Source organism: Blennius ocellaris (assembly GCF_963422515.1).
Source record: "Blennius ocellaris genome assembly, chromosome: 2".
NCBI classification, from domain to species: Eukaryota; Metazoa; Chordata; class Actinopteri; order Blenniiformes; family Blenniidae; genus Blennius; species Blennius ocellaris.
Genome location: NC_137651.1, coordinates 4,482,598 through 4,553,946, shown reverse-complemented (window position 1 = coordinate 4,553,946; position 71,349 = coordinate 4,482,598). Strand labels below are relative to the sequence as shown.

The 71,349-nt window shown below is 42.8% G+C and overlaps 4 protein-coding genes across 5 annotated transcripts in view; 2 read left to right on the top strand and 2 right to left on the bottom strand.

Moving 5' to 3' along the window:
* Nucleotides 1-19,077: 19,077 nt before the first annotated feature.
* On the bottom strand, nt 19,078-39,197 carry ppp1r13l (protein phosphatase 1, regulatory subunit 13 like). Of its 2 annotated transcripts, XM_080503740.1 has the most exons (13): nt 39,081-39,197; nt 27,797-27,859; nt 27,571-27,692; nt 26,596-27,151; nt 25,536-25,628; nt 25,325-25,410; nt 24,088-24,466; nt 23,554-24,008; nt 23,271-23,408; nt 21,835-21,968; nt 21,436-21,602; nt 20,381-20,574; nt 19,078-20,161 (listed from the first exon to the last, which is right to left on the bottom strand). In XM_080503740.1, exons 2-13 carry the CDS (start codon nt 27,831-27,833, stop codon nt 20,126-20,128), a joined length of 2,397 nt encoding a protein of 798 aa, XP_080359866.1. In that variant the 5' UTR covers nt 27,834-27,859; nt 39,081-39,197; the 3' UTR covers nt 19,078-20,125. The 2 variants fall into 2 exon arrangements, with proteins under 2 accessions (XP_080359866.1, XP_080359867.1); XM_080503741.1 differs by lacking the exons at nt 19,078-20,161; nt 20,381-20,574 and having other exon boundaries at nt 21,562-21,662.
* Nucleotides 39,198-41,583: 2,386 nt separating this feature from the next.
* On the top strand, nt 41,584-43,894 carry opa3 (outer mitochondrial membrane lipid metabolism regulator OPA3). The gene is made up of 2 exons (XM_080515082.1): nt 41,584-41,728; nt 42,809-43,894. Exons 1-2 carry the CDS (start codon nt 41,587-41,589, stop codon nt 43,135-43,137), a joined length of 471 nt encoding a protein of 156 aa, XP_080371208.1. The 5' UTR covers nt 41,584-41,586; the 3' UTR covers nt 43,138-43,894.
* A 1,644-nt stretch (nt 43,895-45,538) lies between these two features.
* On the top strand, nt 45,539-61,769 carry hnrnpul1 (heterogeneous nuclear ribonucleoprotein U-like 1). The gene is made up of 16 exons (XM_080504915.1): nt 45,539-45,585; nt 46,058-46,307; nt 47,092-47,379; nt 47,883-48,093; nt 48,240-48,313; nt 48,669-48,808; nt 49,490-49,589; nt 49,709-49,821; nt 50,295-50,561; nt 51,075-51,197; nt 51,329-51,457; nt 53,417-53,585; nt 54,369-54,632; nt 54,870-55,021; nt 55,110-55,355; nt 60,835-61,769. The coding sequence occupies exons 2-16, from the start codon at nt 46,088-46,090 to the stop codon at nt 60,949-60,951; spliced, it is 2,613 nt and encodes an 870-aa protein (XP_080361041.1). The 5' UTR covers nt 45,539-45,585; nt 46,058-46,087; the 3' UTR covers nt 60,952-61,769.
* Nucleotides 61,770-63,097: 1,328 nt separating this feature from the next.
* Nucleotides 63,098-71,349, bottom strand: part of rasgrp4 (RAS guanyl releasing protein 4) — a gene marked incomplete at its 5' end in the record, with an annotated part of 20,539 nt that continues 12,287 nt past the window's right edge. The window contains 11 exons of the mRNA XM_080505570.1: nt 63,098-63,227; nt 63,404-63,591; nt 63,673-63,804; nt 64,510-64,546; nt 64,633-64,783; nt 66,800-66,909; nt 67,066-67,170; nt 67,440-67,520; nt 67,606-67,881; nt 69,273-69,389; nt 69,920-70,093. Coding sequence (XP_080361696.1) covers nt 63,117-63,227; nt 63,404-63,591; nt 63,673-63,804; nt 64,510-64,546; nt 64,633-64,783; nt 66,800-66,909; nt 67,066-67,170; nt 67,440-67,520; nt 67,606-67,881; nt 69,273-69,389; nt 69,920-70,093 — 1,482 coding nt within the window. The 3' untranslated portion in view covers nt 63,098-63,116. The remainder of the gene's footprint in view (nt 63,228-63,403; nt 63,592-63,672; nt 63,805-64,509; nt 64,547-64,632; nt 64,784-66,799; nt 66,910-67,065; nt 67,171-67,439; nt 67,521-67,605; nt 67,882-69,272; nt 69,390-69,919; nt 70,094-71,349) is intronic.

The window sequence follows — 71,349 nt, the reverse complement described above, 5'->3', positions numbered from 1 at the left end:
GTGCTTTGTTAATAGTCTCAAATGAGGAATAATCGTTGCTCAGACAGCCGGTCCGCAAAGGACTAAAAGAGGCTGAGGACAGCCTGAAGATAGAGGAGAGAAGATGCATCCACATTTTGTTCGCATAAAGCAGAGATGCCCCAAGAGGACACACTGAGGTGCAGAGGGGAGAGAAACAAGTGCAAAATTGGATACATTTAGATGAGGAGAGTGGAGTGGAGCAACATTACCATTTTTCAGAAGAAGGGTCCAAACAAAAGCTTTGCTGAAAGCTTTCAAATCGGACTCTGTTTTTTTTTTCCGACACACAAATCCACTCTGCTGTTTGCCCTTGATGGTCATTTTCAATAATGACGTCCTGATCCTGCACCTGAGCTCCAGCTTGTTGTCACTGGATCGGGCCAACATGTAGAGCTTTTCTGAAGAAGCAGCTTTGCACAGGAGACCGTGAGCAGACGGGAGAGGCGTTGAGGTTTTGGGATCAATTTGTTTATGCACCACCGAAGCAGTTGTCTGACAGCACACAACCTCCCGGGACCTCTGCCCTCTCTGCACTTTATCATAACTGAGCAAAACCCCACTGACTCCCGGGTGTTACAGAGGGGATTTTTCTCCAGCTGGTAGTTTCATCCCAACTCAGAAATAAAGATAAAATGCTAGTTTGACAAATGAACTCAATAGGAAACAGTTATGCAAATCCTACACAACACCAACATTTCTAGTTTAGAATTGGCTGTAATGAGTTGGAAACCGATGACCATTATGAAACTAGTAATGCAGCTGTAATCACTGTCATTTGAGTGGGTTCCTTGCATCTACATTACCATTATTCAAAGCATGTTTCCCCATTGAAGAGTAGTTTTGTTAGTGGCAACTGTTCCGTTTGTTTTCTTATTCCCTCCAAGGCTTCCTGTGTTTTAAATTTCATGATTTGTCATGTTGTGGTCTTTTTCGCCACCATTAGTTTAGTGGTTTTGATCATTATCACCATGCCTTTTTGTAGTTAATGTTGTACATGTCTAACTCCTGTCGATAGAGTTATGTGTTTAAAGTGTAATTGTTGATTCTGTGTCCATTAGATGATTTGGCTCCAGAACCCCCAACTGCTGTGAAAAGGATAGAGTGTTATAGAAGATGGATAGATGCTTCATCCTTGTTCATGTTTGTCATATCTTAGGTGCATACTTTATGGCACATTTTACTGCAATGAAATGAGCACACTGCCTGGTATGAAGTGGGCAAACGTTGAATGGCGTGGTCGGCGTTGAAGAAGACAGACGGCGGCGTATGCTGCAGCCTGAAGGAGGGTGATCAGGGAGCCTTCTGTTGAGCTGAAGCCATTGGAGCGGGCCAGTGAACGGAGTCACAAGCAGGAGCTTGGTGCAGCAGGGTTGGTCCAGAACTGAAGCGGAGGGAAGACGGGTTTAACGCACAGCAAGTCACAACTAACTGTAGGTAGTTTTACGGTCCGACGCCAAGTCTTGATCTGAAAGCAGCTTTATGGAGAGAGAGAGAGGTGCATTGTTTGGTGGAGCCACGCCCTGTGGCAGGTGACTGCACTCAGGTAATCAGGTGACTGCCCTCCTCCACACCTCACACAGCATGCAGCACACGCCCACCTTGGAAAAAGGAAAGGAGGTAGGGAGAAGGGAAAGAATGCTGCCATTGGGCAGAGCCAGAGGTAGAGGTTATGACAAGAATATATTAATAAGATAAGATAAGATAAGCCTTCATTGATCTCACAGTGGAGAAATTTACTCGTAACATTCAGCTCTTAAGGACACTCATGAGGAAAGGAAAGACAAAGAATGTGCAAACAGTAAGAATAGAGGTATCTTATATACATTGACTATCAAATAGGACTAAAGATAAGATAAAAATCACAAACTATAATAAAGTATAATAAGTTCTAAAGTAAAATATACAGTAGGATGAGATACAAAGAAAATAAACTATGATAAGTACAGGATAAGTACAATAAACATACTATAGTAAAAAAAAAATAATAATAATACCAGTGTATTAATGAGTGTTTTGCATCTCTTACGGATTGTGTTCGGATGGAGAGCTGAGTGTCCCAAGTACACAAAATGAAGTGTGGAGCTACCATGGAGCTGGACATTTACCAAGCAGGCTGAGGACATTAATAGACATTTCAGAGTTTTATAGAAAATCTGAATTTGGCCAAAGACATTGGATGCTGGATAGGAACTGTCACAAAGTCACTATATTGTCATAAAAGCAACAAGATTAATGGAAAGAAAAATTAAGAGAAGACGGTGAGACCTGAGGGCGGGGGGGGGGGGGGGGGGGATCTCACATTTAAATCTTGTAGGGAGAAGCTGAGAAAATGTCTCTAAACATGGGAACAGCAATCGTCTGTCGCTGCAGTAGGCAGAACACACCTTGGACACATCACCAATTCATCACACAATGAGACAGTATTAGAAACAGACCTGGACCACATGCATCAGGTAACGTGACTTTAATCATAACTAATTAATCAAATTCTAATTATAATATGACTGCTTTCCTTTTACACTGAAGACAGCTGCCTTGACATTTTTGCACTGTACATAAATCCTGCTTGTAGATGTATTTTTGGTCTTTTGTACTGTGTTGGCTAACAAAGCTAACATCAATTACCCGGCTAATCTAATTTTTAATTACTAACGGCAAATAAAAGTTGCAAAAAAAATACTGATGCAGAGAATGAAAAGTAGCCTATTAAAACCACGCAACATGCTGCTTTTCTAATGAAGGAAAATATAAATATTGAGCTGCAGTGAGTAAAATGAGCGGCTCAGCTCTCCATAGTGGTTCGAGTCTCTCTCATAAGCCCTTTTCGATAATATGGTGACAGTAGGCTCACTTCTCCTTGAAGAAATAACTTGTATAACGCTGCTCATGAGGAGGTTTAAAGCTTGAAGGGGAAATTCCTTTTGTTTTTGGCTCAACATGCTGGGTTTTTGTTTTGTTTTGTTTTTGTTTTTTTTTTCATTTTTAATATCCATCACTTTTCGGCCCTCTATGCAGCAGCGTTCATTTGGGATTGTCTCTGTGACGTCATCCCAGGCATGAATTTCTGCTCAGGAAGAGAGGGCAGTGGAAGAGGAGGCATAAGGCAGAGTGAGGAAGGAGAGAGATGATGTGTTTTTTGGTCCAAACTGTGGAGGAGTACAAGCTCTAAGTGAAATGGTTCCCCACGGGAGGCTAACAGAGAATGGATGGGATAAAGTGGCATTCCTTCACCAGTGTGATTTGACTTGTAAAAAAAAAAAACCTGCGAGACAGATCTCAGTGCAAAAAAACGAAGGACACACAGAGAGATGAAAGTGAGATGGGGTTGTTCCCGGGTTACGGAGTAGGCAAAGTGGAGGTTGTTGTAGGGGAAGATGGCAGGGGTTTTACCGGAGTGGCCCTTGCTTTGGTTGCACTGACGGAGTTGTCGTCCTGAAGGCCTGAATGATTTATTAAAGTAAGGAGTGGCAGAGAAGAGGGCAGCCAGGCAAGCTCTGATTAACTAGGGGAGCGAGGGAGGACAAGCACTCCTCTATTATTCATTATTCCACAGGAGCACAAAGCGGGAGCATAGCAAAAAAAAAAATGGATGTGCTGGAGAAAGAAAGAATGAAATAGAGAAGGAGGCCTTTTATTTTTTGGCAAACGTGTGTTTTAGTTTGCACGTCTCTTCATTTCCAGGGTGTGTCCTTGATGCAGGGCCGACTACATTCAGTTAAGCTCTGTGTTCTGCAGGGCCATGGATCTGTCCGCTCACTTCAGCGTCTGAGCCAGAGTGAAGCATGCATGCAGAAAACACACGCACGCACGCACGCACACACACACGCACGCACGCACGCACGCACGCACGCACGCACGCACGCACGCACGCACACACACACACACACACACACACACACACACACACACACACACACACACACACACACACACACACATGGGCGTTCCTCCAAGGCAGTTTGCTGGCTGTCACATACGATCCTAACAATTTCTGGGAGACATCAGTCCAGTTGTGATGTGGACTGCTGGAATATACAGACACCAGGAGTCCATCTGCTGTTCTTGCCATGTAGAAACAGACACACACACACACACACACACACACACACACACACACACACACACACACACACACACACACACACACACACACACACACACACACACACACACACACACACACACACACACACACACACGCATCTTGTTTATGTGTCTTTAAATAATGAAGCACAGTTTTTGACAGGACAACATTATGAGATACTTTCATGCCGCCGGTCTGGCTGAACTGATCTCCTCTGAAGTAACTGAGAAAGGCATCTACTAAATACTTAAGAACCAAGAATATACAACATTGATGACCTGCGGGTCAGCCGGATGCCATCTTAGGAGGGAGGCATCATACTACACCGTGGTGCGTTTGTGGTTTTGTATACAGGCTTTCTCCTTCATATTCCAACTTCCCTGGAAACAAGGAGCAAGATGATGCAGCTGCCCCCCCAAGTTGGGTTTATCTCTGCACTTTGGTGCAAATTTGTGCCTCCAATCTGGTAAAATGCTCACTAATACAGAGAATATAATACATGTGCATTCTATGTACAAACTACAATTACAATATAATATAATCTGATTTCCATGTGATTGGTACTGCTCTGTCAGGGACACTGAAATATATGAATGAATATACTGATGTGGTCGGCAGAGTGAGGTGTGTATAAGAGAGTTCATTGAGCTGACTGGCGAATAAACAAAAGTGTATACTTACATTGAGGTTCACATTATTAACTTTATAAAGGAGAAAAGAAAGATAAAAAAAATAACACTTTATGGCTCATGCAGCAGTTTAACTCTGCACCGAATGGCCGGATGTAAATTTAGACGTAAACCGCTTTGTGTCAAAATCCAACTGTAGGACAATCTTCATGGAAAACATAACAAAAGCTCCTGGATAGAAATAATAATAAGAAAAATAACAACAACAACCTCTAATTGAAAGCAGGAAATCACTGAAAGAGACATTTGTTCAGCCTGAAGTATAAAAAGAACCTGGAGCAGCTCCTCAGGTCAGATTTGAGACCATTGATTGTTACTTTAAGCTGTCATTCATCACATGTACAATGGAGCCCACAGGACACGACTGGATGGGTTATAGATTATTCCTGCTTTCTTCCTCAGGTCCCACTTCAAACAGAAAATTGCATCACATGCTCCAAAAGATATTCTGTCGTCTTTATTTCTCCTTATTTAATTTTGTCCATCCTTATACCTCACACCTTGCCGTGTCTCTGTGGAGCCTCTTCCAGCTCGGTTTTTCCCTTCATGACAGCATCGTCCATTCGTCTTGGCATGCCGAGACGTTTGTTTGACCGCTGCGGCTGAAGGCCGACGTGCAGTGTCAAGTGGGGTTGTCAGACCCTGATGGGCCATAGAGGCGGTCTGATAATGGCCAGCATGTCTGTGGTGTGTGTTGTGATGTGTGGGTGTGCAGGTGGGGGATGTTGAGCGGCACTGGCAGAAAGCAGTGCAGAGAATGAGAATGAGATGAAAATAGAATTGTGCATCGACCCTACAGCCTGCAGACTGAGAGAGTAACCCCCACTTTTCCACCAAATCCAACCAAAGGGCCGCAGATTATAGCCATAATTTAGAAAAATCAAGTTTAAGACTTCCATAAGTGAGTAATTACTGCACAGCATTGTGTCAAATTTAACTACCAATTAGTTTGAACATAGTTTTATAAGGATTTAAATTACTTGCTTGTGTCTGTAGGAGGAGCTTCTTCTTTTTCTTCTGGTTTCTGGCTACAGCTATCAGCTGCTCCAGAATTCAGCAGCACGAGTGCTGATGAAGACCAGAAGGCGGGAGCTCATTACATGTTTTAAAGTCACTGCATTGGCTCCCTGTGCGTTTCAGGATTGGGTTTTTTTAAGATTGTGTTATTAGTTTTTAAATGTCTTAATGGTCTTGGGCCTTCTTATCTTTCTGACCTGCTTTGATATGAGCCCTCGTGGCCCCTGAGATCCTCTGGCTCCGGCCTGTTATGGGTTCCTAGTGTCAGGACTATGGTGGTGCCTCATTCTCTCACTATGGCCCACGTTTGTGGGGCAGCTTGCCGGGGGGCCTCAGGGCCGTAGAGGCTGTTGGTGTTTTTAAAAGCAGGCTCAAAACCCACTTTTTTAATGTATCTCTTAATTAGTTGATTATTTTACTTACTGAAAAAATTAATTAAACAGTTTTTAACAACACATATGTGGAAAAACATTACATTTAGAAGTATTTAAAGGTATCATATTATGGAGCTCACAAGAGTCATAAAAGAAGGACAGAAGCCTACAAACATAAGAGGACCATAAGAACCAGACTGCTTCACAAGGCCCAATCATGGCAAAGGAAAATAATAGAATAGTCCTTTATTGTCACTCTCTAGCAATGTTAAAACACAGTGTTAGCAGTGAAATGTTATGACAGCAACCTCGGTGACAGCAGTAAAAAAACACACAATAGTAAATGTCTTTAAGGACAGGTAGTGTGGTCCCAATGGTTAGCTCAGCAGCCCTCACAACCCGCTGCAGGTTCCTCTTGTCCTCAGCAGTGCAGCAGGTGAACTACACCGTGCAGCAGGAGGTCAGGTTAAATAAAATAAATAAATAAATAAAATACATGTTTTATTGGTGTATTTATTAATTAACCAGGCAACAAATTCTAATCTTCGCACAAGAAAAAAAAAAAAAATCACAGTTCTTGGGGGAGCGATGGGGGCTTTGGCTATCCTCGGGGGATCTGCAGCATTGGATTGACAGGAAAGGAAAGAAAGACCATGGCTCGCAAAATGGGGGAGGCAGCAGAAAGGGCCTCATGCTGGTTGTGGAACAGGAGGGAGGAGCGAAGCTGGAAGGCTGGGCAGTGACCTGGTAATTTGAAGTTGTACGTGTAACCTATAATCATTAATGCCCCATTATGTTTAGCATTTCCATTAATTAACCTGCATCCACAACAGCATCAATGCATAAGGAGACTTGGATATACATTAGCTTTGCTTTGTGGGACCTGTATGCATGTTGATCTCAGGTGTTGCTGCGTCATTTCATCATCATTGGCTCATGAATTTTTCAAAAAGCAGCACATCACACGAGTATTGCGCAATGCTAGAATGGAGACAGCATAATGTAATAATGGCCCATATCATTATTTATCAAAGTGTATGATAATGATGTTCATCATTTTAAATGTGATAGAGCCTTTAATAACTTGCAGAAAATGTAATAGAATATTTCCGCCAACACACATAATACCATTTTGCCAAAAAGTTAATGTTATACAGCCCTAACTAATGGCGAGAATTAATTATAATACAAGAGTTACTTTCCCAGGTAACTAGTATATTACCTCCAATGCTTGTATAAATCTTGCTAATACTTAAATCAAGTACTAACTTCCAATAGTTTGCACAACACTGTTAACATTTTAGCAGTGGAAACTCTCAAACTAACAATGACAACCTAATGACAATGGTGTCAGACATAGATATTAAAAAAAAAAACGACTGTGTTGTTTGGTACAGTATAAATATAGTTCAACTAATGTATACTAATGTCAATTACCAAAAATTCAGCGATTTCATCGCAAAAGTGGGTCACTTTTGCTTTTGCAAATCACACATCATATTTTCGGACAGCGATGTAATGTAAAATATCATGCATAACCTTCAACACATTTCCAAACAGATGCATTTTCCCATTAAGTGACATTTTATGAGACAAGACGTGAAATATGTAACATTTGATGAAGTTATTATGAAGAATTACGTATCATTAACAATGATAAGTCTTAAGTAGTGTTCAATAAAGGGTTAATCCATCCAGACCAGGGCATTCTAAGGCCCCTGGGCTGTAGTCAAAGTCAAAGTCAAAGTCAGCTTTATTTGTCAAATGTGCCGAATGCATGCATACAGCCCAGATGAAATTCCGGTCCTCTCAGACCCACAGTGCCCAGCGTAATAATATATTAGGAACAATTATAAGACTTAAAAATCTATACATCTAAAATCTATACACCTTATAAACATATAAACAGTATAGTAAAGTGGCATGTACAACTGAGGTAGAATGTCATGTACATGAGAAAGCATGAATCAAAAGTAAATTAGTTTTGATGCATGTATGACAACTGATTTGCTGTTCTTTGTTTTCAGAGCTGAATTGATTGGAAGATTGAAAATTGAAAGCTAAGAGAATTAAAAAAAAAACAAAAAAAAACTATGAAGAATAGAAAGTTAATAACATAAATACTCAATAAAATTTTTTTTTTTTTTTTTTTTTATTGAATCAGCATCAACAGACAGTTATCCCCCAATCGGAATGTTGCAAGTTCAATTCCCATCTCTACATTCCGGATTGCACCTGGGCAAGACACTGAACTCCAAACTGCTCCTATTGAAGTGACAGTGCCTTGCAGCAAGACTGTGTGTGTGTGTGTGATGGATCATGTGAAGCACTTTAGTGACTTTTGTGGCTGTGAAGTTAAGTATCTGTTGATAAAACATCACATATCAGTTTAGGTTTGATTTCTCAGAGAAAAACAGCGTTTTGCATTGCTGCTAGTGGATCTCAGCATCAAGAATCCTCTTTGTACTTGAAAAAGGTCTTCCTATTCTTCACTTGGCATCCGTGAAGATGCACTACTGCCATCTGCTGTCCATAGTCCATACCATTCCGACCTTTAAAAAAAAAAAGGAAGAAAGTTGTGTGTGTGTGTGTGTGTGTGTGTGTGTGTGTGTGTGTGTGTGTGTATGTGTGTGTGTGTGTGTGTGTGTGTGTGTGTGTGTGTGTGTTCCGTTGGGTTGGGGGGGGGGGGCTGGCCCAAAGGGGTGTGGCAGGCTTTGCCACCGGGCTCGGGGAGGGGCTCCCTGCCCGCTCGGCCTGGAGGCCCTGCTCTGGCCCCGGCCCCGGCTGGGCGGCTTGGGTCGGGGCCTGGGGCTCTGCGCCCTTTATCCTTCTGCTGATATTTCTTGTTTTCTGTCATTATCTGTTCAACGATCAAAATCATGTTATTTTGCTGTTACTTCTTTGTTAATTTATATTCCTGTTTAAAAATCATGTTACTGTCTAGATACAGCTGCTCAGGTTGGCACAATCTAGAAAATCATGTTACTGTCATGATAGAGCTGCTCAGGCTGGTTTAAACTCGAAAATTATGTTACTGTCATGATAGAGCTGCTCAGGCTGGTTTGATCTCGAAAATTATGTTACTGTCATGATAGAGCTGTTCAGGCTGGTTTGATCTCGAAAATTATGTTACTGTCATGATAGAGCTGCTCAGGCTGGTTTAAACTCGAAAATTATGTTACTGTCATGATAGAGCTGCTCAGGCTGGTTTGATCTCGAAAATTATGTTACTGTCATGATAGAGCTGCTCAGGCTGGTTTAAACTCGAAAATTATGTTACTGTCATGATAGAGCTGCTCAGGCTGGTTTAATCTCGAAAAAGATGTTATTGTCATGATAGAACTGCGCATGCTGGTTTAATCTCATAACAGTTGGTCGTGTACGGCAGCCACGCCAACTTCTAATAAAGGCAGCAACATGGGGAGACTCGTAGTCTCTTCCTGTTGCAAGAGCAAAAACTGTTCTGACATCAGAAGGCTCTCAATCCCATCATATTGTCTGACCATGGTGCTGAAAATGACAAGGGAAGAAAAACAAAAAGTTACTACACACAGATGTCATCAGAGGCTGGAATCAAATTGGGGTCCTCTTGCTGTGAAGTGACGGTGCGAACCACTGCAGTGGTCATGACACATGGTTAAACTGTCCACTGCAGTTTAAAACCATCAGAACCCAAGGTCAGAGGTCGCAGTCTGAATCAGAGTGTTCGGAATTCATCAGTTTTGTCATGTTTACTCATGTGAGTCGTCTGAGGACGAGTCAAGGCAACACACCAGTTAACATACTCCAAATGTGGTGGTGATTGTTACACACCTTGTCACAATTAAGAATCAATCAGTGCTATAGACCGCTTTGTATCATTTCAAGATGAAAGTATGACATATGAACATATGTACTGATAATTCAATTATGTCTCACGAAAGAAACACATCTACAACAATACAGGCTTGACTGTTTATGATTACTTAGATCAATAAGTCTGACATGTGAAGACATTAAATGTATGAGATGACTCTTGCTTAAATTCTCCACCTCACAATCAGCGCCACCAATTTCCCCATCTCCAAAATGTGCATGCACAAGATCCAAAGTTTGCACACTCTGCCGCAAAGTTTATTTTTCTAGATCACAAACTTTGCGTGGTTAGTGGTGTACTCATCTTTCAGGACCCATTTTATAAGCAACCTTTATAGATGAGGCTCCAGAGCACTGGCGTGTTGGCTGAGAGCTGCTGGCTGCTCCAGACACCTGATTGCTTGATTCTGCCCACCTGGTCACCTGCTGTGGGTTTCTGTGTGTCTCTCTGCAGCACAGGTCTTTGTATGAAGCTCCTCCTCTAACACATCAGTGACATAATTGCATAATGAGGTTTAACTTGACAGTGTGCAGTGTGTGTGTGTGTGTGTGAATTTTCTTTTTTTCCCCATTTCTGGCTGGGGGCATAGCTTACATGACATCACCATCCATCCGTGGATTCATTTTCATGACATCAAAGGATGTGGCAGAGATCCCAAGATGAAAGCCGTATGACATCATGTGATGACATCATATGTATTAAACTTAGAGGCAGTCAGTTTCTACTGCAGCTTTGATTCAATTGAACATCTTGGATCAACTTTATTCAGTTTGTGTCTATTCAATACACAAAGATCACAACTGCGGAAATCCTGCAGAAACAGAAGTGACAAGGTTAGTATGTTTTAACCGTTAGAACTAACATTGGGAGATTTTCTCTCAGGCAATTATTGCGTCACTGATTATAATTTTTTTTTTAATTATTTTGACTTCTTCCATAATGTCCTTCTCCTCCTATAATCTTTAACCATGTCGAACCATTCTAGTATAAAAATGTGCAGCTTTATATAGACATTCTTGCTGTAACTAAAGTTCTTCATATGTTATGAACTTTTTAAAATATTTAAACTTAAAAAGTATTTTTAACATTGAGGTGGATGGGAAAACCCTTCAACTTACCTTAAAACCACTACACATTTGCCATACTTTCAGCTTAAGACTTCATATATCTTTTAAAACATTGCTGCAACCCTAACCCTCACACTATTCATAATGATTGATTGATTGATTGATTGATTGATTGATTGATTGATTGATTTAAAAAGGTGTGTGTGGGGGGCGGAGATATTGCAATTTGAAGGTTAATTGATGACGATGGTTGGTTCCCATTCTTTTGTGTTACCTGAACGCAAGAGCGGGTTGGCCTGTGATTGGCTGAGAGGGGAGAAGGCGGGTCAGATGAGCCCTGCATTTTCTCAGAGTGTCTGTCACAGGTTGGAGGAGAATGGAGGAGCCATCAGTTCTGATTAATAATAAAGCGGCTTTGCAGACAAGAAACTTGTCTTGCGGGACGCTATAACAGTAACACAGTATACAGACAAGTAACTTAAATTCAATTATTGGTTTGGAAATAGTAACGCATTATATAGTTATATATAGTTTCTGAAAAAAGTGGTCATATGAGAGTAATTAACGCGTTACCGGCATCACTGGTTTTCGGCCCGTTTTTCCAGATGGTTTTCCCTGCTTCCATCTCTGTTTATTTCCACAGGCACTTGTTTGGGTGATTTTCACCTGGCGTGAGTGATTGACTGTAAAATCTTTTTTGGTGGATTTTATCCAACAGTGTTTGTGTATCAAACGATCAAACCAGGTGTACATTTAGGTGTCCACTTTAGGCATACATTTAGAATATACATGACATACCCCAATAAACATGCTGGCAGGGATACCATACCTGGAGAAGCAGTCAACACAACCACAAGGTGGCCAAAGTCTAACTCGTTATACCACCAAGTAGCTGACTAAGCAATATCACCTGAGAAACAGGAATGTGACCTCTGATAAATGGTTCACCTCTGTGTTCATGGTTCACCTCTCAATTGACCTGCTGGAGAAACGTGCCCTGTTACTTTTTTTTTTTTCTTCTTAATTTGAAATGTTGAAAATAGGAAAATCATCGATGAGTATTTAACTTTCCTATGTATTGTTGTACTTTAATACATTTAAATGAGAAGCATGTTTTATTGGGAATATTATATCTGGTAAAATATACCCAACCGTTAGTGATGGTGTTACTAAATATCTCATTACTGTTCTAGGGATAAAAAAGACACATTTGAGAAATGGCCCAAAATCTGTCTGATGAGGTTTTCAGGCTGCACCGCCATATCGCTGAACTCAACCAAGAAAATATTCGCCTTGAAATTTGTCATAAGTTCAGGCAGAGTGACGAAAATTATAAGGAATTCCTGAAAATTCAGAAGGAGCTGGAGATAAATAAATTAAAACTGGAGGAGGAACAGAGGGCGAAGAAAGAGCTGCAAAAAAACATGGAGATCCTCCAAGCAGAAAATGAGGAACTCTACATTGGGAAGGATGTCCTCCAGGCTGAGAATGAGATTCTCAATGCTGAGAACAGGGTCATCAAAGCTGAAAAACAGATTCTCCAAACTGACAAGAAGGTCCTCCAAGGTGAGAAGGAGGCTCTCTACGTTGAAAGGACAACTCACCGCACTGAGAAAGAGACTTTCCACAGTGAGAATGAGGCCCTCAACGCTGCGAAGGAGTCCCTCTGTGCTGAGAATGAGGTTCTCCGCATTCAGAATGATAAACTCCATAGAGTCAGGAAGATTCTCCACACTGAGAATGAAGCCCTCCGTGTTGAGAAGGAAACCCTGCGTGCTGAGAATAAGGCCCTCCGCGAGGACAAGGAGGCCCTCCACACTCAGAAGAAGTTCATCCACAATGAGAAGAAGACCCTCCAAGCTGAGAAAGAGACCCTCCACGCTGCGAGGGAGTCCCACCGTGCTGATAAAGAGACTCTCTCCGCTGAGAAGAAGAATCTCCAAGCTAAGAATGAGACGCTCCATGCTGAGAATGAGGCCCTCAAATTTGAGAATGACTTCTTACACACTGAGAATAGGGCCCTCCATGTTGAGATGAAGTCCCTCCGCATTGACAAAGAGACCCTCCATGGTGAGAAGGAGACCCTCCAAGCTGACAATGCAAACTTCCATGCTGAGAATGAGGCCCTCTACAAGGAGAAGGAGACCCTCCGCACTCAGAAGAAGACCATCCGCAATGAAAAGAAGATTCTCAAAGCTGAGAATGAGACCCTCCATGATAAGATTGAGGCCCTCCAAGTTGAAAAGGATTCCCTTCGCGCTGAGAATGAGGCCCTCCATGTTGAGGAGGAGTCCCTTCGCGTCAAGAATGAGGCTCTCCATGTTGAGAGGAAGCTCCACCGCACTGAGAAAGAGACCCTCCACAGTGAGAAGAAGATCCTCCAAGCTGACAATGCAAACCTTCGTGCAGAGAATGAGACCTTCTACAATGAGAAGGAGGCCCTCCACACTCAGAAGAAGATCAGCCGCAATGAGAAGAAGGCTCTCCACACTGAGAAAAAGGTCCTCCAAGCTGAGAATGAGACCCTCCATGATAAGATTGAGGCTCTCCAAGTTGAAAAGGAGTCCCTTTGCGCTGAGAATGAGGCTCTCTACAATGAGAAGAAGATCCTCCAAGCTGACAATGCAAACATTTGTGCTGAGAATGAGACCCTCTACAATGACAAGAAGACCATCCGCAATGAGAAGAAGACTCTCCACACTGAGAAAAAGTTCCTCCAAGCTGAGAATGAGACCCTCCATGATAAGATTGAGGCTCTCCAAGTTGAAAAGGAGTCCCTTTGCGCTGAGAATGAGGCTCTCTACAGTGAGAAGAAGATCCTCCAAGCTGACAATGCAAACATTCGTGCTGAGAATGAGACCCTCTACAATGACAAGAAGACCATCTGCAATGAGAAGAAGACTCTCCACACTGAGAAAAAGTTCCTCCAAGCTGAGAATGAGACCCTCCATGATAAGATTGAGGCTCTCCAAGTTGAAAAGGAGTCCCTTTGCGCTGAGAATGAGGCTCTCTACAATGAGAAGAAGATCCTCCAAGCTGACAATGCAAACATTTGTGCTGAGAATGAGACCCTCTACAATGACAAGAAGACCATCCGCAATGAGAAGAAGACTCTCCACACTGAGAAAAAGTTCCTCCAAGCTGAGAATGAGACCCTCCATGGTAAGATTGAGGCTCTCCAAGTTGAAAAGGAGTCCCTTTGCGCTGAGAATGAGGCTCTCTACAGTGAGAAGAAGATCCTCCAAGCTGACAATGCAAACATTCGTGCTGAGAATGAGACCCTCTACAATGACAAGAAGACCATCCGCAATGAGAAGAAGACTCTCCACACTGAGAAAAAGGTCCTCCAAGCTGAGAATGAGACCCTCCGTGCTGAGAATGAGGCCGTCCTTGTTGAGAGGGAGACCCTCCGCACTCAAAAGAGCATCATCCACAATGAGAAGGAGACTCTCCACGTTGAGAAGAAGGTCCTCCAAGCTGCGAAAGAGACTCTGCATGTTGAGAATGAGGCCCTCCAAGTTGAGAAGGCTTCCCTTCGTGCTGAGAATGAGGCCCTCCATGTTGAGATGGAGACCCTCCGCGTAGAGAATGAGGCCCTCCACAATGAGAAGGAGACCCTCTGCACTCAGAAGAACATCATCTGCAATGAGAAGAAGACTCTCCAAACTGAGAAAGGGACCCTCCACACTGAGAATAAGAATCTCCACACTGAGAACGAGACCCTCCGTGCTGAGAATGAGGCCCTCCATGGTGAGAAGGAGATCCTCCAAGCTGACAATGCAACCTTCTGTGCCGAGAAAGAGGCCCTGCGTGCTGAGAATGAGAACCTCCGTGCTGAGAAGGAGATCCCACACGCTGAGAAGGAGACCCTCCATGCTGAGAATAAGAATCTCCACACTGAGAATAAGAATCTCCACACTGAGAATAGGAATCTCCACACTGAGAGGAAGAGCCTGCAAGCTGAGAATAGGACCCTCCATGTAGAGAATGAGACCCTCCATATTGAAAAGGAGTCCATACATGCTGAGAACGAGGCTCTCCACATTGAGAGGAAGACCCTCTGCGTTGAGAAAGAGACCCTACGTGGTGAGAGGGAAATTCTCCACACTGAAAATCAGACCCTCCGAGCTGAGATTAAGCGCCTCCGCGCAAAAAATGAGGTCCTCTGTGCTGAACAAGAGATCCCCCACGATGAGCTGAAGATCCTCTGCGCTGAGAATAATCTCATCTCCATTCAGAAGAATATTCTCCACAGTGAGAAGAAGGTCCTCAAAGCAGAGAAGAGGATCCTTCAGGCTGAAAATCAGACCCTGCACGCTGAGATCGAGCTCCTCCAAGCTGAGAAAGATACCCTCCACATTGAGAAGAAGATCTTCTGCGCTGGGAAAGAGACCCTCAATGCTAAAAATGAGGCCCTCTGTGCTGAAAAAGAGACCCTCCGTGCTGAGAAGGAGGCCCTTCACGTTGAGAAAGAGACCCTCCATGCTGAGAATGAGGTCCTCCGCACTGAGAATGAGACTCTCCGTGGTGGGGCCCCCCATGCTCAGAAGACCTTCAGTCTTGAGAAGGAGGCCATCGATGTTGAGGATGAGACCCTCGACACCAAGAGTGAGACACTGCACACTGAGAATGAATCCCTCAGTGCTGACAATGAGCTCCTCCAGGTTGTGAATGAGACCTTCGACAGTGAGAATGATTCCCTCAGTGATTACAATGAGCTCCTCCAGGTTGTGAATGAGACCTTCAACAGTGAGAATGATTCCCTCAGCGATGACAATGAGATCTTCCAGGTCGAGAATGAGACCTTCGACACTGAGAAAGAGACCGTCTGTACTAACAAACGCACTGTCCACGCTGAGAATATCCTCCACACTGACACTGAGGCCTTCGTCAGTGAGAAAAAGGATCAGATGCAGCAAACCATGGAACAGACAGAGAAGGGACCAAAAAAGAGGAGGTGGTTCCGGAGAAGGAAAAAGTGAACAAAAGTGGTGCTAAATCTGTGCCCGCATTCACAAAGCATCCTAAATTTAAGATTTTTATTAAAAATGTTTCCTCACTAAGATAAGGAAGCATCTTAAGCCAGAAGAGTGCTCCTAAGGTGAAAAGCTGCTAAAAGAAGTGAGGAGGACTTTTAAGAAGCCAACGTGAAAGTTTCTTGAACAGACAGGATGGCGGAAAGAAGGAAAGATGTTCTCCGTTTTAACAATAATGATTTAATGACGCCGGCTCACGGCTGGATCGTGCAGGAATCGTGTTTGTGGTCGACCTTGTCAGGGATGAGCTTACTTCATCCACACAGCAAAGCAACGCAAAAACGCCCGAGATGACGGTGATAACAACATTGCGATACCTGGCGACAGGGAAGATGCTGCGGTGATGAATTGGTTCTGTCCCAACCCTCTGTCAGCCGAGTGATCAGTCAGACCACTACAGCGCTTTCATAAGCCCCGTTTCCACTGCACAAAAAGTGCGGGGATAGACCGGTTTGGTCCGTTCCGGTTCGCGTTGCCACCGCAAGAATGCGGAAACAACTGCTCCAAACCGCTCCAAAGGTGGTCGCTTTTCCACTACCCTTCCGTAGGGGTACCCGGCACCATGGAATGGGTCTGAGTTGGAGGAGCTGTCTGCTGATTGGTCAGAAATTTACTACACGCCCTCAATATTTTAATATGTGGGCTGGATGAATCCTCTGCTGTCAGCGTGGTCAGCTTTGCACTGGTTGGTTTTTTGGGGCTTGGGACTTTGCATCGCGTTGGAGCTTTCTGATTGCAGCATAGCGTCAGCCGTGGGGTGCCCCACGCGCCATGGGGTGCGCCGCTCTCCGTGGGGTGCGCCGCGCTCCATGGGGTGCCCTGCTCCCCGACTGGCTGCGGCACGCGGCTCCGGGACACGGAAGCCTTTAGCTTTCTGCTTGAATGTAGGAGCAGCCACTCTGGCGCTGATCGCGCTCTGGCAGCTCTGCGCCGGAACACGGAGCCCCCCCCCCCCGCCATGCAGCGGCACTGACCGCGGTTGAACAGAACGCTGACCACCTCTGCCTCGCGTTTGAACAGAAACCACAGACCCATGGCGCGCGGAGCACACCCATGGACGGTGCACGGCGCACACCCACGGATGGCGCGCAGGTCTGTGGTTTCTGTTCAACCGCGGTCAGTGCTGCTGCATCACCAGGACGGACCGCGAACGCGATGCAGAGAAGCTCGGAGCCTCCATGTTCCGGCGCGGAGCTGCAGGAGCGTGATCAGCGCCGGAGTGGAGTGGCTGCTCCTGCGTTTGAGCAGAAAGCTAAAGGCCCCCCGTGTCTGTGCCGCAGCACCTCCTCGAACAGGCTTCCCCATTTCCAGGCCTTGAGGTCCGGTGTCCTGCATGTTTTAGGTTTCTCCCAGTTGCAACACACCTAAATGCAATAAGGGCCTTGTTACTTGGCTTGATGATGACATCAACATCAGATTGAGGTGTGCTGATTTTGTTCTGTGGATTTCAACACCTTTGGTTGGTGGTAGTGAAGTTTGAGACAACTACTGTACCTTGAAAATGATTCGCAAGTGCTTGAGTGTGATTATAGTGACGTCTGCTGGGATTTTTTATGTACTGCATGTCAGGGGGAAATTTGAACAGGGATCACAATTTCATGACAGTGACTGTTCTCATCCTTTCGTCTTTCACATCACTTCTTAATTTTAAATAAATAAATAATTGTTTTCCAACCAAACTTGTGTTACTGTAGTAAATCACACTGAAGAGCTTCATTTCAAAAGTTATAAGTTCACATATCCACTTATTGTAGCTATTGGTTATAAAATAGGTGAATGAGTCAACAATGCTACCTTACAGTATTTCTTCAGTACCCGTCGATCTCATGTTTAGATAAAGCACGATTGAATAGGAGTCGGAGTGTGTGTGTGTGTGTGTGTGTGTGTGTGTGTTCACTCTTACATAAAGTGGACGGTTTGTGTAATGCGTGTCACTTAAGAAATAGAATAGAACTACTTTATTAATCCTAGAGGGAAATTCTTGAAAGAATGGGAACAGCAAACAACGCTGACGCCGATCATCTTTTGGAATCCTGATCAAACACAGAAGCGTTCATATTGACAAGCCACAGATAAGCCTGGAGATCAAAAGGCTTTAATCAGACTTAATTAAAAAAAAAACCTCACAAGATGAGGAGCTTGTTTTTTTAGTCATTCTATTCATGCATAATAGTGCAGCTACTTGAGCCATTGAGTATCGCAGCAGTAGCCTGTGTGCCATTAATAAAAAACAGTGAAGTAAAACTTCCAACAACCTTGACTCCCAGAGGAAGGCATGAGAAACAGACGAGAGAAAAAAAACACCCTTGATAAATGTGGGTTTATATATAATTCTGGGTTTATATTTGGAAATATAAATGGAGCTGTTTGTGCTGATGCTGATTTAAATTTGTCATCTGCTGGTCAGTAACATATTTCACAGTTTTTATTACATACAAATACAAAGAAAATCAAAGTAACATTTTAACAGAAGCCTTTAACATACAACTCACATATTTAGCAAACATTTAGTCCCTTTATGGCTCTGTGCTCATCAGATCCTTTGTAAATGTGTGAAAACATCAAACAACGATGGAAATAGACCACATTCATATAGGAATAATAAAAATGAAAAAAATCAAAATAAAGCAAATTATTTCCCCAAAAACTAGTTTTACCTCCCTTTTTCTAAATCAATGACATAAGTCTATACTTTTGAGACTTATGACATACATTTGTCAGATTTGTTTTTCCCAATTAATGTGATCAATGTATATAAACTGTTTTGGTTTAATTTTTAACTTGATTTAACTTTTTAGGTGCACTTTGGGAATTTCAGTTGTCCAAATTCGTTAACAATATTTTGTTTGTTGCCAGTTCAATTTTATATATATATATATATATATATATATATATATATATATATATATATATATATATATATAAATCCTGTTTCTCAAAATGATTGACTTACATTCCCATGAGCCTAAGTTTTTGTAAATCTAAAGGAATTTTTTATGTGGAAAAACAAACAAACTGTAACTAAACTGTTTTTTAATTAAAAAATGACCTTTTGTTCATGTTTATATTACAAAACAGACATTTTCTTGTCATTTAACTCAATTAACTCAGACAAAACCCAAATTTTTTGTATCATCAATTTCTCAACAGCCAATGTTATAATTTGTCTTGAAATGACAAATGGTTTTTGGAAAATACACTCATTATTTGTAATCTACCTCATTAATAATAATTGAAAAAAAAATTATATTGTGAAAATACGTTTAGTTTATTTTAAGATGCGAATGCAATGGGCTTCTTCAGAAAACATAATCAAAAGAAAAAAGAAAACAGTAAACAAACATACATTTTCACTCATCTAAACAGACGTTTCTTGTCATGGACACATTCTTTTCTAAAAACAAAAGGTTAATTTATACAGAGAAATAGCTGATAGCAGTTAGATGCTGGTGAATTCCTCTGCAGCCGATTTTAAAAATATATAATTTACTGCAGCCACCTATGAAATTCTTATTTCCTACAAACATTGCATCCTAATTTTATTGTACACTTTTCTGAAGCGTCTCCAATTTTGCAGCAGATTCTACGTTTGTATTTCTCTTAGTGGAAAACACCTACACTTGACCTGGCCGACAAGCGGAGTGAAGATCACAACAGCTTCTGTTTAAAAACCAGTCGACGAGTCAGAAAAGTCCGGATGGACTGAAAGGCTACGTAAAGCATGGGGTCGCAGCTTTCCCAGAAAAATATCCTGCAGCAGATCCAGCGTCACGGAAAAAAACTTTTATTCTTGTCAGTGAGGCCGAACACCTAAACACCCGGGCGTCTCCTTCAACTTTCCTTGACTGCAGCCATACAGCATTTTTTTTTTTTTTTTTTAATTAAAACATACACAAATACAGTCCTTTCGAATAACAGTGTGAAACTGTAAAGCAGATATTTTCCAGACATTTGACCAGAGCCAATCATCTGCACACCTTCTCAGCAGAGAGATTTGGGACGAACCTTGGGAAATAGCTGAAAGGTAAAAAAAAAAACAACAATCATTTTCCTGTCAAATTAATTTCACTAGCAATAATATAACAGATTAGCATGGAAGCTTATTGCATTCCCATAAAAAAAAAAAGATACATTCTTCTGAATTATATGGTAACAATAGTTATTGAGACAATAGTTTTGTTCTTTGTGAAAATGCAATACACTTCCCCAGACTGTGCAGATATGAAGGCGTCTTACCCCAAAGTAGTTGTTTGGAACAAAGCCCTCCCTGCCGCAGAGCGAGGCCCACCACCAGTCGGAGCCTTCGGGCTTCTGCAGGATGGTCACCATGTCTCCCTCCTTGAAACTCAGCTCATCAGGCATCTGGGCCGGGTAGCTCCACAGAGCGTACAGCACCCCGCTGTTATCCACACCCATGGCCTCCTCCGCACCTGCGGACGGGAGTCATATCAGTGACGATTATTAAATAAAGTGTTAATGTCAAAATCAGCAAGACTAAACTTGTGACAGACATAACAGGAAGACTTTTCTTTGTTGATTGGCAACAGAATCAACCGAGTGTCTCCAGGACTGTGTCATGTGAAGGAAGGCTCAGCTTAGAGCTGACTCATTGAAGCATGTTTCAGCAGTATTTGATAAGAAATGTGCAAATTTGGCACTTTTCATTCTAAAAATAATTCAAACAATTCGCTAATATTAATAAAAATACATTTGTAGCACCTATAAGTACATCTATAATATAATGCATAATAATATTGCGGTTAAAATGTATCTCTGTCGTGGTGGTGGTGCTGGTGGTGGATGGGTGGGGCACTGACATTGTTTCACTAGTGTCAAAAAAGTGATGTAAGATTATTCATGTCTTTCACTGAAGTCTTCATGAATCACAAGTCATTTAAAGGAAATCAGATCCAAATTAATAGTGTAAGCATAATCTACATATCACGAAAGAACAAACTGAACTGCAACAAATTGTGTTTCCATACACTTTAAAATGATAAATTTTAAAGGGTGAGGTAAATGTTAACAATTGTTACTAATTCACAAAAAGCAACAAATGACCTATTATCGGTGTGATGAAAGCAATAATCTACTTACGTGTTTGGATTTTTGCAAAATCATATTGTTGATTAAATGAAATATTTTATCCAAATATCACCTGATTGACGCTAAACTCATGAAAGACATGACTCTACAGTGGATTACGCACATTTCTGATGACTCCCTAGACTTTCAGCTGTTCCTAGATCAGTGTCATGGGGTGTGACCCGGCATGGGAGGAGTGACCTCACCCCTCAGGAAGCCCTCGCACTCGGCGAACTGCTGAGCGTATGGATCACACTTCTGCGAAGCCACGGCTCCATCGCTCTCCGTCATGGCCATGACCGCGGCGCCGCTCCTCACCAGGAACTCGCAGAGCGGTCGGTCGTTACACGAGGCTGCGCAGTGCAGCGGGGTCCTGCAGACGACACGCAGACATCAAACGTACGAAGGATCCAAGGAACATCGAAGCTGACGGCTTGCATAGGGACGGGGAGACAAGTAACAAGCGCCGAGATATTATTGACCTTATTCGGCGCCAAAACTAGGGCGCCGCCATTTTGCGTCATTTTGTCTGACAACTTCTGACGGCTGGGACGACTGTCGCTCTGTACGGTGAACGGGTCAATAGGAAAACAGTTCATATTTACCAGCCGTGACTGTCTGGAGCGCTGACATTAGCGCCGATGCGGACCAAGAAATCCACCACGTTGTAATGCCCCCCGCAGACGGCGTTGTGAAGTCCAGTGATGCCTTCGTCGTTCGGTTGACTCGGATCAGTCATCTTTGGAAAACATTTCGCACAGTGCAGGTTCCACGATTAAAAATGCATCGCGTGTGTATAAACTATGCGCAACAACCAGAGTCAGCATCTAATCGTGGAAACGCGTAACCTCCGACGACACCGACCCGAAGTCGTCGTGCTCGCTTCCAGGCGGAGAAGAAGAAATATTCAAAAGGGGAGAGAAATGCCGACTCATGTCTTCCTTCTGAAACGCCAAGTTAAATATAAATATTGTTCAGCACTTTTGAATGTCTAAATGTAGAACTGGGACAGTTCGTCGAACACTCCTCACCGTCTCCGCTTTGGTTCAGACGGGTTTGTTCTGAAGGCTGCGGAGACAACCTGACGGTGACTCGCATTGCGTTTTCAAAGTAAAGAGTTATACTTATATTGGACACCTCACGGTGTCGATGTCCCTGGTTCCACTCTGGCCTGGAGCCTTTCTGTGTGGTGTTGGCATGGTCTCCATGTGCATGGTGAGTTTTGTCCAGGTGCTTTCAAACACTCAAATGATGCATTTGAGGTCATTTGGTGACTCAAATTTGCTCATCTGTCTGAATGTGTTTATCTGTCTCTCTCTCTCTCTCTAACATGGGTAAAGTAACATAGCAGATCGCAGGATGTGCCACGTTTCATCACAATAATACCATGTAATGTTACTAATGTAACCGATGGTTCATTAATTCGTTGGACTTTATTTCAAACATGTAATAAATAATAAATAAAAACAAACAATGAGTACGAACCTTAACATGCCAGAGGAGTAGGAAAAAGCATAAGGTTATTAAATCCTAAACCCCTTTGTTTCATGGTTAACCTCAACTACACATACAAGGCTGCCACGGTACCTAGAGAGCTGGTGGCTGATGGGATTTGAACCTGCAAACATCAGATCCCAAAGTCTCCTTTTCTCGCTGCTCGGCCACAACTGTAACCAGTCAGTCGAATTGTCCTTAAACTGGGATCAGACGCTCGCTGTGAGGTTGCCACACTAACCGCTACACCACAACGCAACCTGGCTGTAGAGAAGGTCATCTCCCAGTAGCTACAATGGTTCGATTCCTCCATCTCATACTGTGGATGGCTCATTGGGCAGGAAACTGAAGCCCAAGTTGGAGATAAACCACCTTGCATGGCAGCTGTCGCCATCAGTGTGTTAGTATGTGTGTGGATGAGTGAATGTAGCCAACTGTGTAAAGTATTTTCAGACTCGTGAAGCACTGAATATCTGCTCCATAATGCAGTAAAGCTTTCTGTTAGAGGAATATACACTTGAGCAAAGTTTCCACTCTGTCCACTCACCTCCTGCACAGCTTTCTGCACCGTCTCCAGCTCTCCCACTAACGCTCCATCCAGCAGCAGGACCAGCGGGCTGAGCCGAGCTCGCCTTCCAGAGCCTCTACGTTCACGACTGGGCCGCCGCAGAATGGAATGGTAACTCTGAGAGGACAAACACGGCTAATAAGATACGTTCATCAGCAAGATAGTGAACAATTTTACCGTTACAATGCTCTTTTGTGGTGGAAATCAAATGTGAGGCTTTAATTGTGGTGTCACTTCTGGTGAATCTGATGAGGTTTCTTACTTTGATGTCATGAAAAAGGGTGGATGCTGAGGGCGCAGGTAAAGGAGTGGGAGGCATTGCGCAATCCTCCCCATCTGAGGAGCTGCTGGTCTCGCTGCCTTGCTCCCCTTTGTGGTGGTGGTCCTTCCTATGAAAAAGTTTGTCGATGAGATTTTTGTACTGGTTGGGTTGGTAATGGCTGGCCTTCTTCAGGGGCAGCGACTGATCCACGGATCCTCGTCTCTTCAGAGCCCGAGGGATCTCCGCCCGGATCCGGAGCAGCTCCTCCAGGTCGGGGATGCGGTCGGTCTGAGCCTCAGGGGCCACCACTGGCTGCAGCCTGGTGGGGCTCAGGGGCCGAGGAGGCTTAACGTCCGCATTGCCCTCTGGGCTGCCGGGATTCTCCAGGATCACAGGGACGTGGTGAAAGTAGTCCTGTCGCTCCAATTCTGCATCAACATCCGCCGGGTTCAGAGCTGAAAACAAGCACACGCAACACATCTGTAGCAGCGCAGCTTCCATGAGCACGGACTTTTGAGTGTGCGGGAGTTTTACCGTCGCTGTAAATCGCCGGCTGCCTCAGCTCAGGTGGATGCAGATGAGGTTGGTGCACAGGCTGGCGGAAGATCTCCCTCGGGAAGGGCATGGGTGGTTGGTAAGGTGGTCCCATGTCTCCCTCTCCACCCATAACCCTGGGGTGATGCGCGCTGGCCATCCGTCCCCAGTGCGGGTTTTGGAGGCGCATGATCACAGACAGAGGGATGGGTTTGCGCTGGTGGGACCGGGCGGAAGCGGGAGGGATAGAAATACGGGAGATGATGGGCTGGGGGTGATAAGGGGAGTGGGATGGGGACGAGCTCTCTGGTGGTACCGCTATGCGGATGTTACGGGGGAGCGAACCATGGGAATGCTGAAGAGAGTTAAAGCGAGGGTCCTGAAACAGAAAACAAGGAGAAACCATAAACCCCTTTAACAACAAGTGTCGTTAATTAATCTCAAACTACACCGGACGGAAAAGGGAACACTTGAGGAAGCCGGTCACCAGTTAACAGGGAACCAAGTTAATCCTAAACACCGCGGCTCGGAGACCTCCCGATACTTGTAGCTGGTGGATCCATCGATCTCCTGAATCCTCTGGTGGGCCACCAGGCCAAAAACGCTATTGTTGCTGCTCCACTGGGTTTATTTTTGTGGATCTATCTCTGTTCATGAACGTTCTTGTTGTGATCAGGTTTAAAAAATGTCGGTGTGAACGAGACGCTCTCCTGACTCATCTGTGTCATGATGCGCCGGCCAATCAGCGGCCTGCCATCATCACATTTTCTACTCGTCTCAGCTCGCTTGGAACCTCTGCCTCGCGGGTACCAGGAAAATACTTGGAAGCAGACACAAACACCTAGTGGAAAAGTGTCAAATGCAAGTACAGTCAAGTCGAATAAGGATGATTTGGAACTAGTGGTAAAGTGCCTTATCTCGCACTGTGAACTACTGTACAGTATATCCAGTACTGTCATGAGAGTTCCTATGATCGATTGGTGACCTTGTGCTGGGCACACCCACTACCCTATCTTCAGCACAATGTCAGATGGATCACCGTAAACCTAAATAAAACAGACTGATGGAGTGACATTTACAAGACCAAATAAATGTACTTGCTTTAAAAAAAAAAGAAAAAGAAAAATTGAGTTTAAAATTGGTTGCGATTGTGGGTGATTGGCAGGTTTATGCTGCACAAAGTCCAGCAAAACAAAATAACATACTCGTTTTACAGGTTTCTGTTAACAACACCCACCTTTTTAGGGCTTGCTGGAGGAGGTCCATCGAGATTGGATTCTCGCCAGTTGCTGTTTGGCAACGACTGTCGCAGCCACTCCGTCTCTGCAGCAGAATGGTGCAAAAAGAGAGTTTACAAAAGACTGATTCTACCTATTACCATGCACATTTAAAGTTGAAACAGCATGGCTAAAAACATAGCAAAAAGATAAAGAATGAAATGTAACTACTATCATAGGTGTGGTGAGGTTTCATCTCGTAGGAATCGTCCAGATTTGACTCGTTCCACTTGCTGGGAATCTTTGGCCGCTGTGAACCGTCCTCTGTGACGGCGTTTGGAGAAAACGTGAGCAAAACAAAAGCGTGAAAAAAAAAATTCCGAGAGGAATACAAGAATACTTGTAGAATGTATTGTTTTTCATCCACCAATCAGCCCCAACATTGTGAAGAACCACGTAACATCACCTGCCAGAACAGCCCGGACCTGTGGAAGCATAGACCCACTGAAGCATTAAATATGTGCTGCGTTAACTCACACAGAGATGTCAGCAGCAGCCCTTTTAGATCATTTCCTTTAATTCAAGTTCACTCTCACCATATCACAACATTAAAATAGTCGACGTTAGCATCGATATTGTGTAAATCTGGCTTTTTCATGCACAATCTCTGTATGGTTATAATGGAGCCTTACCTTCTATATGCCACATGTAAATGTATGATGTTTTCAGTCAGGACCCGTGTGTGTTTCTCACACCATTATTCTCTATTATGCAAAGACATCATGCACTTCAAATTTAAAACAAATCTTATCTGGGTGAAACGCACAATATACTGAAATATGTCAGCAGCAACACAATGGAGACAATTCATGCTTTCAGATTGGCTGCAGTTGCCACGCATGTTGGATGGGCTACAGTGTAGACAGCTCGGCTTTATGGGACCACATGCATCAATCAACCCTTTTCACTGATTCTCCCTTCTTGGACCAAAACAGACTACAATAATACACAATAACACAAAAGCTGCAGTTTTGGAGACGCGCTCATCCTTTTCACAAGCAATCACAATTAGGCCCCTGTCAAAATCACTTCAGTTCCTAGATATGTTCATTTTTCTTCTTCTAACAGATCAAGTTTCAAAACATCTTTACTACCTGCCTGATGCGACCTTCCCACCAACAGGTGCCATGATCAGGGGAAAATCTACGTGCCACTGACAATGTTGTGGCTGATTGGTGTAGTTACTGGTATGACTGAAATATTTAGGGAAAGGGCGTTAGAAGTCTCCTACCTGGTTTCCGGAAAAAGTTTCGAGGAAGCGTGCTCGACGGATGATTGAAAGACAGCGGAGAAGGGCTCCTGTCGGGCCGAGGCGACCTGCGGCCCATCTGATTGTTGTCATACGGGCTGAGGAAGGCGCTGTGGACTGAAGCAGAGCGACCCAGGTGCTCCACGGAACCAACACTGGGTTGCGGGGAGGGGCTTCTATCCATGTAGCTGACTGAGCTGCGGGGGCTCCTGTCGTAACGGGACGGGGAGATCTGCCTCTTCATGCGGGACGGCTGTTTGGGGCTCTGCTGGCCGTACGAGAAGATGTCTGATCCCCCATGAGGAACCGGAGAGTGCGTCGCCCTTCGCATCTGGGGGGACGAGTGCGGGCTGGTGGTGAAGACGGGGGGCGACGGCACGCTGAAGCTGCTGGAGACGACAGTGTCGATGGGATGGAAGGACGAAGAGCTCAAGGATTTAGAGCTGCCATTGAGGCTCCCGCTTGAGTCCCAGGTGGAGCCGGAGCTGCTGAAGGGCAGAGAGGACTGACGGTGCTCACTGGAGAGAGAAGAGTGCATCTGGAGGGGACAATATGAGGATATTCAAACAAAAGCTACATTTTTGGGCAGTAAAAGATTGATAATCCACACACAAAGTGCTGCAGGAATGACAAACGTGGTCCTCTCACAGTCTATGTGTTTATTTTAGTGGTTTGGAATGGTAGTTTGAAATAACTTCTGTGATTAACAAGACAAATGTACACATTGCATCCAAGTAGTTTTGCTTCAATGCCAGTGCACTTTATTTGAAGGAGTACTTTTTCAGATTTTGTAATATTACATTATATAAATATAGAATATAAGAGAAACTACAACAGCAGCTACAAAACAAAAATCTGTAAAGATGTGTGTGTGTGTGTGTGTGTGTGTGTGTGTGTGTGTGTGTGTGTGTGTGTGTGTGTGTGTGTGTGTGTGTGTGTGTGTGTGTGTGTGTGTACCCGAGACTCAGATTTGGTGTTGTTGTCTGTGGAGGCGGCCTCCTTCATCAGGGAGTTAAACTCTTTGGATAACTCATCAGCTGTAGCCAGCGATGCGTTCAGTTCATCGCTCATAGACTGGACTGGACATGAAGCACACAGACAATTAACAGAGGAAATTACTCCCATGTGCACAAATACTCACTGAACTCCCCCCCCAAAAGACAAATAATAGTTAGAAACTTACACAGCGTGCTAGTTCCATAGCTTGTTTGGGAGCTCATGACTGTAAGGTAGCAGTAGTCTGCTCCTGAAAACAACAAAACAACACAAAACACACATGTCAGGGAGAAAATATGGACTGGACAAGCCCACATCGATTATAAGATGTAAAAATACAATGATTTGAATATAAAGGCTCTGCCATCTGTGGCTTTTAAATCCAGGTTTGATACAATAATATTATGTTTTGCTGTGTCTCATTTGCAGTATTATGAAAGTTATTTTTTTAATTGTTTGCAGCCGATATGCTGATTTAGCAGGGATGTCACGCTCAGCGAAATTGTATTTTCAGTGGGCTGCACCGTTACAGTAGTTGCAGGATAAAATTAGAATACAGATTTTTTTTGGACAACTCTGAATACTCCAGAGGTATGATACATTCGTTAACACAACCCAAACAAGTTGTAGACAATAAGTAGACAACATTCACTTTGAAACAAAGTTGATGGGTTTTGTCATAATATAACCCCACAGGCTAAAGGGGACCTGCTGGTTTTGGCCTGTGGACCGTATGTTTGACACTGTCGAAGAACTCATTAGGTTCAGTTCACGTTGCAGCAGTTGTTTTAAGGAAGCTGCTCTGAAATCTGAATGAAGAGCTTCTTAAAAGAAATTCACGAAGTGACGATAATGAGTAGAAGAAACCGTTTAGATCAAACGAAACACACTACAGCAGCTCGCTCTGTGTTGATGGTGTGTGCTTTCTCCAGCAAACAGGAGTTTGGTGAAATAATAACAGAAGACATCTTCCAACTTCAGACTGTCAAAACTAGTTGCAGTGAATCAACATGCGAGTCCGTGCACGGACTATAAATAACTTCATTCATAACGTACTGTAATTATTTGATGATGTCACTTTTATAAAAATCCTGTAATCTTTAAATTGCACCATGACATTCTGAGAATAATACATCAGAGCATCTCCGTGTCTCCGTGTGTAAAAGGGAGCACACAGTCATCGCCAACGGTTAGAAAGGGCTTCACCCAAACTCTGCCGCAGGACTTAAGGGTTTAAACTGAAAAGACTAAATAGCAATGAGCCCTTCCCTTTCTATTCTGCTGCAGGCGCTCGGCTCCTCCTCCTCCTCCTCCTCCTCCTCCTCCTCCTCCTCCTCCTCCTCCTTCTCCTCCCTTCAACAAACAAGCCAAACACCTGCATGTTTAAGCAGGCCATGCCATCGAGCTTTTAGGAGTTGGTCACAGCTGTCCTGTCTTGTCTTGTCGGCTCGTTAACTCAACCACAGTTTGTATGATGGTGCACTGATTCCACTGACTGTCTCAGACAGGTGCAGAACACCGTTTTCTAAAGTGGACTACAACTCACATGACTCATTCAGACAGTTGTGTGAGTCAACATGTCAATTATTCCTGACCAAATGCAATAAAACAGTACATACATTTTAGAATCTTTTTACTGTCTTGTTTCGAGTATATATTGCAATAAACAGCACTCGGCAACATTCCTAGACTAAGTAGGTCCTTGAAAAGTCTTCTGACTTTTTAAGTTTTAAGCACAAGTGCTTTTCCAAGCCAAAGAGACCGACTATGTTGTTATGGGAGCGGTTTTAACCACAAGAGTCATTATTTAAACGAATACCAAAAAAATCCTATGAAGGCCAGAATTTATTTGAACAACCTTTTTTTTCATGTATTCTGTGACTGGCATTAAGTTAACTAAGTTTGTTTAGAAGAACATTTTAAAATACGTAAGTTACCAAATATGTTCAGTGGCTGACTGGAGCGGTGTAAATAAGCTTTGCCTGCCCTCAGGCCAGATACTGTAAGAAAATGTAAGGAGACACACGATCTGAGACGAGACAAACCGCAAACACAAAGTGGATCACAAACATTTGATTATATACTGTCACTCAAAATGTATTCAGTGATTAACGTACAAGCAAACATGCAAGGGCAGAGTGCTTCAATTCATAACAACTCATCTCTAAAATAGACTTGAATAAAACACTTGAAATATTGGTGGACATAAATATGACACAACCACTAGAAAGTGTAAGAATAACTCTCTAAATGGTGTGATGTAATATGTATATGTGAATAAAGTCCTGTCGGCTGACTGCGGTCACGTCACATTTATTTAAGAGCGCTCAGACACACACACACGCACACACACACTGACTATCTCCCATTCACGAGCCCGTCTTCACTTTAGAGCACTGAGGCATACGCAGACAGTGAGGTCAGTGTCTCTGCCTCGTAACTTCACTTCTACACCTTTTGCGTGGCCACTTTTCATCAACATCAATTTCAACTTCACTTCAACACCACAAACAAGAACACAAATTATCACAAGTCAGGCCACTTTTTTTGTTTCTGTTTTAATCTTTAAGGAACTAACTAGATAAGCTGTAAGATGTTTTGAAGTTATTCAGGGATATATAGAGAAAGGAAGAGGATGTTTGTCTTTGCTGATGCCTTGTTTATACTTGGGCTTAATACAATTGTTGGAAAACAAATCGACTATAAACATCTCAATCAAGTGCAAGTGAGCATGCCAGCAGCACAAGCTGAACATGAGGCAAACGAAGAGGAAAACATGTGTTTCTCCGAGTGAGTTTTTTTTTTTTTAATTCACTGGTTGAACAGTAAGTGTCCCCGTGAGTGATGCTGTTGGGTAACAGCAAATTGTCAAGTCTCCGTCAGGCCTGGTTGCACTCTCACATTCCTCTCACCACTCCTCCTTATCCTTATGTGACACACGCACACACACACACACACACACACACACACACACACACACACACACACACACACACACACACACACACACACACACACACACACACACACACACACACACACACACACACACACACACACACACACACACACACACACACTTATCTCTGTCAACTCACACAAAAAGCCATTGCACTCTCACTGACTCACAAAGGTCAACTTGCTCGGTCTCGTTCACCCCGCCAGCCCGCTCCTCCGCCCTCTCGCTGATTCAGTCGCCTGCGTGCTGCCGTGAGCTTTCGCCATTTTCTCTCACATCTGCCATATATATATATTTGTGCTGCGAGCACACTGCTGTCCACAACATTCTCTGGGCTGCTGGCACACCTCACTCGGCTAATTAACAGATTCAAATGAGAAATACCTCCATGTGTTTTTAGAAGATCAAAATATTTTTGGCTGAGATCACGTTTGCTGTTGTCACACTATTATTTGACATACTTCCTTAAGAAAATAGCTTCGTACTTGTATAAGAAGTCACTTACTTTTCTTGTGACAGTATTTCCTGTATTTGTGATGCTGGAACACATCAGATGTTGTGCATGTGCTGTCAGCAAACTTTAGTTTATTCAAGTTTTTTTCCTAAATGTTTATACAGGTTTACCAGTCTATGACAAAGCTCCTTAAGTTTGTGCTACTTGTGTAACTTGTTTATAAAGTGCCGCATTTGTGACGTTGGCACATATTTGAATGAGAAATATATTGTTAAGTCTTTATAATGTCAGCTTTCTTTCAGTCTGGGATAACGTCTGCTGTATTTTGGGTGCTGGCACACTTAAATGATAGATTTACTGGGAAATAAACAGAAGTGGTATTTTTTTTAATCACACTATGACAATGCTGACTGTGTTTTTGCTGCTGGCACATTTTATGTAGTTTATTTGAGACATTTCCATTAAGAAATTCTTCTTACTTGTTTATATTTCAACAGTTTTGCACAGTTGGTTATTCTATGAACTTTGCATTGCTTTATTTAGTTGTGTAGATCTGCACAAAAATCGTTTTTTTTTTTACTTGGTTTTGTTTGCGCTGCTGACTAACTGCACTAATTATTATATAGTTTATATGTCATCCTACAAAATAGCTTTCTTGTTCATAACGTCTGTGATAATGTTGGCTAATTGTGTGCCGTTTAGTTTACTAACAGATTTGCATGAGAAAAAGCATTTCTTCAGGTTATAAAGTTGATATCTTATTCATCTGTGATCATGTTTGAAATGTGGACACACTTTACTTGGTTTATCAACACATTTACCAAAAAAAAAAAGAAGATTGTTATTTGTTTCAAAAGTCTCAGTTTGTGATCACATTTACTGTGTTTGTGCTGCTGGCACACCTGACTTGGTTTGGAGATTTACAGATTGAAATCAAGATAAAATCTAGACATTGCTTCACTTTATTCACAATTTCAAAGAAATGTCTTCACAATTGTTCACAACACTGATTGAGACATCAGTTAGGTGGAAGAGCTTTAAAGGCTCGTGCTTTTAAAGCTCTTCCACCTCACTGATGTGTCATAACATCAGCCTATTGAAAACAGGCGTGACAGCATTTTTCTTTCTGTTGCAGCGGTTAACACTTTATTAGTCATATTGACTAAAAAACCTTTGCAATGGGATCCAATGAATGGGTTTGCAATTGTTTAGATATTTTAAAAATAAGCTTGATTTATCCATTGTTATTTTTATGGTTCTCATAATGAGACTTTAAATGCATAACTTTCACCCACACTCCCGCTCAAAAGAAGACGCGATGAAAGATACCGACTGAAAGTCATATAATACACAACAAGTATCGTCCATGATGCTCACTGGTATAATCTAATCTGATCCAGGACAACAGCTCTTCCATAAATTCTTACTTCATGACATGGAATCTGGTTAAAGATTGTCAGAAAGTTCTGAATGTAAGCGTTCACATTTACGGTCTATTGTCTCCACTGGCATTGAGCCAGACTGCATTATCATTAAGGCTATCTCCCACACTGTGTTTTTCATTTTGGTTCCTTAAGCTACCAAAACATTCGAAATATGTCTTCCAGTAAATTGAATTCAGCTCAACAGGGAAAATCGGGGCAACTCTATTTACATATACAAGCATATCCAAGCGCTTAAAAAAAAGAAAGAAAAATGCAGAAAAGAACAAAAGAAAAGGCCATAAATATATATTCTACAATGCCAAAAGCTTCACAAAAATCAGACATTATCTACAATGCAAGACTTAACAATTTGAAACTGAGCCTGCATGACTTTCATTTGAAAAACAGTAGCAACTTGTGTTGCTCCGTTGTTATATTTGGGCTTGTAATTTCACTGATGCTTTGAGCAACATAATCTGTGGAGTCCGTACTTTCATTTGCCATTTGGTTTGTTTGTGAGGCATCAAGTGTTACAACTGATTAAATTATTCTATGTGGATTCTGGCATTCGGTAATTTGCCTGGAAGTATTTCGAAGCAAGTATAAAGGGTTTACATATTGTTGTAGTCCACTTTCTCCTATTTTTGCATGATTCGCGCATCATATTATGCTGTTTGCAACAGTCTGTCCTCCATTTCACGAGTCCTTGTTTTTAAAGGGTGAAAAATGCAGTGGAGCATAAAATCAGTGCTGTATTTTCGATGCCAAACTTCATCATGAATACGAAAATTTAAAAAAAAAAAAAAAAAGATCCGCCACAATGTTATATAAAACACATATATTAGCCTTAGGTCACCTGTGCTGTTTGGTCCAGACCAGACCAGACCAGATTTCATTTCAGGGAAAGTCCACTTCATTTGGGCAGGTGTAAAAGATTAGCTGGACTCTGGTCCAGACCAAAGAATGCAAATGGTCATTCAAATGGTCATGGGTACCATTCCTCATTAAGAAATATTGCCCAAAGTAAACGTCATAAGGACACAAAATCAATCACACAAGTTTCTTCATTATTACTTTCATGATTAGAATCATCACTACCACCATTGTTTTAATATACAATCAATACAATGTATGATTTGATTTAATATTGACAATTTGTTTCATTTTTGACAAAGTCGGATAATCAAATTAAAAGTTAAAAGATTATTAGTTAAAAGAACATGGAGTCACGACATCAGTACAACCGAGAGCTGTTGTCCTCCATCACATTGGACTTCAAGGGTACTTAATAAAGTGACTGGCCCTTACTGCTTTGAGAGAAAGTTAACAAACAGAAGGGAAATTCCCGGAAAGTCTAAGTATGTGACCATGGCACCCCCGCTGTCCTCTATTCTTGTCTGGTTTGGCTTTTCCAAACCACGGCTCCCGAGAGAACTTTTTTCTCTGGAAAGCCTCATAATTATTTCCCTTCTGGTTTCTTTCCAGTGCTTGGATCACAATGTCAGCTGGCTCTTGGAATGTTAACGTACTCTTCACATACAATAATTAGCTCTCCCTCCAGTGGCGAAGCCAAGATGAAGCCATGAGATAAAAGCATCAAACAGAATGTTAAGAAAAACCAACTCCCACAATGGAAAACTGAGACACTTTGTTCCAGCACACTCTGGGATTTAACACAATCATGAGTTTCGCTGTGTGTCAGGGTGTGTCTGACCCCCCCCCCACACACACACACACACACACACACATCTTGACTACACACCTATCGGTAAACCAGTTTCAGTTGAGGTTCTTTGATTTCCTCCCTGAACTGTTTCACAGTTGTCAGTGACTCAGTTACATCCTTCCTCCCAAGCTTTCTGGCTCAGTGGACGATGACCTTTGACCTGGAGGCTGCATGCCTCTTTATTCTGAACCAAAACAGTTAACTTCCTCCCAAGGAATTCATTATGTAATATAGGTCACACCCTGAACAGGTCAACAGTCCATCTCAGGGCAAACACACATGAAGACAGACAGTCGCACCTGCCAGCTTTTGTTTACACAGTTTATCCCTGTTCAGCTTTATTTCCAATTATTAATTTATAGAACATTTACATTTTCATGTATTTTCATTCCTATTTACATTGCCTTCCAGGCATGTCGAGAGAGATATCTGATCCCATTCTTATTTTCCTTTGCTTTGTTACATCTTAACACTTCTCTTTGAAACATACTTTCAAATCAGACGACCCACAAACATGTTCATGAAACAAGATAATTGTGAAACAAAAAAAACAACTTTGCAAGTTACCATTGTATTTTCTACGTGTGCTGATAAACAGAAAATATACAAATATACCGAGATAGAGCTGCCGGCGCAGTGATGTATGAAAACGGAAGCGCCTTAAAAAGAGAATATACGGGTGTGATTCCAGGCTTTGGGTGGCTTTTGCATGCTTTTGTGTGGGATTTCTTGAGGATGTCAAAGTTGTGGTTACTAGCTTGATTGGTGAATATCCGTGACTGTTTCACTGTCTTTGCTGGCCCAGTGAGAACATCCTGTTTTGGGTGTATCCTGTTTTCTTCCCAATGTCAGCTCAGGTTACAGTAAAACAAGACTCAATGAATGAATCTGAAGAATTAGCATGCATCCACAAATAAATCGCCTTCAGATTTCAGCCCGATTTTAAGGGGAGTTTGATATTTGTTGTTGTAGGTCAGTCTGTAGAAGGTTCACCATAAAACACACAGCCTGCTGGACAAAACTGACCCGATGGAGGTTCAATCCTTGCGATGTGCAACACCGACAAAAAAAAATAAGAAAAAAAGAAAAGAAAGGCCATGGCCAAGAAAGGCCTGATTAAGAACTTTCATAAGAGTTGTGCAATGATTGAATCCCTTCTTACGTTTTCCTTTGTCCCACTCACTCAAAAAGAGACTGGAGGGTGTCGTGAAAACCTGCTGCAAAACCGCACAACATTCCCACTCAAGAATGTCACTCATTGATACAGGACAGGAACCTTGAACAAAGCTCACGTACTGGTGACCAATTACAGCCATCTTGTTTTTAGCGTTTAAGTTGTTACCAATGGGTCAGTCTAACTACATGCAGATCCAAACAAGCATGACAACTCTTTTATTCCAGTAACTGTTAATAGACAGTGTGTGTGTATATATTGCAGAAATGTTGTTGGTCCATGAGCCAGACCAGATATTTGTACCACCTGTGGTTGCAACATTTCACTGTGCAACATTCACCTGCGGCGGACAGCGCCGCTGCATCGCGTCCGCGCTTTCTGCCCAAACGCGAAAGTTAAAGGCCTTCACATGCTCTCCGCAAGGCTCGTCTGCAGCCCCTGCACAGGTCGCGAGTGTGCACGTGATTGTGGCCATGCTCCACTCCGGGCTCACTTCGGCGTGCGTTCCATAACGTAACGTCATGTAATGATCCCGAAAATATCTCCACTTCTGCTGCCCGGCGTTCTCCACCTTTCCTAAAATAGTTCAGGTTTAATTTCAGGAGTTTTGCGCCGTCTGGCTATCTTTATTTGCTTTGTTGAGTAGGTTAAGGCCCAAAGGCACCACATCCAGAAAAAAAACGGGGCTTATGTTCCCCTTCAGCAAAACCCGTCTGCTTTATGGTGGTGAGGTTTAACTGGATCATGCAAACAAAAACGTATGCTAAATCTGTGCTTTACCAACAAGTCAATGCTAATTTCTGACACAAAGTGTCATACATCACCGTGAGTAAATGAGGAAGCGAGTGGCTGATTCCTTTGTAGGGAAACACAATGCATCAATCTGGGTCTGCTTCCCCTAAACCTCCTCTTCAGTCGCTCACCTGAGCTGTAGATGGTTGGAATGATTCATTCTTTTAGCTTCCAACAAAAGAAATCGCTCAGGCTAAGTATTTGATGATTCTGGAGTGACGTCTACCGATGCAATAAGCTCTGACCTAATAGATAACCAATGTAATGTTTATTTTGACCAGACACTCACGATAAGAATTGTTTGCCAAGAGTTTGGATTGGGGCGTACCGGGGGCTGAGAACTTGGCTCACTGTGCAAAAAGCAGGTGTTGTGTCATTATTGTGCAAAATACCAGGAATGTGAGTCATAGAGCCCTCGGGAGGAGAACACGGTGTAATGAGGCTTCTTCCTCTTCTCAGTATCGACTGGCAACACAAGAAAACCATTTGTCCAAAGGGTCTCTCCAAAATCAAGGTATAAATAACCACAAGCCTTTCAAATCAGACATGAGAGTTTATCATTAAACTAAATTAAGAAACTTTAAATTATATACATGATTTATTCTTTTTATTCATTGAGCAGCCATGACTTTGAATTATCCCAGAGGTAAACATGTATTCGGATTATTTAGCTCTCACAGTGATCAAAGTTACCCATCCCTGATAAATATAATATAATATACATTTTCACAGCACCCCCTAGATTGATGATGTCACTGTGGCAAAAACACAATAAAATCATCACCGATAAGTTACATTTGCCTGCAGCTGATTGACAGAAGAGATAAAAGATTAATGATAGCTTCCACTTCCAGACTCCTGAACATTTCTCACGTCGACAGACTCCACCCACGACTTACTTTCACAAAGCCGACACCCGCTCCTCTGACCCAGTTAGTCACCCAAACGCTTTTAGCCTTTCGACACACAAAAACACGCAAACACAAGTGTGCACAGAGACGCATTCTTGTCATGACAGCTTCACGCCTCAGCCTGAAACAACACGGCCCCACTCATGTCTTCAGTCAGCCTCTGCAGACACACAAGTACATAATCCAACCAAAGAAATCTGTGCTACGAAAGTGACTAATCCCGACATCCAATCAAACAAAAAATCTTTCTGATTAGCGTTTTTTTTGTTTATGTCCATTGTGCCACCGGCTTTGGCACAGCATCATCTAACACTTTGCCGATCGCCCTCTTCACCTCTGGAGCGACACTAGTCTCAGCAGCATGTGACTCAGGAATCTGTCAGTGCTGCACAACATTGCAGACGTTTCCCAGCAAGTTACATCGCCCTTCTAATGCCCCGGCCGTGCGTCACGCTCCCGCAGAGCAATGCGGGGTCACTACCGAGAAAACAGGTATGACCATTTGTTTGCATGTGTGTGCACATGCACAACTTCGATCACATTAGAGAAAATCCAATACGATAAGACGGTGAGTGACTTTTTTTTAATTTTTTTAACGATATGTTCGTAAACAGGTTGCGGCAAGTGCAGCACACAATGCAGGCCAGCTGGTTTTCACTCGGCACACTGCACAGGACGCATGTTGGAGAGATGCCACAGAAATCCTGCTCGAACAGGAAGGTTGGGTTCGTTTGAAAATTGTGCAATTATGTCGAGACAGTGCCTTCAAGTTTAGTTTAGCAACAGACACAGTGCATGAGAAAACCCAAACTTCAAATCAGTGACAGTTTTTTTTTTAACCAACATAGTCACAGTATGGGAAACATCCAACAGTGACACCACTAAAAAAAGCCAACACACCCACTCTTACCAACATACAGAAACATGTCTCATTAGCATTTTTCTTTGACAACATCAGAGCAGGTATATATTCCCTCCACAAGAAGGTCCAGTGATCTAGTTTGAGAATGCTGCATTTCGGTGTAAGCATGAAATTATAACTTGTGCTGTTTCTCTCTGTCTTCCACAAACATGAACTGCATTCCAGTTTAGTTAGAAATGGACATCATGTATAAGGAAACTTGTTGGCAACTTTAAATCAGTGCAAGCATTATTCATCCAATACAACATTCACACAACTGTAACTTCACTTAAAATAACTTTCAAAGATGACTTCATGCAGATGCTTCCTCTTCCTCTATGCTGCTAAACAATCCCCGATTGGCCAAAAAATATTAAAGCCAGGCCAAGTGCTGCAAACACACCAACTTACTAAATCATTAATATTCAAAATGTCGTCAATGGAGGGCACATTCTTCAGTAGCTTAACTAGGTTTTGCCAAATGGAGGTCCTGAACCTGAAGTTAGGAACAAACTGCAAGTTTAACCAAGAACTAAATTGATAGTTAGCATTACAAGAGACTCATTGGTCATTTTAAATTATTGTAAACATCATTCATCCCACACGTCACAATATGGGAACACCTCCCCAAACCAAAGTTAAAACAAACAAAAAGTGCCCACTGCTTCTTGGAAGAGACTCAAACCCCCTGTCGAGTTGCTTTTCAAGTGTTAAATGCATGTAAAGTAGTTAATGCGAGTGTCAATGGTTTTTGTCCTGGCTGCACGTCAGTGTACCAATGTTCAGCCGGCAGCTGGCTGCAGCCGGAGCCTGAGAGGCATGCCAGGCAAGGTTGGTAACATCTGATTTTCATCAGAATAAGCTCCTCCTCACATACAAGGCAAAACCTCTCATGTGCCCGAGGAAACTTTGGAGAATAGAACCCAAACACACTGACTTCTCATAAGCGTCTAACCTGCGAGTTATGTTCAGAACACACCAGATCAGCGCGGGGCATGATCTTGAAATAATAATTAAAAAAAAAAAAGTAGTGAATTGAGAAACTTTTTCACATACAGTAGCGGAGCGCTGCGCGCAACAAACAGAACGCCAAAAAAAACAAAACAAAAAAATCAACAACTCTTTCCTACCCCGTAAAACGTGAGATATTCTCTTTTTTTGTGTGTGTCCCGAATCAGTAGGGAAAGACGATCCCGGTTCAAAGCTTCTAGTCTTCCTGAAGTCTGGCCGAGCAGTCTGTGTTTGTGTCGTCTGGCGGAGCCTCCAGACGTGGAGTCATCGCTGCGCACTGAGCGCACGCACTTTGGCGCAGATTCAGTCCAGCCCCTCTTCTCCTCTCTGCTGCTGCTGCTGTAACCTGACACAGGTGAGCCACAGCTGGCTCAGGTCAAACAACCCATGAATTACTTCTTTCTTTTTTTCTTTTTTTTTTTTTACATCATAGGAAATCCCAATTTTTGAAGCTCTCGGAAAATACATTGCATATATAGTTTAATTGCAATGGCACTCAAACTGCTTTTTGTTTAGTTTTAGTCCAGTAATATTTTTACTTCTTGTTTGTCTTAATTAGATATGATTACTGGCTTCAATTTAACTCAGAATTGTTTTCATAACTTGACAAATTTGAACATAAATACATTATTATTATTATTATTATTATTGTTGTTGTTGTTATCATTATTATTATTGTTATTATTATTATTATTATTGATAATAATAAGAATACATTTTATTTGTAAAGCATTTTATATAAAAAAAAAATCTAAGTATGTTAATAAAGTGAAACTAATAAAGTGAATGATAAATGAGATTTAAAAAAATATAGGCATCAAAGAAGTGATAAGGAAAAAAAACCTAAAATGTACTCAATATTAAAGATGCAAGCTTAAATAGGTTAGATGCAGAGAAGTAATTTCCTGATAAAATATATTTTCTTTCTACTAATGTTGCCTCCTGTTACAAAATAGTGCAAAATTGCCACAATATGTGGGATTTCTGCAGCTTCCAGCATGCATGTATTCACACGGTCACCCTCAGGACACCAATGCTGCAGTGAAAACCAGTTTTCACTGCAGCATCACGGATGTGAGAACTTGGGAGTTTTTTTTTTTTACCTCTATTCCCACCGAAACATTGCATTAAATGCTAAGTCAATTTGAAACAGCCTCTACTTCTACAGTCAGTGTCTTTTTAGTCAGTTTTACACCTTGCAAGGTCATCCTACAGGCTGTATTGGACCCTCCTGACAGGCTGATTTCATCCTCCAGGCTACATGTTTTACAGCCTTGCTCGACAGGGACATACAATGGTGCAGTGTTTAGCATTCTCCCCTCATCACAAGAATACCTTCATCCACAGTGAGCTGGGATCAGCTCCAGCCCCCTCATAACCCTAAATTAAATAAAAGACAACATGAATAGATGGATAGCCACTATTACCGTTTCTAATTTACATAAAAGACAACTTCATGTAGATTCCGTAAGCTCACTGACACCAGCAAAACCTGTTGCTTTGACTAGAACTTTCCAAAGTTTATTTGTACAACAATAATGAATCATATATAAATCTTTATTTAATACTTCTGCAAAACTGAAGGAAAACCTACTTCCACTCGCATCAAGTGTGTTGATGCAGGAAAAATTCAAATCATTGGAGGTTTTGGGAATAGAAGGCAACACTTTCTGCTATTGGGTTACTCTTGCTGAACCAGCTGCGGTTTCATCTAAGTATAGGCTAACGTAGGCTCTACTTTTAAGATTAAGCCTTAAACTTTGCTCTGTGATAGATTTCATGGGTTGGCCTGGTTCTTGGTACCCTGTTTGTTGTTCTCACTTCTCTGACTTCCTATTCCCTAACCCCAACAGCAGCAAAAACAAAACAAAACAACTTCTTACCTGTAAGGAGTTTGTCCTCTCCACTGTAGCCTGTGTTTGTCAATGAGTATTTCTAATGCATAAAAATGCCATGAGATGGCTATGATGTAATTACCTATAAGACTGAAATGAATTGAAATCATGCTGCTTTGGCTTTAGTTCATGAATGTCGATGTAACTCACAAAGTTTATCTTAAGTGGATTAAATTTAGATGAATATGTTCTGACAGTTCAGGTTTTTGTAGCCCATAATGACAAGTGTTATAAAAACATATGTAGACAGGCATGTTTCATTCTGAACATGTCACTTCATTATGAATTGTGCCAAAAACTAAGAAATACCTAATGTTTTCTTTAAGGTTAGAGTATTGATTTTTTTTTTTTTATCAAAAGAACCTCTATGGCATTGGTGACAAATAAAATGTCTTGACCTTTTTCACTTGTTACCTGGATGAGTTTATGCTCAGGCATACCTAAATAAGCATAAACACATCCAAGCCACTCAGGACAAAAGCTGTTTTTATTTAACTGATGTCCGTGCATTACTTAGAATTTGGACTTGTTAATATATTATCATAAATTATCTTCCTGTTGTCATTCAATGTTTTGTGTAATCGGGTTAGTATCGGAAAATGTGGGTGTCATGACTTCTCCCAACCTGCAATAAAAGAACGTGCGCAGGATTTGCAAGAGTTTTCAAGGCGTCATAAAACGTCATCACGTAAGCCGTACGCACACCGTGTTACTGTGTGCTTCCGCCAAGATGGTTGTCGGTGCCTTCCCGATCGCCAAGCTCCTCTACCTAGGAGTGCGGCAGATGAGCAAGCCTGTGGCGAACAGGTTGAAAGCTGGAGCCAAGAGAAGCCCGTTCTTTAGGACTTATGTCTGCCTGCCGCCGGCACAGAGTGAGTAACCGAACGAACAGCCGCGAACGTCCCAGGTTTTCAGTCTCAGTCACCCCAACGTCCGATAACAGCATGGAGGAATGAACCAACCAATGACAGCGCCTCGGAAAGAATCTCTTAACCAGTCAGCTTCAGCTACACACGGACTCAGCCAATAGCAGACAGGCTTGCTCGAGGTGGGCGGGCCATGCGTGTCATTGAGGTTTGCGTGAACCTTTGCTTCCCTGTGAGGACACACGAGAGGGCAACAGCTATATATTAAGTCTCTCTCAGCCTCACATATACAATATGATATAAAAATGAAATAAGTAACAATGTATTGAATGACCCCAACTGTCATTTATTGAGAGACATTTGACGAAGCTTTTGTTTAAGCCGTCCAAAACACCCTGTAAAGCGAACATGGGCGGATGAGCAGCGAACGAGCACTTGGGCAGATACAGTATAAAGGCCCCTCAAGCTCCTTGAAAATCCTGTAAATGTGCTATTTTACATCTGGTTGTGAATGTTTTGGATCTTCTAAGGTCATTTAACAAGCACCTCTTTGGTACAGTGTGTGACATTTTGTCAATTTTGGAGTTTGAGTCATTCAGTGTTGTTATATGGGTGAATTTCAATTGCATTGGTGCCTGATAATTATTTGTGTCACTTCAAGGGCGTGTATAATTTTGTGGTTATGAAGGCTGTACTTGAAATGATGTGTCTACTTTGAGTTATATCAGACGAATGCCCCCGAAATTATGAATTAGTTTAAAATGTCATAGTTGTTGGGTAGATGGGTACAGGTCACAAGTACACTGAATGAAAACATACATTGATTATTTTTTTGTATAGAGACACAAAAAACCTTTTAATTGAGTGCATAACAAATGTTCTTGGTTAGTAGTAGTCAAACTAGTTAATAATAATTGCTCTAATACATGGTATCATAATGTGTTCGTATTAGAGATGTAGTGCATTCACAATCATAATGAAAGGTATTACAATTAATTCATGAACCTAAATTCATCAGTGACCATTCGTGACAAATAATACTACAACCCTGAATTGTATGTGTGTGTGTGCTCTTTTTCCTCACAGTTTATCACTGGATCGAGATGAGAACGAAGATGCACATCATGGGCTTTCGGGGTTTCACCATTAAGCCGCTGAACGAAGAGGCGGCTGCAGAGCTGGGCGCAGAGTTGCTGGGGGAGAGCATCATCTTCCTTATCGGTGGCGGATGCATGGTGCTCGAATACAGCAGACAGGCTGCGAACTCTCGCCGCAAAGAGGAGGAGCTGAACGAGACCATCACAAGCTTACAGACTCAACTGGGAGAATTAGCCTTGACAACAGAGACTTTAGATGCTCAGCTGAGAGAGATGAACAGGCAACTGCTTTCCATCCCTGCTCCCACCACAAAGTGACAGAGTCACCTCTTTGCTACACGAAGTGGTATATTGCTGGTCTGTGTGTGCACTGATATAGACTGCAGTTACACGTACTGTCTGATAACTATCCTGCTTCACACACTGTGCCTGTGTCGCAGAGTCTCGTGGAGGATGAAGCATATCAGTGCATTGTGGATCTGGGTCCTATTATTCGCTCATGTTTTGAGCAACAAGTTGTAAAGCGAGGTCACTATGACATTCATAGTGCATTTCTATGGTGGATCTTGCATGTTTATTACAAAGCTTGACTGTAACAAAGATTTGCAGTACACGGCAAGGTTAACTTAAATTTTGTAACATCCCCATCTCTAATTCAGTGACAGTCATAAACTATATCCCTGGAAATTCCGATTATTTATTGGATTAAGGTGTGGGTGACCTTTGTTTCCATAATGCTTTGTTAGAAATTGACACAACATACAAGAAGACACACAACATCAAATTATTTTGGAGTGGATCGGCTCCATCAGTTTTTTGTAGTGTTTATGTTGTGATTGCTGGTTAATGTACATGGGCTGTGATGACCACTGGAATAACCTTGATGTGAAATAAAATGATATGCTGTCTGCTAATTGAAATTGTGCCATATTGTACACAAATTAAAAATCACAACAACTGCAGAATCTTCTTCAGTGGTAGCTGTCATAAAAAACTATGCAAACATTTAATTTCCAATACTGGGAAGCCATATTGTGACCGAGCACTTCTAACACAAGCATTTGCAAATGTTATAGCAGCTACATCAACAAAAATCAACTGATTGTTTGCTGCTAATCATGGACAAATTTAATTTATCCTATGTACTTTACGTTGAAATAATTTCAGTAATACAAGAGTCATTTCTATTTTGCTCAAATATGCTGAAAACTGTTATAATTGTACCATTACATGCAAAACAAGTAACTTATAAATTATTAAAAAACAGAAAGTATGGGGAAGGGGGCCCCATGCCCCACGTTCTTTATGTACAGAAGACCCACATTTTTACCATTGTAACCCCACCTGTCCTCCAACTCACCCAATTACAAAAAAAAAGTTTAAAGAATCTCATAACACATTGTATGTGAAATGCAGTTTCTTTGTTATATTCATTAATGATGAGATATTTTTCTCTGTGTATAACTCTTTGTGTTTACACAATGGTGACAAATAAAGCTGACTTTGACTTTGACTTTGACTTTGACTGACTTTGACTTTGACTTTGATTTTGTCAAAGTTTTCCATGAAGCCATAGACTCTTTTCCTTTTTATCCATTTATCCTTCTACCATGATGCTCCCAATGCCTCCTGCTTCTTAATATGCAAGCTTACTTTTGTCTAAATTGCAGGTACAAAAACTACTTTTTAATATAATATACGTTTTACTGTAAACCCTTAACTCCTACATGAAGTAGATGCAGGCTGGCCTATTTTAAAAGCCTTACTAAATGGAAACCTCGAAAATCAAAACCGGTAAATCGTGCTTAATGACTACATTTACCCACACAACTTTGTTTTAAATTAAAAGGGGCCGACGTGACTATTATTTTAACTTTAAAAATTCAGTTTTTGCGATGGCCGGGAATCGAACCCGGGTCAACTGCTTGGAAGGCAGCTATGCTCACCACTATACCACCATCGCATACATCATGCTCAATAAGGTGCTAGAAATTCACCCATTCTCACCCCTATTCTACCACATCATTGCGTTGTCTACAGTATTTCGAAACTTTAAACAGCATGTTGATTCAGATAGTTCACGGTTCAAATGTGTTTCGACTGCATGCAACTTACTGTACAGTATCTGATCGTATTGCTTTTTTAAGTTTGTCCTGACTTTTTAATGGAATTAAAGAAAATATTTGCATAATTTAAAGGCGTCAGAGGCTCATATTAATGTATTTCGGGAGTTCAGGAAGCCATGGCATGACAACATAAGAGCGTTTCCGATAGCGTTGTTTAAAAACTACAATACCCATCATGCTTTTCGTCGGAAATAACGTTTCCGCTCGCAGACGACTGTATGTTTATATATATACATAATTATGATATATATATATTTATATATATTATATATATATTTATATATAGTGCACACACGCACACACACACACACACACACACACACACACACACACACACACACACACACACACACACACACACACACACACACACACACACACACGTGTCTATTATTCTGCTGCTAATATGTTAAAGACAGAACGTTCATTTTCTTCGGGCGAGCAAAGAAAAAACTACTCTCTTGTGTTCAATGAACAGAGTTCATGATTTCAAGAGTTTCAGTGACTTCTTAACCAAAACAGAAACTTCGGATTAACTCCACCCATGCAGGTCTGGCTAACCTTCCCGCGGTCGATAGGGGGCGGTAGCGACTCGCCTTCTCACACGACGACGTTACCCGCGCGAGTCGCGTAAGAAGAGGTAGGCCTTGACACTATTTTCACAATATTATGCCTTCTTAGGGTATTTTAAACCCGTGCGCACAATGCATTGATTGCATTAAGCGCATGTGCGTCTGCAGTTGAGGTTTCCTTCTGCATGTACTTCACCGTTAAGCTGCATGCTCTGCATCTGCTGTCGGTTTGTCCGCGAGCGACAAGCGAGGAAGCTAACTAGCATTAGCCACGGAGCGACCCATTGACCCAAAGTACAGGAAAACATCGATTCTACTCACTATTTATGGTTGTGAATACTCATAGAATTGAAGTCTTTATTAACGAGGGGGTTTCGAGGTGTAAAGGAGTGTGCGCTCGCTCGATTGATCCGTGCAGAGCTCGTCCCGCGGTGGTAGCTTTAGCCACAACTGGCTGAGACGCAAAGCCGCGCAACAGCTCGCGGTTTGAAAGTTCCGCCGTCCGATTTCCCACGCTCTTTGTTTTGTTTTTGTTGTCAGCCAAGGACACTGCGGAGGCCCATTGCAAACATGAGTGTAGACGTGAAGAAGCTGAAAGTGAACGAGTTGAAGGAGGAGCTCCAGCGCCGCGGCCTGGACGCCAGAGGCCTGAAGGCGGACCTGGTGGAGCGGCTGACCGCCGCTCTGGAGGCTGAAACCGAGGGGGACGGGGTCGAGCAGGGCGACGATTTCGGCCAGGATGACTTCGAGGAAGGAAACGGGGATGGGGATGATGCACTTGAACAACAAGGTAACTCTCTCATCCTTCTTGAGCACTGACAAACAGTCCCATTTGCTTCACAATTGTATGGATTATCAATACTTATTGAAATCAGAACCTATTATGGAACCTGTTTAATCTTTTTCTAGTGTACAACTCTTCCTTCTGAGTTTGTTTTGCTTGTATTTTCTCTTTCACACATAATGACCTACTGGCATGGATGCAGAGTCTATTGGAGTGTGAAACTGTTTTCTTTCCTCGCCAATTCATGATGTTAGGGACTCCTGAAATTATTGCATTATGTTAAATGTAATTGTGACCTGGTGCTGCTGTAGTCTTGTCCAGGACTCCCCTGAAAAGGAGACCCTGCATTGTCAATGGCACTTACCTTTGTTAAATAAAGCTTAAATAATCATTACAATTAATGTTAATAGCAGATTTTGCCCAAAAGGAAATGCTTTTTTCTCAATTGCCTTAGGCTATTTATAGTATTGTGAAAAACAAAATTATTCAGTAAACAATCAACTGGCTACATTAGTCTTCCAGCAAACATTCCATATGTGTGAACCAAAGCAATAAACAAATATGTAACAGATTAGTGGCTCATGATTGTGTGTTGCTAACCTACAATCAATCATGTCCCAACCATTCACTATCATTGAGCAGTTTGGTTCAATGCTTCATGATGTGTACCTTCCAAAGATGGTGTGTGAAAAAAAATCTAAGCTAAAATACTTTTAAATTGTAAGATGTTGTCCATATTGTTGTCAATATTAAAAGCTAAATGCGCTGAATCTCAACTTTTCTTGTTCAGAACCAGCTGACGACTATGGTGATGATGATGATGACGGTAATGACGGTGATGATGGTGACGATGGCGATGATGTTGCCCTCCAAGAGGAAGATGAAGGAAGGGATTCAGGTGGTTACTACGAGGAAGAGGAGGCAGAAGTAGAGCCAGATGAAAGTCAGCCAGCTTCAGATTCAGGCCATAGCATGCCTGACTTCACTGCAGATGTGGACGTACCGAAATCTGAGGCGATGCCTGAGGAGGAAACCAAACCTGTGGTGACTGTGGAGGAGAACGCCAAAGACGTACCAGGTCAGTTTCATCAGTACAAAACAAGGATGTAAACCAACCATTTGGGGGGTAATGAGGAATTTCGAATGTCACGAAGAACCTGGAAATCTTTTTAAATTTTTGAATTGGATTACTTCATGCGCCATTGGCATTGGGAAGGTTTAGGGTTCATATTCTTACTCGAGTTTTACTCGATGATACAGCCAAATCATGGATGATATTTGATTTACCATTGAGTCTATATGCTGTGTTTGATGGCTGGTCTGTTCAGCTGTCACAGGTTTTATAGCATAAGATGTTAGGAGTCACAAGACAACGTAGTCCAAATGAGTCATGACAGTGCAGTGGCCGATGGTAATTTGTATAAAAGTTAACTTCCTGACACCTTTTCCCTAATTTTGTGTGATTTTCATAACTTCAAGTTCCATGGAATAGCATGTATGCTGTCCAGTCATCTCGGATCCATGGGCTTCACAACATAAGCACGCTTCTTTATGGTTATATTTATGTGCGTATCATTTTAGAAGTCAAGGTAGAGGTCAAAAAAGAAGATGATCCTGAACCACAGAGTGACAGAGAGCCAGATGAGCAAGCAACGGAGCCGCCGAGCGAGCAAGAGGCTGCTGGCCAGGCAGACGTCAAAGTGGAAGGTGAGAGAGGTGGACAGCAAAGCCGGAAGCGTCCCTACGAGGAGAACCGAAGTTATGGCTACTATGAACACCGTGAGGAGAAAAGGTAAAGTGAACCCTGTGGCGATGTTTACGTTTGTCGCCGTGCAGTTGTTTTGAGTCGGCATACTGATTCCAAATACTGGCAACAGTTCTAAATTCAATTTGCATCTCTGAAGTTGTCAGTAAAAATGTTCATGGTTTGCTCTGCAGATCCCGAACACCGCAGCCTCCTGCTGAGGACGAGGAGGAGAACATAGACGACACTCTTGTTACAATCGATACGTGTAAGTAAGAAGATGGACACACATTGTGAGAAATGTAGGCACAGCTGTTCAGAACATCTGGCAACCTCAATGGCCGTCAGCTGGTTGGCCTATTTTCTCCAAAGCTTTTGGTTAATATCTGTATTCAAGTGAGTAAATTTTAGATTCTAAATTAATGAATAACAATATTTCACTCAAAATAATTGTAATAATAATTTTTCGAGGCCATAGTTTGTCGTCTGAAAACATTGGGTTTTGTACAAAAATATGATTCACACAACAGGGCTGTGTCTTAGAGGACGTTTCGTGCCTCGAAGATGCTTTACTAACCGATCCCCGAGCTCATGCATTGACTGTTTTTATTTTTTTCCCTCAGATAATTGTGATTTACACTTCAAAGTGTCCCGGGATCGTTACAGTGGTTATCCGCTGACCATCGAGGGCTTTGCGTACCTGTGGGCCGGAGCACGCGCCACACACGGCGTCACCCAGGGACGGGTGTGCTATGAGATGAAGGTAACGTACCAATGATGAAACTCTTTCTCTAATCGGTAGCTGGTTTATAGGCCGATGATTTCTTCAGCCATGAGGCAGCTGCGTTGATTATTCAGCCAGATTGTCTGGGGAGGCAGGAGTCAACTTCTCTTTTACATGTTTATCTGGACTAAGTGGAAAATAAAGTTTGGCGCTTCACTTCTTGTTTGCACGGTGAACCGATTGAATGTTGAAACCACGTTTGAGAAAATGTGACTACAGTGTTGGTGATTCCTCAAGAGATTAATGCATTTATTTGCAAGGCTTCAAAACGTTTGCAAATCTCACAAGTATTGCTTATAAAACCCGTAAAGGAAGTTTGTTGGTATGAAAGAAGAATCCAAAGAGTCCAAATGCAATCGAGGAGACTTTATTTATTGAGGACACTGGTCAGACAAAGTTTTTCAAACTACAAAATGAAACTCGGTAATCAGCGTCTCTTTCTTTTGCTCTATCCGGGTTGTTGGCAGGTCCATATTAAATCTACACTAAAACCAGCCGTCATGCCGTAATATTGAAGGACACGAGTAGTTAGGGAATCCAAGAGTCAGATTAAGGAATTCAAATGGAGTTAAATTCAGGTTAAAAGGGTATTGGTTTAAATTTTGACACAGAAAAGTTCTGCTGTGGCTGATTTCTTTATTCCCGCCTCTTATTTTACAGATCAATGAAGAAATTCCAGTAAAGCACCTGCCCTCCAGTGAGCCAGATCCCCATGTGGTTAGAATTGGATGGTCCCTCAACAACTGCAGCACTCAGCTTGGTGAGAGGAAATCTTTCCGGGCGACTGATGACGTCTTCTGATGAGCAAATCAAAAAGTGAAGACTTGCATATCCAAAAGCATTTAAAACAAAAAAAAAACCCAAACTCTGTTTTTTCAGGCGAGGAGGCCTTCTCCTATGGATTTGGAGGAACAGGAAAAAAGTCTGCTGACTGCAAATTTGCTGACTATGGTGAGAAGTTTGGTGAAAATGACGTCATTGGCTGTTACATTGTAAGTGATCATTCCATTTTCCTCCTTTCGATAATGATGCTAATTGATTTTCTTTTCTCATAATACATGTACTTTTTCAGCTTATTTTAAACAGTAATGTGTACTACCTTTAGGCAGGTGTTTGTAAGAGAAAAGTCACAATCTAAAGCCCATACCTATTCCTTATTGTAAACAACTCTGGGTCCTGGCGTGAGTGTGTAGCCCACCCACAGAGTGAAGGATGATGAAGCATTGAGCCTCAACAGTTCCTGTAAAAATAGCAGCTGTAGTGATAAGTGATGCTGCTTGCTTCTTAAAGAAGAAGTATCACCAAACACTGGTTTTCCTTCCTTTTCACACCTGCCTAGAATATGTACACACTGCTGTATGCTCAATATGACTTGTTTCTGTTTCCTTTGTTTTGCCTATGTAATGAACAGGATTCCAATGTTGGGTTGAACTGATGTTTGTTGTCTCCTTGCCCTTCATTGCAGGACTTTGACAGCGGCGACGAGGTGGAGATCGGCTACTCCAAGAACGGAGTCTTTCTGGGTGTGGCTTTCCGAACAACCAAGGAAGCTCTTGCGGGGCGCGCCCTGTTTCCTCATGTCCTGGTGAAGAATTGTGCTGTGGAGTTCAACTTTGGACAGAAGCGTGAGCCGTACTACCCTCCACCAGAGGGCTACACCTACATCCACAACCTGGAGATGGAAGACAAGATCAGGGGCACGAAGGGACCCGCCAGCAAATCTGAATGCGAGGTACAGTCCAATACCAGTGGGCCAATACCAATTAACATGGAGGAAAAAAATATTTGATTGAAAGGGAAAGCTCCACTTAGGGCACTGCATGTACCAAGGCTGATGCAGTACCCCCCCCCCCCCCCCCCCCCCCCCATTTCTTCTGTATTTAGCTGATACAATTAACTTTCCATTTGCTTTATACCCTGAGAACATGTTATCATTACATCTCAGCAAACGTAGACGATGGGTCTCACCTATGGGTCATTTAGAGTTGCCAACTCATAGAAACGTATAAAGAAACTAGAGTTTCTGGAGAAAGCACCTGGAGACACAGAGAGATGACAGAAACCCCACTGTGAAAGCCACTGGTTCAGGTTTTCTGGAAGAATGTTAAACGTTACACTGTGAGGCACCACCGTCTGGCTTGTGGCTGGAATATGTCTGAAACTCCTTGAAATGAATGCTTCATACCAAGGTGGTTTCAGTTTTAGAGAAAGGGAAAAAAGTAATCTCAACTGTTTTTCCTTTCAGATCCTGATGATGGTTGGCCTCCCTGCGTGTGGAAAGACCACCTGGGCCATTAAGCATGCAGAGACTAACCCTGACATGAAGTACAACATCCTGGGCACAAATGCCATCATGGACAAGATGAAGGTTGGTTTTTCAGCACCACCCCCAAAGCATTCGTACGCATTTAATCGACCAAGTGTCGCAGGAAGCTGATGGGTGGGTCCTCGGCCCCTCACTGCGCCCACACACAACTGGACTGACTTGCTGTCCTGCAGGTGATGGGTCTGCGTCGCCAGAAGAACTACGCGGGGCGCTGGGATGTTCTCATCCAACAGGCCACCCAGTGTCTCAACAGGCTGATCGAGATCGCTGCACGCAAGAGGCGCAACTACATCCTGGACCAGGTACTGCCCCTCCAGCTACACCCTCCTCTGATTCTCACCACAGTCAGTCAATGTGCCCTGATGATCACTCTCTCTCTAATGGACTATTTATTTATCTTTCAGGGGGTCTCTGTGTATAATAGAGTAGAAGAAGCTTTGATCACCCTCTTGTCACTTGCTTGTCACATGCTTTGTTAAAGAAACTGATTAATGGCTCTCATAAGTGACAGAATGTTATGTTTTCATCCCGCAGTATATTTTTGCACTTGCTATCTCTTGTCACAATACAGTATTGTTTGTCTTGTGAATTTCAACAATGTACAAGTAAACCATGACTATGTAAAGATGTTGAGAAACAAGTAATCTCTGACTGGTGAGTAAGAAAAACACCTTCTGTTGCTAATTTTAATAAGACAGAGTTGATGGCTTTTTTAAAAGCTATTTTTAAAGTGAGATACATGGAGCTTTTGAGTGTGTTTTTTAATAAATTGCCCCTGAAGGTAAGTACGGACTAACAGCTTTTGGATTTGTAGATCCCTGTGGTCAGCCAAAGTGAAATAAACGGTAGGTGGGTCTGACAGTGGACTGGGTCTTTTTCTCTGGACTCTGTGAGTATGTGCAGGTAGGTTGTATCTGTCTGTTGTTGTCTAGAGTAGGACGAGAGCCTCGGGTGAAGACGAGGTAAGTGGAGGTAAGTGTCAGGGGGGACCCGCCAGGATAGGACCGTCTCGATACTGCATGAAAAGTCTTGTTAAAGTAACGATTCTTTACAGTTGTTTCTTCTGTGGGTTTGCTAATTACCAATCGATGAAGAAGTCTCAGTGTTTAGTTATTATCCTTCTTGAAATGTGTTCCTCACTGATGAATTGCAAAATTACATGACAGTCCTTTCTACAGAGGATTACGAGAAGTTTTCGCAGTTTATCGCAAATGTTATAAAACTGTTTAATTTCTGTTGAAGGTGGTTTGTCCGCATTTGGTGTTGGAATAGTGAAGTGGATTTAGCTGCAGGTGGCCGCATTCAAACCTTTTAAATAAATGCGATGTAGACTTGCGTTAGTTTTCTTGGAACTGGGAATGTCGAACATGGCGGGAAAAGTATAGTATTGTTTACATGAACGCTTTAAACATACATGTGTGTTTGGTTCACAAGAATAGTGAAGCTTTAAACGTACAGACACTGCAACAGGGCTCCATATACCAGTTATGTAAATTGTCAAACGTCAGCCAGTTAACATTTTATGTTGACGTGTCACTGCGTGCAGCCTTTATAGCCTCAATTTATGCTCAACACGTCGGAATTCCCAGAACAAGCGCAACACACTATTACTTAGCATGTTGAATAATTTAATTGTAATGAATAATTTGTTTCAGTCGCTAACAAGCTGTTGGACATTCTTAGGTTTGATTTCTTGTCCTGTTTTTGTGACGATGCAATACACAGAAGTGTTGTGGTGTGGTAATGTTTGACAGGAACACTGTAATGTCGATTGAAAGTTTAAGTATTACATGATGCAATGAATATTGATGTAACATTTTTATAAGACTGTAATTACTTCCATCATATGAAGGAATATATTTGTGGAATCCAATGAAATGTCATGTTCAGTGCTCTTAATCCAATGCCTCTTATTTGTGCACTCCGACGGTGCTGCATGAAGCTGCCATTGTTTTGAGTTGAATTTCTTGTCATCGATCTGAAACCTGTTTATTCACATGAATGAAGTTTACCGAGTTATTGGGTCCCTCCGTTAATAACTTAACATCCAACAGCAGTCGCTCTCCGCCACGGGGATGGCCATAAGGTGAGTCTGTGGAGTGACGAGAGGCCTCTAGTACCTGAGTAAAAACGTAGACTGACATCCGAGCCAAACCTCTCTCACTTCATTATTGCAGGGTTCCAGCTTCCTCCCACTGGAAAGCCATTACAAGTAAACAATAACAAACAAGCTTCTACTTCTTTCTTGTCACCATTGCTAGACAAATGTATATGGATCAGCAAGGAGACGAAAAATGCGTCCTTTTGAAGGTTTTCAACGCAAGGCTATTGTAATTTGTCCCACGGACGAGGATTTAAAAGAACGAACATTAAAGCAAACCAATGAGCAGGGGAAGGATGTGCCCGATCATGCTGTTTTAGAAATGAAAGGTAGGAACGCTGTGGAAAACCAATAAAACACCAGATCTACTTTTTACTTTTTCTATGTGTTGTCTCTAAAATCAAACTTGGAAGACCCTCCCTCCCTCCCTCCCTTTCCCTTTCCCTTTCCCTTTCCCTCATTCATAAGCCTTTGGCCAGATATCAGACCTGGACATTTTTTTGTAAAAAAAAAAAAATCCACATGAATTTGATTATTGTTTTTTGCCCTCTACCTGCCATTCAGCCTCCTGACGCACTGCAAACTGAGACCTCAGCCTTGTTGAGGTCGCATAATGATACAGCTAATTTTACACAACTGCCTTCCTTGAAAAGGATTTTTGCAAAACTTTTCATGCAGTTATCTAGTTTTTGAAAATTGATTGGTAACGCCAGTACATCCGCTGCCCTTGGTTTGCAGTGCCGTTTCCTCTTCTCACCTATCTTTAGTTGTCCTTTTTGTCCCTCTCCCCACCCCCTACCTGAAGTCTCCTCCCTCTCCTGTGTCTGCTTTAACAAACGTCTCCTCCATGTTCCCTTGGAGGAGACGTTTGTTCCCTCTTACCCTGTCATATGCTTTCAATATCTGCTCAAAGTTTCTCTGATTTAAACTGCCCCTGCATCATAGTAATTGTGTTTCATCTTGTTTTTCGGTGGTGTGACTGCTCTGGTCTTCACTACAACCCCCCGCCCCTCTCTTTCTCTCTTTCTCCCTGCTTCTCCATCCGTCTCTTTGTTGGATGGGCTGTCTCTCTCCTCTCCCCATTCCCGCCGTCACACCTGTCACTCTTCAAGCAAACTTCACTCTGCCCGAGGCTTGCGACTTCCTGGAGGGGGTGACGTACGTTGAGCTGCAGCGCGATGAGGCTGAAAAGCAGCTGAAGCAGTACAATGAGGAGGGCCGCAAGGCCGGCCCGCCGCCAGAGAAGCGCTTTGACAACAGGCAGGGCGGCTTCCGCGGCCGCGGCAGCAGCAACTTCCAGCGGTATGACAACCGCGACAGTTCCCGCGGCGGCTACCAGAACCGCAGCGGAGACGGAGGCAGCGGGTACAGAGGAGGTGAGGCCCACACTGGTCACTGTTGGTTCTTTTAAAAGCAGTAATGGTAACCCCTTTTCATTTTGAAGCTAAACCTTTAGTTTTTTTTTTTTTTTAATTTAAGACTTCTTTACCAATTCCAGGACATTAATTAAAATTTTGCTCTTTGACATGATGACTTGATTTTGAAAAAAGTCGCGTGTCATACATCACGCTGCACAGATCACTGTTGATGCGCGAGGTTTATTCATTTTGCAGGCTACAATCGTGGCAGCTACAACCAGAACCGGTGGGGCGGCAGCAGCTACCGTGACGGAGGCTCTGACAATCGGGCCGGATACAACCGCAGTCAGCCATCAGGGGGAAGCTACAACCGCCCGGCTCCATACAACAAGGGAGGATACAACCAGGTACTTAATTTTAACGTTGTCTTTACTGGAAAACTCATCCAGTGAAGAAAAGTGAGATTAATGTTGTATTTTTGTGTCTGTACATCAGCAGGGATACAGCCAGAGCTACAACCAAGGGTACAACCAGGGCAACTACAACCAAAATTACTACGGTAACTACAGTCAGTACCCGGGATACAGCCAGAGCTACAGCCAGGCGCCTGCCACTGGACAGACCTACAACCACCACCAGCAACAGCAGCAGCAGCCGCAGCAGCAGCAGCAGCAGCAGCAGCCGCAGCAGCCGCAGCAGCAGCAACAGCAGCAACAGAGCTACAACCAGCAATACCAGCAGGTAATGAAAGAACTGCTTTTACTTCTTTTTTCTTTTTTTGGTGCACACTACAAATTCCTATTTGGTATTGTATTGTGAAATGTGCACGCATCTTAAAAATCCATTCTGAAGCTGTAACCTCCTGGATATTTTAGACAAAACTTGGTTACCTGAAGAAGACATGCAAACTCCACAAAACAAAAAGGCCTCCAAGCCAGAATTGAACTAGAAATCTTGGGACATATAGAGTGCAAGGGCAGGGTTTACGCATCGTCACGATGCGTTACGAATGTCGTTTTCAGTCATTCATGGCACATGTGTAACGTGATTCAACGCATTTGAATAGGGTTCATAACGTGTCAAGAATCGCCTTGATTTTGCAACTGAGCGTGCCGGTTAGTTGCGATGAATAATAGAGCGTGACAGCATGCATGATGTGTTCTTGATGAATCTCGGAGCCCATACTGTCGAGCACCATTACGCATCGACTCGGAACTACAAATCCTGTTTTTTTCTCTCGCTCACGATTTGAAAGAAAACCCAGCCGCACAGCGTTGGTTTTCATTTCAGCGGTATGCTAAAGTTGCAAAGTCATGCCAAGTCCCGACGCAGACCACAGCCTGCACCACAGACGCCTGCAGCTGCTGCTGATGATGCTGATGATGATGATGCTCCTCAAGACGCTCCTGCAATTGTTCTCCCTCCTGCTGTTGTTCAGGACAACGAGTCTGAGCCAGAAGAGCCAGAGGACAGCGACATGTGGCCAGTCATCTCTCCTCCTCCTCTTCCTCTTCTTCCTCCTCCTCCTCCTCCTCCTCCTTATCCAGCCTGGCGGAAGAAGCCACCTGCTCCCCGTGTTGTAACGGGCTTCACCGAGGAGCAGAAAGAGGAGGTGATACAATTTCTGAAGACCAACCCCTGCATATATGCTAAACGCCTGGCTGGCTACAAAAAAGTGCAGAAGAAAGACCTGTTGTGGGAGCAGCAAGCCCAGTTGATGGACGTGCCCGCTCAGGAGCTGAAGGTGTGGTACGACTCCATGCGTACCCGCTTGGGCAAATTGAAGAAGGCAGTGGTCGTGTCTGGCCAGTCCACCGGCCAGTTCACCCCCACAGAGACATGGATATGGAAACATTTTCACTTTCTCACCGAACACATCGCCACTTCGACTCGCCGGAATGCGGCCAGTTTTAAAGCTCCTGTGCAGTCAAGGGAGCAGGAGCCGCAGCGACTACAACCCAGTGCTGGCCTTGGTGATCCTCCATCTGATCCTGATCCACCCAGGTCGAGCACACCAGCTCCGGTGACATCCACGGCGTCCCAGTTGCCCCGGGTGTCCCACGTGCCCCGGGTGTCCCACGTGCCCCGGGTGTCCCAGTTGCCCCAGGCACCCCAGGCGTCCCAGGTGCCTCAGGTGCCTCCGGTGCCCCAGGTGTCCCAGGCCGAATCAGGTGCAGTCTTGAACCTGCTGAAACAGTTTCTACAGAACCAGACCTCTAGAGGTGCCAGCTTTGGTATGCTGGTGGATAGGATTCTGGACGACCTCCCAACTCAACTCCGGCGGGTGACAGAGAGTCGACTCCTTTCCTTGTTGCACGAAGCTCAGGACGAGGGAGAGAGACATCGCCAGTCTCTCTTGCGTCCTCCTGTACAGCAGTCACTGAATCAGCCGCATTCCATGTCGAGATTTCCCAATCCGTCTGAGAGCACAGCTCCGAAGTCAGGCGCCCCTGACCCGTGGCACATATAGGACACGGAACGGACGGGTGCAGCAGCAATTTCCTGGCCGGGGTGGAGTCAGGACCCAGTCCATTCAAGTCCCACCTGCAAGACTTCTCTTTCCACCGTGGGTTGCCTCCATCTGCTGAGACTTTAAGCAGTCTGCTGGCCCATTTGGATAGTCTTTCGAGTCCGGATGACCAGGGTGATGCTCAGGACACGTTTACACGTACCCGGGTATTTTTAAAAAAACCTGATATGTCCCTGCGTTTGGGCCTTGCATTTCCATTTCCATTTCCATTTCCATGAAATCTCGGACCATAGTGGAGATCTGAATAAACTCTGTCTCCAGTTCCATCTAAAGGGGAGAAGGTGGATATTTACGTCACATCTTTGTGATGGCCATGTTTTTTCCCAGTACTGTGATTGGCTGTCATGGCTTCATGCTTCTCGTTACACTGCCCCCTACAGGTGTGGCATGCTCGTAGTAACTCTGAACCAGGTGTTTATGCAGGGCCATGTCAATGAAGATGTTTTTGTAAAATCTCAGGCACGTGTAAACGTGGCCTCAATCAATGCTGACGTGTCAACTGTAGTGCCAAAAAATTCATGTGCTAATTTAAATTTCTGACTATTTATATTCTTATTTTGTTTGACAAAAATTCAGTTCCTTGTCACAGAAGTGTTGCACAAAAAAATCTTGCATGTTTGTCAAAGTGTATGAATTTGTACTTCTTTTTTTGGGGGGGAAAAGTTTAAATATAAAGTTGGTTCAAGATATTTTATCCATCCATCATCTACCCTGCTTATCCTGTTCAGGGTTGTTGGCGCCGATCGCAGCGTACTGTGGGCGAGGGCAGGATATACCCTGGACAAGTCTTTTTCCTCCATTTCACTTACAGTAATAGATCAAATAAAGTTGTCAAATATACTCAAGTTCCGAATATAAATAAAGCTCCAAAACAGTTAAGTTCCAAAAATGTATTTCATAATTGCAATTGCATGCATTTATATATAGTGTGGGTCATCGTCGCGGTCAATATCTGCAGAATTCAACACAGGATACCTGATTCTCATAAAGTTGTGTAGCGTCACTGCAGCCTCAATATCTCTGACGGTCTCAGGATCCTGTTCCAGGGTCCCCGGGAGGCAGTGCAAGATCTTTGAAAGGATGCTGAAGGCGTTTGTCACCACACGCCAATAATTTGGTTCGGAAAGTAGAAGTTCCACTGACTTAGCCCGTGGTGGGTTGGGTAGTTAGCTCGTGGCTAATGGGTAGCCTCGGACAACCGCGATATATATTGTCTTCAAACCAGATATTGGTGAGCGCCTTTCTCACGACTTCCTCACTTCACCACGTCTGGCCGCAAGACATTTTCCAGCTTTTTCTTTCTGCGTTGGCGTCTTCTGATTAGCTTTGTTTAATACCCCAAATGCATTGTGCTCTACGTCACGTCCGCTCACCCTGCCCCTTAAAGAGTCCACAGACATGAGAAAGGAGACAGACGTTTCCAAAGCGACTACAGTCCCCTTGTTTGTTCAGGGTTCAGGGGCGCGATCACAGATGCCCAAAGGAGGTGGACTCTGTCGACACGCCCGCAAACTCCACACACCAACCACAGGGTCGAGTCATCGCTTCTGTAGTTTTGTTCACATGTTGTCATGAATAGAATTTAATGTGAAAAGACAGATTGAACTGTGGGTAAGAATACACAAGCAGACCTCAGAGAGAGTTTTTATTTTCCCCCAGAGATTGTTCATTTCATTAAGAGTCCCATGAGCTCCCAACTTATTGCAGGAGCTATTCTGCCTAGGCTCCCCTTTTTCATTACAAATTTAATGCACAATCACACAGGACAAACTGTAAAGCTCAATGTACAACCAAATAATACATATCTGCATATATGCCATGGTTGCATGCTTTAACATCAGAATCATTTCCATTAAAATACACTTTATACTCACAATTACTGAGACAAATTTCTATCCACTTTAAAGCAGGCGATTGAAATCCATATTTGATTCCATTTTATCCATTTTTATCTTGCTTAATAAAATTGTATGATCCAAAACATCAAAAGCCACACTTGAATATAAAAATGATTGTACCCACCATCTTTTTATTATGAACTTCCTCTAACCAATGCTGTATTGTGAGTAAGTGCAGTAGTTGTGGAGTGACCCATTTTATATGCATGAGATCAATTGTATTTAATCTGTAAAATATTCCAGTATTTGGTCACATGCTTCTTTTTCCATTATTTAGCTTAATACTGATAACGCGCTTATTGGTCTACTGATTTCACCTCACCGTGGTTCTTTGTTGTTTTTAATCAAAAGAATATTTTTGGCTATATTTCCAATGCGATGGAAAGAAGTTGATTATATAAGAAACGGGCAATGAGATGAAATCTGCCACCGTCTTCCACAATGTGACCTTTGTTTTCCTTTTAACTTCTATTAGATTGTGGTCACTGCAGCCAAGTGGAATAGAGACGGCCTCAGAGCGGAACTCTGCCACATTAGTAAAAAATTAAATCAATAATAGTCGCAGAACATATACCATCAGTTTTTGAATGTACTCTTGTGAATTCACTGACACGTTGTGACAAATTACAAGTATTAGCAGATGAAATAAATTTGCTCCTTAATGCACAACTGTCAGATTTCCAATCCAGTATATTTAAATCTCCGAGAAAAAACAATTCCATCTGCTGTGTCACAAACCATGTCCAGCATTGCACATATTTGGTCAAGGGACACTGGCAGCATTCAGTGGTCTGTAACAACATCCAATAATAATAATAACAGGCCTGAGATGAAGTAACTGAGTACTTTGACTCCTGTGATAAGATCGGTTCTGGCTTTGTTTGGGATGTTTGGGATCTACACCTCCACCATGTTCTATCCGCTCTATAAATATTAGAGCATTTATATTTAATACAGGGCTGTTTAGCGTTGAGTCTCGATGTCTTTACGATGTTGCCAATAAGCTATTAGATATTAGATATTGCCAGTAAGCTTGTTGTAAAATATCCTGGATGTCATTCATTTGACTTCTTAAACTGCACACGTTCAAATGAGCTATTTTAAAGTCCCCTCTTCTTTAATTATCTGATATTTGTTCGAACTTTATTGATGTATTTTTCCATGGAGCCTCCACCAAAACACACATTACCAAACGTATTCATACACACACACCAACACAAGCAAACATCTTTAGCGTTGTAGTGAAGTTGAGCTGATATTTCCAGAAGCAAATATTTCATATTCTCTGGGCTTACTTTCCAACATACAATAAACAAAAATACAGCCCTTTCTTCAGATAACTAAGGTCTTACTCATTTCTTCATCTCCGTCCAGATGTCTTGTCAGTTTACCGCCACACCGATGTCCTTTAACCCAGGTTTTATCACGGTTTGGTGACTATGCCTCACCATCTCTTCGCTCTGTGAACTTTTTTGGTCTCACATCTTCATTGATCTTCACTGTATCTGTTACGTAAAACGTCTTGATTTTAGAGGTTGAAAAGTCTCGCTAGACCTTTAAGAAGCCCTGGCTTGGTGGTACCTGAATCATTTGTGGTTTGCCGTCTGTTAGATCGTGGCTGAAATCTCGAGACATGAATGAGTCAACCGCAGCCCGACGCACAGGTGCAAGCCACAACGTCTGAATCCACTTCCGGTCCACCCATAAAGTACATATTGTGTGTAAGATGGTAATGGGAATTTAAAGAAAACCAAACCCTTGTTAACGGCTGTGCTTCTTCTCTTGCTTGCAGTACGCTCAGCAGTGGCAGCAGTACTACCAGAACCAGAACCAGTGGAACCAGTATTACAGCCAGTATGGCAGCTACCCTGGACAGGGCAGCCAAGGCTCCTCTTCTGGGTCCCAGTAGCTTCAGTCTGCACCCCCCCCCCCCCCACCCCCCATGACCACCTCTGACCACCTCTGACCTCTGCAGTCAATCGATTTTGTACAGCCCATCATCGAATCACCAACTAACATCTTCCCGTCTGGTTTATAACACAGTCGCCTTCATTCCCTCACCAAATCAATGTACACACAAACCGTATACAGTTTGATGTCTTTTTATTGTTTTTACTGAAGTCTTACGCTAATCAGTGACCGTGAGGTAGATGATAGGTATCAAGACATTTAATGAATGTTTATCGATTATGCATTGAAACTGTGGACTCGCTGAAGTCCACATTTCCTACAGATTAAAGAGGTAAATATAGGTGTGGGAAGAAAAGACAGGAAAAGTACAGCAAAAAGCTTGAATAATTTTTGCTTGCTTCGAGAACAAAAAAAAATGAATGAAAAAAAAAATTGCATGCTTTTTACTTTCATGCCTCCCTTCCCTCTGTTTTACTCTTTACTTTACCCAGTGAGCACATTTTATTTACTGCAAGAGTCCAGACATTATAAAACATCATTTTATTTTGTTTTCTAGGTGTTGATACTGTAGTATTTAAACGTTAATTGAGGTTGTTTTTTGGTTTTTTTGATTGAGAAGAATCTTTTGCCATTATTGTTGAGTAGCTGTGTTTGCAGTTTTTCCATCCCTTTGTGATTGCTGTTCATTAAGTCCAGTAGGTTAAAACCTATTCTGTCAAACCCTTTTTTTTTTTTACCTGAATAAGTCAGATTTTGACCAATTACGCAAGCTGTCTTCTTGTCTTTATACAATAAATGCAGTTGTATACGCCTGTAGATGGTGTTTGCTTTGTTTGTTTTTTTTGTCTCGATTCAGTGACGTCAAACACACACGTGGTACGATTCAACATTGGTGTATTTTCCATTTTTAACAAATGAAAATGTTGAGCACAGAACAAAAGAAGCACTGAAATGGAAATTAAAAAAAACTATTTGGAAATGAGATGTCAGGGCAGGATATCAACATTTTCAGCTTCAAGAAGGAACTTTGAATCAGTGAAGACTTCTTAAGACAAAAGGTGGGCAGGAACAGCAGTTTTCTATCACAATGTGTGGTCTCGTACCTGAAGAACGGAGCAGATCAGCTACAGTCCAGTCAAATCTAATACTGCCGTCTGATCCTGTGGCACCTTAAAATACACCCGACAGCCATAACATGCCAATAACACTGATGATTTCTTTTATCATGGCAGCTGTGGGGGTGGGGGTACATTCAGCATCTCCAGAACTGCAGCTCATGTCGGGTGCAATAGCTGATGAGGATGAGTTGCTGATTCAAACAATCGCAGTGCGTCACAGTTCGTTGCATATCGGGCTGCAGAGCTTCAGTCCGGGAGGAAATCGCCAGCGTGGAGCATCAGAAGTGAACCACGGAGCGACGGGTTTAGGTGAGTCGGTTTTCCTACTCGTGGTACACAGGTGCATTATGGGAAAGGAAACTGAAAATCTCACTGTTCTTGGTCCAAAAAGAGGAGGAGGAACAGGCCTCGACACAGCTGTAGGGGAACTAAGAAGTAGATGTGAAACAAGCCGTTGACAACAGCCTGGTAAGTCCCTGATGAAGCAGAGCAGACTGAACACTGCAGTGACTCCGAGCCACACAGCATTACTGAAAACTGACAGACTGTTAGGCTCTGACAGCCCGGCACACATTCAGAGGTCTTGTCTCCTCCAGCGACCGACACAATGCTCAGCATCTGGTCATAATGTCATGACTTGGATGCATCTGTATTTCTATTAAGATAAAAGCCCCCAAAAGAACAATTAAAAATTGTTTTTTTCTTCAATGGTCTTAGCTGCCAAAGTTTTAGTGTTAATTTTCTACCCTGCTTCTATTAACGTGTGTATATAATCATGGATATAGAAATGATTTTTAAGGACCGAGGTTGTGTGAGATCTTAGCACCAAAAAAAAAAAAAAAAAAAAAATCCCCCAAGGCACTGCTTCTACAATCAAAACAAGGAAAATCAACGTTTGACGTCCGACTAATGAGAGTAACAACGATAAGATTAAAAACATGAAACACAAAGGAGTCCATTTAGAACAGTTCCAACAACAGTCAGACTGCATTTTATCAGGATTGATGGCAGTTGTCTGTGTTTTTTGTCCGTGTGGGGGGGGGCTTCAGTCAGGCTCCTTGCTTTTGTCTTTGTACAGATGTAACTCCTCCATCTTCTCCTGCAGGAAGGAGACGGGCATGGAGCATCCCCGGGACCTGTGTGGAAGCGTGTTGACCTGGAAAACAAAAGATAAGAGGGCGTGTTTGAACTTGGGACAGCCGCATTAGAGCTCACACCAGGAAAGGACGAGGTGAAGCAAGGTGAAGCATCTTTAGCATCTTTATAGGCATCATTCTTTTTTTTTGGGGGGGGGGGGGGGGGGTCTGAGTTTCTATGTGGAATTAGCCTCACCTTTCGGTGTGGAGACGCGTGTATATGAGAATTGAGGTTGTCCTTTCTCTCAGGCGTCCACACTCCTGGGTCGGTTTGCGTGGAGCAATCCGACAGCATCGAGTCGCCGCTGTCGTCTGGACAAACCGAAGTGCCCTTGTGTTCCGAGTCGTTGCTCTGCGGGAAAACGAAGTTCTCGTCTTCCGAACCTGAACCAGAGAACACGAGAGTTCAAGCTCGTCACGTGGTTTTCCCTCCCATCGACTGGAGTGTTTTGTTTGAGGACTCACTCCAGCTGTTCCCCTTGACTCTGGAGTCGGGGGCGGGCGTGCACGGACACGACCCGGTCGTGTTCTTGTGTTTCTTCAAGCACTCCATACCCACCAGCGCTTTGCAGTGCTTGTGACAGTTGATCCCACAGTCTGGGGAGTTGAAAGCCGAGACTTTAACCGTGCCATGTGTAACATTGTGGTGAAGGCCACTAGATGGCAGTAGTGAGTTACAGCTTCGTCAGAGTCATGGATGACCAGGGGCGGATCAATTTAGTACAGGGGTCTGCAACCCTTCCAATTTTCCACCAAATGAAATTTGTCTGGAGTGTTAATCAACTGCTTTATTCACACACAAAAAAGGTTGCATTAATGAAGTGTTGCAGGTAAAATTTTGATATATAGTAAACTTTGTAGCTGTTGTGGATTTTTGTGCTACTTTTCCTTTTCTACTTGTTCTATTTTTCCCTGTTTTTCTTTTCCTTAGCTTATTGCTGACTCAGCTGTTTTACTCCTTTTCAATTGGAAATTTAGACCATTTAAAAAAAAAAAATCAGTGTGGAATGCAAACAGAATATAAATGAAAACTAGATGTTTATTTACGTGGAATGTTCTGAGAGCTTCCTGGAGCCGCTGTGGAGGCGCAGAAGAGCCACACGTGGCTCCAGAGCTACAGGTTGCAGACCCCTGCTCTAGTATCGAGAAGTCACATCTACTCGTCTTGACCTTTACTTATCGCTTCATGCTTACTTTTACATTTCCACATGTCATTTTGTGATTTTTAGCTCCATAATCCAACGACGCCACTGACTCTGATCAAGTTATTTATACTGTGCGTCTCCGCGGCGACGAGCTCACCTTTGCAGTGGTAGCCCTGTCTGATGACTCCCCACAGCTGCAAGAGGACAGACATCCCACGTCACGTTGCGATTTGATTTACAGTTTAATGTGAAGCAGGAAGCAGGTACAAGCAGAACTCACGAAGCCTCTGCACGTGTCGCAGAAGGTGGGCCGTTTGTACGTGGTCTCGTTGAAGTTGTGTGCGTCATTGAAGTTGTAGCCCAGCTTGGCACACACAGACATTCCCCTCATGAAGTAAGACGTGATTTCCTCACGACTGATTTGCCCCTCCCTGCGGGGGAAACATTTACAACACCAGCCGTTTTTATTAAAAAACAAAACAAAACAGTGATTCATTCATTCAGTTGTATATAATGTTGTTGGTGATATAAACACACAGCGCCTTGAAATTGCATTCATATTAAACTAGACTTTATGTGATAGTGCACAGCGTATAACATTTTTCTGACGTGAAATCAAAATACTACATAGGATCTCCAGGTCAATCAGACTGGATGGAGAGCCTTCAGGTCCTGCCAGAGTTTTTCCATCAATTGGATTTATTTCTGAACTGTGACTGGGCATTTCTAACACACATATGTTTTGATGTTGGTGTTCCTCTGGATGTACGTTTCAGCTCGTCGTCCGGCTGGAAGGTGAACCTTCGCCCCCAGTCTCAAGAGGTTTTCCTCCAAGATTGTCCCGTCTTTGCCTCCAGCCACCTTCCCATCAACTCTGATCAGCCTCCATGAAGAAAAGCATCCCGACAGCATGATGGTACCGCCTCCATGCTTCACAGCAAGGTCGGCGTGTTCGGGCTGATGTGCAGCGTTAGTTGTCTGCTACACGTAGTGTTACATTTAATCCAATCTAATTAAATGTTGGTCTCATCTGACCGGAGCTCCTTCCTCCAAATGCTGGCTGTGTCACGGAAAACACCAAAATGGACTTGTCCTGTCTTTGTTTCAACAACGGCTTTCTTTTTGAAATTCGTCCATAAATCTCTGATTTGTGGAGTGCAGACCGATAGTTGTCCTCGGGACAGATTGTCCCTCCCGAACTGTGGATCTGCAGGCGGACAGTCGCGCCTCGGTGGGTTTTGCAGTTGTGCCACCCTCTTTCAGGTTTTCAGATGATGGATTTCACGACACTCCGTGAGATGGTCACAGCTTCGGATTTTTTATACGACCCAAACCACGGTCACACTTCCCTTTCGCTTCATGCCTCATTTGTCTGTTGTGTTTGTCGCTGGTCATTGGTGCAAAACTTCCCCGTAGTTATGCTCTTTTTCTTTTTAATGAGGTAACGTGGAATTTGGTTGCACTGAATCTTATTGTATCAGAGTTCAGGGGGCTGAATACTAATGCATGCTGCACTTTTCTGATTTTAATTTGTAAAAAAACAAGTTTTTAAAAATCTTGGAATAATATGTAGCATTTATTTTTCCACTTATCCTCTAGTTTGTGTTGTTCTATCATGTGATATTGCACATTGAGGTTTTTGAGTGTAATGAGACAAAATGTGTAAAATTACAGGAGGTATGAATAATTCTTCGAGGCACAGAATAAACATGTCAAAAATATTACAAAGAAAAAAAAGTAATTATGAAATATTAGACAAGCATAATTAACAACTGTTAGCATCTAATTCCACTCTTACTCCCACCAGACTTTTATAACTTCTATTGCTTATGATTTCGTATACTATTGTGTTGCATGGACACTCCATCCATCCTCTTGACAGACAGTAACACACACATTCACACCCGTCAAATTAGCGTCACACACATTTCCGGACCGTGTGAAGAAACATGGGCACTCAAGAGGAAAACTCACGCCTGCACAGGGAGACGATGCAAACTCCACACAGTAAGACGCCCAAGCCAGGGACACTCTCAGTCTCAGTCATATATGTTTTATATTTACATCTACGCTTATACAACAATCATAAATATAGAATTTCTTTCCCTGCAGATGTACTTAACTACAGTTTGATTCTGAGTTTGGCCATGGCACCTTTCTATCATGTTTCCCTGTGCATGTGTGGGTTTTCTTACACTTTTCAAAAAACACTCACATTGACTCCTACTTGCACGTAGGAGTCAATGTGAGTGTTTTACTGTGGGCCTGTGTATTCTGCCTTCACACACACTCTGCTGTGATTGACTCAATCACCCAACAACCCTGAATTTCATACAAAAGATCTTCTTTTTAGTGTGTGTGTGTGTGTGTGTGTGCGTGTGTGTGTGCGTGTCGATAAAAAGCCAAGGGAAGGATGAACATTGTTATTTGTGTGGCAGCTTCCTCACCTGTCCCTTTCTTGAGTGCAGAAGGAGAAGGGGAAGTTGGCGGCTATTTTTTCAAATTCCTCCAGCGAAATGTAGCCGTCCTGGTTCTGGTCATAGTTCTTCATGATGGACTGCAGGGGGCGACAGAGCAGAGTGGAGGTGGAGGAGAAGGAAGGAGGGGAGTTTGCTGTTACACTGGTCAGGGAACCAGTTAGTTCTGCTTTAGGCTGCCAAGTAAAAAGGAAGTGAAAGGCGGGAGAGGCTGTTGCAGAGCGGCGCATACTCACATCCACCATCTGCTTGACGTGTTTGGAGATGGTGTCCGGGTCGAGCCTGGGGGTGACCCCTGACCCCCACTCTGCCACCACCGGCGCTTTGACTGCAGCGACAGGCTGTGGAGCGAGAGATGTAGCGATGAGGAGACAAAGGACTGTGAGAAATGAGGAAAGAGCACACCCACCACATAACACGCTTCCCTAACGTACGGGGCTTTGATGTGGCTCAGTTTGATGTGTCTCGGCACCGAGAGTTTGCTTTTGTTTTGTGAAGGAGGACGTTGCACCGGCAGAGAGCAACACATCGGTCCGCCCCTTCGCCAGAGCGGGTTAAAGCAAGTGTGAGCTTGATGACGTGAGATGGGGCTCAGTTCAGCTCTACTGACCTGGATTTTGGGGTTCTTGGGTTCCTTGGTGTATGAAAGTTCATATATCTCATCTTCTGTGTAGTACAGATCTAAAGAGAGCTGGAGCATTAAAAGTACATCATGTAAGATGTTTCCCTGAGGCATCGTCTCTTCTCAAAATGTCACGCGTGGGCTCTGTGTTTACCGTGAGCAGGTGCAGGAGGTCCTTGTTGGCCTCGAAAGGCGGCGCAGTGCTGTGGGTGGCCAGCAGGTCGCTGATGTTGCTGTACAGGTGCTGCAGCTTGCTCAGGTTGATCTTCTCCTCGTCCAGGTAGTCGGGCAGGGCCTCGTTCAGGGAGATCAGGTCCTTGAGGTGGACGCCCAGGATGGGCACCTTGAAGCCGCTGCACTCGTTGTAGACCCGCCGGTAGTTGCTGTAGTTGCTGCGTGAGGAGAGCAGCTCTGTCATTTCACTCAGGGCCTGAAAAAAGACCGAGCAGTGGTCATCAAGAGAGGACTTGTTTGTCCGGGTAATTAAATCAGAAACATTAACGATCACATGTGAAGGTGTAGCTGTACAGGTCAGTGATACACAGTGATGCCGGTAACCAGTTACTCTTATATGACCTCTTTTTTCAGTAACTAGTAATCAAACGCGTTACTATTTCCATACCAGTAATCAGATTAAACTACTACTTATCCCAGTCACTGTGTTACTGTTACAGCGTGCCGCAAGATGAGTTTCTTGTCTGCAAAGCCACTTTATTATTAAACAGACCCGGCTGCCCCTACGTCCTCCTCCAACCTGTGACAGACACACATCTGACCCGCCCCCTTCACCACTCTCAGCCAATCACAGACCAAGCCGCTCTAACAGTGCGTTCAGGTAACACAAAAGAATTGGAACCAACCATCACCAACAATAAACCTTAAAATTACAATACTCGCCCACCCCCCTCACCTTTTTTAAAAATCAATCAATCATTCTATGAAAGACACATAGAGCAGGCCGTGCAAATAAATAAATAAGTAATACAACAACAGACCACAACTACATCTCTTGGTAAATAAATACCAGTAATAGTAAAAATGTGATAATAAAAGCGTGAATCAGATATAAATACAACAAAGACTGAAGGTCAAAGGTTAAATATGTATCAGCAGGTGCAGGAGGCAGGAGCAGCAGAGTTTTTGGCAATCTAACTTAATTACGTTTAAAAACCAGTAATCGGTGAAGTAACTAAGTTACTTTTAAAAGGAGTAACAAGTAATCAGTAATCGGATTTCTTTTTTAAAGTAACTGTGGCAGCACTAGTCATACTTTTCTATGAAATGTTATTTTCAGGTGATATCATTTGCAAAATATTAGTGGATTCCTTCTTTTTTTTAAAGTGTGACAGTGGTGCCTGTGATACTTTGAATACTCAACACGCACACACACACACACACACACACACACACACACACACACACACACACACACACACACACACACACACACACACACACACACACACACACACACACACACTCACACAAACACCTTGAAGGACTGCCTGCTCTTTACAGGCTGAACACTGTGCATGTCAGGATGTGACTAACGAAAACCTCAAAGGGGAGTTTCTCGTGGTTAAGGTGGTGTTCTTTAAAAAGTACAAGTCAAAATGTCATTTTATCAAAACAAAATGTTAAACCCCAAAACATGAAACAAGTAGAATCACACATTTTCTAGTTAAGAGTCAGGGAAAAGAAAAAAAAGAAAAAATGAATCACTGAAACCAGAAATGCCAAAGTGGGGAAAGGAGAATGATTCAAGACAGAAAGTTGAATCATCCCCGCCCTGATTGTTGATTTGCGTAACAGTTGAAATACCTTGGTGACATCAGGAGGCAGCAGGTTGGACGTGTCTTTGAGGCGGGAGATGGAGCTGTGACAGAGGCCTCCAGTTACGGCCATCAAAGTGTTAAAGTTCTGCAGCGATCGAAGTTTCTGCAAAAGAAAAACAGTATTTAAAAAATAATAATAAATAGAGTGACCAAAAGTACTCACATTCTTTATTTAAGCTGTATTAAGACATATACTCAAAATTATGTTTTTTTTCTCCCTTTTGATCCCCTCAAAATTTACCTTGAGTTGATGTAATATGACTCTTGTATTTACAAAAACCTTTTAAAAATCAAAATGAGACGAGATTCCCACAAAGTATATACTGTAGTTTTTCTTTTTAATCAGATTATTGTACATTCTTAAATAATACAATTGCAACAACACATCACCAGGAGGGTAAAACTAACTTGTCTCATGATGGTTTAATCCCAGCTCATGTTCCCTATTACAGATACTTTGATTTAAAGTATTGATTAAACCGCTTTTAAACAATTTTAAAGGGCCATTGCCTTTATACCCAAATTGCACTAACTTCTATTTAAATGTTTTGATTTGAAACCATTTTTAAACGTTTCGGAATGTGAAACGGAATGTGCATGTGAGCGTCCTCAGTCGTCGACGGGTCACTTTACCTGAGCCACGTGGATGAACTTGGTGAAAACCTGTGCTCTCTGCTGCGCCGTGTGTCTGCTGAGGATCATGAGCTGGACCCACTGAGAGACTCCGTTGCACATCATCACTGAGCGCTCCAGAGCGGGGTTGTCCCTCACCGAGCCTCGCACCACGTAGCTGCGGTAGTCCAGGAACTGATCAGGGAGGGGAGGATAAAAAAGAAACAAAGAAGACCTTTAGTTTTCACATGTATCTCACCAAAATATAAGTCAGTCGTAATTATTATTATAATTATCATTGTAAAGGGACAGTGTGTGTGATGCCCATCATGTATTAAATGAGTCACATTATCCAGCTTTTCAACACTTTCACTTGGTCTCGTTGATCCAAAAATATTGTATTCAAAGTTTATTGCCCCAAATCCAGCTTTTCCTCGATTTCCCCCCATTTGAATATTGGGTCATAGGAGCTGCATTCAGAATCTGCTGTGTCTGTGTGAGCTGGACCGGCTCCGCCCACACATGACCATCTTTGGAAGAGGAGGAAGTTCTTCCTCTCGTGGTGCCATGTGCCAGAGCAGAGATGCCTAATTGTGGGAAGAGTCAAAGGGGAGGAGCCTCCCTTGATTGTGATTGGCTAAACCCCCGATGACACTATAGAGGGTTTGATTTCTGATTGGCTGCTTGGAACAACACACTTTTTAAAACCTGAAACAAGCCAGGGAGAGAGAGGACACACTTTCTTCACTTCTGGGGCGTCATTCCAGGTGTGGACACAGATATTACTGTATTACACATTCTTCCTCCATTAAAGAGTTCAGTGTAACAGTAACAGAGCTGCATGTCACCGAAAACGACTGTTGCTCACGTTAAAGCTCACCGGGGAGTCGATGAGAAAAATCGAGTTCTTCAGTTGACTCAACCCACAAAGAAAGTTACGGCTCGCAAGCTCACTGACGCTGTATTGATCGTAGCAACGTTGTTAATTATAAAAACAGTAGCAGCCGCTCTGCAGCGTAGCCAGCGACTGTACCAGCGTTATTAGTTTCATAAATTAAGACGTTACTGTAGTAAAGTAACACATGGAGAAAATATACTTCGAACGAAGAATATCACTCAAATATTTCTTCTTCATGTGATAAAATATCATCTCTAATTGGACACTTCAAGTCTGAAACGGAATGTCTGTTGTATGTGCTGCTGAATAAACCACAATATGAGGCTGTTTAGTCACAACTTTTGTTCACTTTATCTTCAAATTTTCATCTGATCTGTCAATGAAGTTGCTTAATCACAAGAGTCAAGCCATGTGACGATAATAATAATAATAATTTGAAAGCCTATTTCTAACAGCACACACTTTCACCAACTGTAAGTAATCATTTTAGAAGAAGCCACTTCTCTGTTAGTCACAGTCGCATGATCAGGCTTCATTGAAAACCGTATTTACC

Coding starts and splice junctions, on each gene's coding strand:
- ppp1r13l (XM_080503740.1), bottom strand. CDS start 27,833: ATGAGCTCCCAAACAAGCTATGGAACTAGCACGCTGT. Junction 25,629..26,595: donor AAACTTTTTCCGGAAACCAG/GTAGGAGACTTC, acceptor ACGCCGTCACAG/AGGACGGTTCACAGCGGCCA. Junction 23,409..23,553: donor CCCTTTTTCATGACATCAAA/GTAAGAAACCTC, acceptor TTGTCCTCTCAG/AGTTACCATTCCATTCTGCG.
- hnrnpul1 (XM_080504915.1), top strand. CDS start 46,088: ATGAGTGTAGACGTGAAGAAGCTGAAAGTGAACGAGTTGAAGGAGGAG. Junction 48,094..48,239: donor GAACACCGTGAGGAGAAAAG/GTAAAGTGAACC, acceptor TTTGCTCTGCAG/ATCCCGAACACCGCAGCCTC. Junction 51,458..53,416: donor GCAACTACATCCTGGACCAG/GTACTGCCCCTC, acceptor CACCATTGCTAG/ACAAATGTATATGGATCAGC.
- opa3 (XM_080515082.1), top strand. CDS start 41,587: ATGGTTGTCGGTGCCTTCCCGATCGCCAAGCTCCTCTACCTAGGAGTG. Junction 41,729..42,808: donor CTGCCTGCCGCCGGCACAGA/GTGAGTAACCGA, acceptor TTTTCCTCACAG/TTTATCACTGGATCGAGATG.